Genomic DNA, 72,089 nt, shown 5'->3' on the forward strand with positions numbered 1-72,089 from the left:
GTAACATGCAGAAGGAAGTATTCAACCCTTTGTGGTAGAGAATTTAGTATTTTGAAAAGTCTCCGGATCCATTTCCATTTCATGGAACTCCTTGGCGAGATCTAATTTTGTAAAATATTGACATTTTCCCCAACTTGTATAATATTTCGTGCATGTTTGGAATGAGAAATTTATAATTTATACTTTTTTCGTTAAGTCCTCTGTAATCGATAGCCACGCGAAATTTGGGTATGCCCGATGCATCGTTTCGTGCATACCAATACTATTGGAGTAAAAGAGTTTACTAGATTAGTTAAAAAGTATGTACCAGGCAGAAGAAAACGTTTCCGACCATATAAAGTGTATATATCTTGATCAGGATCAATAGCCGAGTTGAACTGGCCATGTCCGTCCGCCTGTCGGTCTCTGTCCTCATAAACGCCTCAATCTCAGGAACTATAAAAGCTAGAATGTTGATAGTATTGCGCACAGTCTATGTGCACCATAAAACGGGCGGCGCTAACGGTGCGTTTTTACAAGCGGCTGTTACGTCGGCGTATTAGTGCCTGTGTCTTGGATAAGGACTAGAGCCGAGGGAGAGGCATCCGATGAGGCTGGCATCAGGTTGCCAGCGTAAGCTCGTCGTATTTGGATCATGGGATCTTGGTAAGCCTCTCCAACATAACGAGAATAAATATTAGAAGTGCCTGTAAAAATAATTACATTCGTACCGTTCGTCAGTCAGCAGACCTTACTTAATATATTGCTGGCTAGTGCCATGTGTAATACAAAAACAAGAGAGACCGCTATAGTCGAGTTCCCCGAGTATCTGATACCAGATACTCAGCTAGTGTAAGTGCAAAGAGAAATTTGAACACTGACCGGTTTTGCAGGTTTGCGGGCGTTAGAGTGGGAGTGGCAAAAGATGTTTGGCAAATAGGGAAAAATGTACACGACTAACAAAAATGGGAAAAAATATCTAAATACTTTTCAAAAGTGTGGGCGTGGCAGTTTTGGTCAGTTTGTGGGCGTAAGTGTGGAAGTGGCAAAAGTTTTTCTGCAGATTGATAGAAATTTACAATACTACTAAAAAAATGAAAAAATATCAAAACATATTACAAAAGTGTCGGTGTGGCATTTTTGAGCGTTAGGTTGGGCGTGGCAAAAAGTTTTTATGTAAATCGATAGAGATTTACAATACTAATAAAAAAAATTAAAAAATATCAAATTATTTTTCGAAACAGTGGGCGTGGCAGATTTGGGCGGTTTGTGGGCGTTAAAGTGGGTGTGGAAATATGGGTCAACAAACTTGCGCTGCGTCTATGTCTCTGGACTCTGTATGCTTAATCTCAACTTATAAGCTGGTGTAGTTCCTGAAATCTTAGCGTTCATACGGACGGACGGACAGACGGACATGGCCATATCGACTCGGCTATTGATCCTGATCAAGAATATATACTTTATATTGTCGGAAACGCTTCCTTTTGCCTGTTACATACTTTTCAACGAATCTAGTATACCCTTTACCCCTACGTGTAACGGGTATAAATATCAAAACAATCAAAGATAAGGTTTCCATATCACTCAGATGATTAGTATTCCCCAAAAACGTGCCCGAGACTTAGAATCAGATCAGTAACGCAAGCCCAAGACAATAGACACTTTCGAGAAAATTTAAAACAATTGAATAAATATATGAGTTTAGTATTCGAAAACAATTTTCGACTAAACAAATATTTTTTTTTTAAAATAACTTGTATATCATTATGACGTTATTACAAAATTAATTAACTATGAATAATAGTAAATAGTTATTAATTACCTATGGTAAATAAACTGAAAAATGTAATCAACCTTGTTTAAAAGTAGATAATGACGATTAGAATTATGCCTTGCATATTAATACGAGAAAAGAGTACAGACGCACTTGTAAATAAACTCGTTGCATTGGTTGATGACAGCAAATTCCACAATCTCCCGCTTAACAAAGAAAATATTCATGAAACCAAACTACAGATTCAAACAGAGGCAGATATATAGACTAAATACCTAAATGAAGCTGGTAAAAACTACAGCATACCAATTAAAAAGTTGAAAAGAGCTACAGGTAGTACTTGAGGGCAAAACAACCATTACTATTTTAAATAAAGACAAAGTTCCTACCAATTAAAAAGTTGCAAAGAACTACAGGTAGTACTTTAGGGCATTGAAGCAACAGTCTCACCTCCCGAAATAATTGAAACTCTGAAAGTCAAAAACTTAGCTGCAAAAACAGCCATTAATATTTTGAATAAAGACAAAGTTCCTACCAATTAAAAAGATGCAAAGAGCTACAGGTAGTACTTAAGGGCATTGAAGCAACATTGTCACCTGCCGAAATAATTGAAACTCTGAAAGTCAAAAACTTTTCTGCAAAAACAGTCATTAACAATTTGAATAAAGACAAAGTTCTGCAGCCATTATTTAAAATAGAACTCGAACTAGAGGTCCAGGCACTAAAGAAAAACGAAGTGCATCCAATATACAGTTTACAGTACTTGCTAAATTAGAGGATCGCCGTGGAGGAGCCGCAAACACGTATTAATCCAGTTCAAAGTACTAATTGCCAAGAATACGACCACACGCACCGACACAGATAACGCTTGGCGGTGTTAACTGCTGCATCCCACAGTCCCCCCAAATGTAGCACTTTGTGGGCGGTCTATTGGGAACCAACGATTTGTAGTAGAATAGAACACAATAGTCGACTCCAGTAACTGCAAAAGCCGGAGATCCAGCCAATCGTTCTTTCGAAAGGTTGCACATGATATGCTCAATAAGCTGCTGGGGGGAGAATGTTCACACCAGTAGGGCGCGAACATATGAGCAGCTTGCGCACGAACTTTTGAATTTTTTTTCTCGCTCTTCCTTCTTCCAGCCGGCAAATTTACCACTCCGCGGTCCCGCGGCACTCTTTGAATTAGGTTTAAGTAAGTATTCATCTAAGCTGCGACAAAATAAAGAGAAGTTCAGTGTATCAACGACCTGACGTCAGCTTCTTTTTGGAATTCGAACAACTCCGCTAGTAGCGACCAGCTGACCCACATTGTCGACCTCATCCTTCGACCACATTCATATCCATACCAGGAAGTTCTGCAACGACGCGCCCTTTCTACTACCTGCACCTCACTAAACACCCATAATGTGCGTCAAACTTGCTCACTTAGCAGCGGTTGTGGAACTTGGAATTTGTAGCACGAGGGCTGTTTTATATTTTTGGTTGTATGGGCTATTTGGGGACTTTATCAAAGAATTAAAATCAAAAAAATAAGAAATGAAATAACGAACTTGCTTTTTGCTACCTCCAAAATCTACAAGTGCATTTAAAACAACATATTTAAAATCAAGACCCCACAATTTTGCAGATTACTCCCCCCATAAAGGTGTTACCAATATACACAGAAATACATATTATCAGTCTTTAATATAACTTTTCTGTCTGAACATGTAAATGAGTCAACCCCATATTTTTACCGTTTAAAAAAAGAAAGCAAAAAACAAATGATAAGTACATCCATTTTCAGAGGTTGTTTTAACATGCACGGTGTTTCAAAATTTCAAGTTTTCCTAAAACTGTTTCTCTTTGGTGCGGTCATACCGTTAGCGCTAGCTAGGAACTTTACCCACTAACAATAACAAGATATCCTACGATAACTAGTTATTAAAAAATACATTTCAACGTTTAAAAAATTATGTGAAAATCTTTTTTTTTATTTCTCTTAAACGGAGTAATATTCGAAGAAACATACAGAAGTGCTTAAAGTATAATACATTCTTCTTCACCGGTTTCAATAGATTCAACCTTTAACAGGTTATTAATCGTGTTTTCATGAAGTTTTAGATAGCTTAAAAAAACCTTTCGGTCAATATACAAATGTTGCTTGTCGAGTAATCGTTTTATATGGTTTTCGGTTAAACGAATATAACTAAAACGTTTTAAGTTGTAAGCTTAGTATTATTGTAAGTATTTGAATTTTGAAAACAACAAAAAAGCTCTAATAGCTGAGGCCTACCACGAATTGGAAAAATAAACATGTATTTGAGTCAACTAGTTTTTTCTGGAATATTTTGTTTTTAAATGTTAAATGGTCATGTTGATCTTTTTGCAGCTGCTATAGGATATTGAAAACTACAAACAAATGTCAAAAAAAAATAAACTGGTTGATTTCAAGAAAACAAATTTGTCGGGTGATTTAGATTTCTTTAATTTTTTCCATTGTATGCTCAAAATTTTTTTTTTATTTTGTTATAGAATATAATTTAAGTTTTTATAACTCTATATGTATATATTCTTTTGAACAGCGAAATATATTAAAAGTTTGCGCTACCAAAGCGTTTAATTCGATAGTTTATAAAGCCAAGTCGACGTAGGTTTAGGGGTTAGTATGGTCTGCGAGAAAGCCGCAAGTTCTTCTCAATTTCAAACTGTCTAAGATCGGTTCTCTGCAAGAAGTCTTGGCGGTCCAAATACCTAAATCGTTAGATAATAAATTATAGTTTATCAATTTAAATGCAGTGTTTATCCGAACTTACCCGTCCTTGCCTTTGTTATGGGAGCACAGAAGTTCGTCTATACCTTCGTCTTGTTTAAATATTTTCCAATCCAATTGTGACCTCTCAAGCACTGTCAAGTTTTTTTTCTTTTCGAGTTTATTCATAATAGAGCCGATACCGTTTTTAGCGGATGGTCGTTTAATTGTTCCGTTTTTTGAAACTGAAACAGGCGGAGTCCACTTTTTTATGGGACCGTGTTTTGGAGTTTTTACTTCCGTACCGCTCTTTTTATATTTATTACAAGTCTCTTGGGAACTATCTTCCGCAGGATAATTTGTTTTTTGGTTGTTTACACTTTCTGTCATAACGCCACCAAGAAAATCGGCCCACAAAGCATCCGATCGCGATTTATCACACTCCTCCTTTGAAATAAGGTCGTCACATTCCTTAGACTTGTACTCCCTATTATCGCCTGCAGAATGCCTTGTTACCCGCGAAATTTCACTTTTTTTGCTGCCCTTGCTTAAAGTCACCAAATCAACATTAAAGTCATCATCGCTTTCGCAGTCAGATGCATGTACTTCTTCTAGGTTCATCTCGTCGTGCTTTTCCAAAAAACTGTTTCTTATATCCAGAAAACATGACCATATCTTAAATAAAGTAAAATGCATTTCTCGATATTTTGATGAACATAAAAGTCTGAATTCCACTACGACACATTTACGCCTTATGCCATATTCTCAAAGATATCAATTTAACACCACCTTTTAGTAAAATATTATTAATTATTACTAGAAAAATATCTTTAATTACGGTTGTTAGGGTCTGGTTAAACTGTGCGTGCGTCATGAACAGCACACTTTTTTTTTAAATAAAATATTAAACTGCTAAAAATATAGCATAGACATAAAAAATATATAATTAATTATATTACAAAATAAATTACAACTCTCAAAAAGAATATTGCTGTGGTATTCGCATAATAGGTAATAAATCCAATTTTTAATCCAATTTTGTATCAAATTTAATATATTTTTATCAAAATGTAGTACTTAATAGTTCATAGCCACCAAAAGGAAACAACATTTAAATTTTTTATATATTATATTAAAGATCTTATATTTGTGATGTCTGAAGAGAAGATTTTCGAACTACTAGTTATATTAGGTATGTTTTCGAAACATCCGATTCGATACATGTCTGCCCGTTTTTACTATGAAACCCTTAAAGTTAGTATTAAGCAAGCCGGTTCAAGTCATACCTATGCTGTATAAGTTAGATTCAAAAAAATGCCACTGACTGTCAAACGAACAAGCCGCCAAAAACTTTCACGCCCACACTTTAGAAACATACGTATAATAGTTTTTCTTTCTACAATTTGACGCTCTTGAATGCCTTTTTGATTTGTAATTTTTAATTTTGTTGTATGTCTGGTCCTATTTATCGATATGCCAAAAAAAATTGGTTACGTTCACACTAACGCCCTCAAACCGCCCAACGAAACAAAACAGCAACGAAAATGAGTTAGTTTCTGTAAGATATTTAATAGGCCAATGATATTTAATTTTCTCACATAAATATTGTTAACCCCTAACATAAGGGCACAATTTGCCAGAGCCTTACACTTACCGTTGGCAAACATATTATATTGAAATGCAAATATTAAGGAGCTAGGCAGTTGCAACTGCGGGAGCTGCAATTATAAGAAATTAATGTATGTGTACCTAGAATGGTTAATGAAGTATTAAGGTAAGCGATCCGAAACGACTTGTTAGACTTGATAAGGATACTGAATGTCGATCCTCTTACTTTGGAATCGATATTTAGGGGTCCGGTAGTCGTAGAAAAATCCCTGCCGAAACCGTTGAACGAAGCGGCAGAAATCCACGCATGGGATATAAAGCACTACGACGGCCAGGATTGTGCTTGATCCTGGAATAGCATCCCCAAAATGTTGTCGGGGATTATATAAAAAAAATTGTGGAATTGGGGACATCGAAGAAGTGTTCATCTTCTTTACCATTTTCGGTGCCAAATAGTAGCGTATTCTGCTGGTATGCCAATTAAAACATTTGTTTCTAGGAATCACAGAAGAACAGGCAGTCTGAGATGCAATAGGAATCATTTAAGAGATCTCGCATTCAAGACTATTCGCACCTAAAAAAAAGTTTCAGCGCAAAAAAGTTCAAATTACTTTCAAGCTAAATTGGCTTCACGAACAAGTAACGAACGATAACACAATGTTAATTGCCATCATGAACCAAAAGTTAAATTTGATCTCTAAAGAGATCCAGAGACCAACTTGCACATCAGTTAGCACTTGGAGAAGGCCTAAGTAGTCATTATTGCGAAAGAAGTCAATAGATGTCCAAATGCGATAATTTCCGACACAAAACGAAAGCCGAACGCGTTTTCTGTATATAGGATGTGTCTCAACTGCTTTAGCAGCGACTACTAGGATGAGGAATACCGAGGACAGACAAACAATAACACATCACTTGAAACCACATCAGGAGCAGCAACCGAACTGCAATTTACTTCTGCTAACAACACCAGCTACTTGTATCTGCTACTTGGATCAAAATCGCAAAAAAATTTGGTTTCTAAAATAATGTCATCACAGCTGTCCTTAAAACTCCACGATACTACACTTTGTATCGAAAACCAGCAAAGCAAGAGAAAATGTGAAAATGGAATCAATTAATAAAAACTTTACTTAACTAGGAGAAGCCTGTGTGTTACGACATATCATACCAAATAAGCCGGCTCACCAATTAATTCAACTTTAATCTGCAAGCAATATATACCCGAGCAATATATATCCAGGAAGTATTCACATGACAGAAAGGATTGACGAGCAAGGAAGGTTTGACTTTCTTATCGGAGCAGATCATTACTATTTAGTACTACTGCCACAACAGACTCAGTTAAGACTTAGGAGTCCCAATTGTAAGCATATGCCAACCTTGCCTGTCAAGTACGGTGGTAACCCCGGGAGAATAGATGGCCACGCTTATGTGTGCTCGCGCAGCGTCTGTACGCGTCATCATATTTAATTCATTTAATTTTCATATATCTTATTTTATTTATTAAACTTATATTTGCTCAATCTCATTGCCTCACCACTCCTAAAGCCATTCCTCCTTACAGTTCAGAAGTGGGATGATCATGTGCAAAGACAGACAGTAGCGAACGCGTTGGCAAAGAATAACGGAACTTAGTTACGATTGAAACATATGTACGTAGATGCAAAGCGTTGTATCTATCAGTGTGTTGATACGAATATATACGAATATTTGTCTGCAAGCGGTGTGAATATACAAACGGTGTGAATATACAAGCGGTATTTCATACAAACGGTATAGGCATACAAACGGCGGGCATATAGACAACGTAACGCAACGCAAGAACGAATGAATCGCAACGTAACCGTGAAAAAACAATTACACAAACGCAACGCGAAAATATTTCCGTAACGAAACGTAAACACGTACGCCAATTCGGTATATACAAATACAATTTCGCGATGTTAAATAAGACATAAAATAAAATGAAATTTACAGAACTAAAAGTCGATCAGTTAAAGTTCCTGTTGCGGGAACGAATGGCCCACAACTGGATCGCGAGATCAATTAGTTCAACGTTTGATGACCCACGAAAAGTCTGACGAAATCGAGTTTTGTGTTTCTTTCGCGAATGAAGATACTGACGAAATGCCGGTGGTAGCACAACTTCAGGCCGAGATGAGCCAACTTCGTGAGATGATGACAAATTTTATTAGTTCGCAAATTGCTGCGACAAATGCAACGCAAGGTGCACAGGCGGCTGCAGCCAACGTAATACCTGTACCACCGAGTCCAACAGTTGAAATCGTACACACTAGCACGATTACACGACATGCATCGGTCAAGGAAATCGGTAATACCCTGCCAGAGTATGGTCCAATGGATGAGAATGGTATCTCTGTGGATGCCTATCATTGGGACGAAAAACTTCTCTTGCTTGCCATTTATACTCGACTAAAGGGCGCTGCCAGAATGTGGCTAGATGCGTCTACAGTTTTACACACCATCTAGAGCGAATTTTCGAATGCTATTAGAGATGAGTTCGGTTCGACACCCGACGAAGCCGAGATTCATTACATAATGTCAAATGCTGTTCGCCGACAGAAGGAAACTATCAAGGAGTACTGCTTTCGCATGTCAGCCCTTGGAAATCGTTACAATTTAAGCGAGTCTGCTACTATTCGATTTGCCCGAACTGGGTTAAAGCAACGAGAGCAACAGAGCATTGTGACCACAAAATTTGCAACGATGAAACAGATGCGTGACGTCATTGACGAGTATTTTGTCAACCGGGGTAGGCTTCAACTGCCAAAATACGATCCAGTATCGAACAACGATGAACCGAAATCTAAGCAACACGAGTCTGCAACAACAAACGATAAATTAAAATGCCTTAATTGCGGCGAACCAGGTCATTTTTCGAACAAATGCCCACAACCACCGAAACGACACCGATGTAGTACGTGTAATAAAGTACACCCCAGCAACGGTAACTGCGTTAAGCCCGAAGCGAGTACACGACGCCTTGGGGCAACGAATCAAGATAAGTGCTTCTACAAAACCATCATTGTCCAATCGAAACCGTATACTGCGTTGACACAGGTAGCCAAGCTAGCATGGTTCGTGCGACTGTAGCACAACAACTCGACGCCGAACGATGCAAGTGTGCTATGCAAATTCATGGTATTTGTGGTGGAGTACGCATTCTAAACGAGGTAATCATCATCGAACTGATCATCGATAATACTGCCACCGAAGCACTGATGTATATAGGCGAAGACAAAATCGTACAGCAAGATTTTTTTATCGGCCAGGATATCCTTGTTAACCCAAATCTTACGCTGAAGTTTGAGAACGGAATGATGACTTTTGAGAGCAAACGAGCAACACAGCAAGTATCTCACTTCAAGAAAATTACTAATCTTCTTTCTAATATCGACAGTAATGACGATAAGACCCGCATGCAGAACCTACTAGAAGATTATTCCGATGTCTTTTCCTCTGGCCTCAAAGGAATTGGAAAAACTAATGTGGTCGAAGTTGAAATTGAAGTAGAAGATAAACAGGCAGTGGCCCAAGCGCCATACCGAATTCCTGAACCTAAGCGTGACGTTGTGAATGCTATGATAGACGAACTCCTCCAACACGATATTATTGCCAAATCAACATCAAAGTATGCGAGCCCAGTAGTTTTGATTAAAAAGAAGAACGGAGGCGATCGACTGTGTGTTGACTACCGATGTCTGAACAAGTTGATCAAGAAAGAAAACTTTCCTGTGCCAAATATTGAAGAACGTTTACAAGAAGCGAAACGATTCAAATTCTTTTCTACGTTGGATTTGAACAGCGGATATTATCAGATCGTAGTATCACCTGAGAGTGTGACCTGAGAGTGCTACGAGAATTTGGACTCACCCTGAATGTTGACAAGTGCGAATTGTACAAGCAGACAATTTCATTCTTGGCTTTGCGGATACTTTCGAAAGTTTATCCCCGGATACGCCATTATTTTCGAGCCCTTACGCAAGCTACTACGCAAGGACCAGCCGTAAAATGGGAACCACAGCAGGATGACGCATTTAATGAACTTAAACAACGCCTTATTTCGAAGCCTGTTCTTATTAGCTACGACGTCAGCGCAGAACACGAAATACATACTCATGCTAGTTCTGTTGGTTTACCCGGAGTTCTATTGCAAACGGAACATGATCAGTTAAAGCCAGTAGCCTATTATAGCCGATCGACGACATACAGCGAAATGTAGTTCCACAGCTACGAGCTAGAAGCTTTGGCTGTTGTCGAGTCACTGGAACGTTTCAAGTATTATGTCTATGGGAAACAAATTCGAATCATCACTGATTGTAATGCGCTAAGAACGACGATGGAGAAACGAGAGCTGATACCCCGAATTGCCAGGTGGTGGCTACGCATCCAAGAATTCGATATTGAGATACTGCATCGCTCAGGTACGCGTATGGAACACGTCGATGCCTTAAGCCGAGCACCATATGAAAATTCGCGTGGAATGAAAGAAGCTGACCTAAAGATATTCAAGACCGTCATATATGAAGCCGATTGGTTGTTTGCTGTACAATTGCAGGACGAGAAAATAAAACGAATTGCTAGCGAAATGATCGCTAAGATCACTGAGAACGATGAGTATGTCCTTGAACTTGGTCGCTTATATCGCAAACATAACAACAAGCACCTTTGGGTTGTACCCAAGCAGTTAAGCTATCGCATTCTTGTAGAATGTCACGACAACGCAGGACATATGAGCACCGACAAAACAGTCAGCCGAATTATAAATCAATTTTGGTGCCCCCGTATGCGAAATTATGTTAAAGGATACATTAATTCATGCGTAGGTTGTTCCCTGTATAAACAACGAGGAGGTCGCCAAGAGGATCAATACCATTACGATAACATCAAGCCAGTACCGTTCGCTACGGTATACATCGATCATCTAGGACCTTTTCCGAGAAGTTCCAAGCGTAATGAGCATATCCTGGTAATCGTTGATGCATTTACAAAGTTTACGATTATACGAGCCGTTAAAAGCACCGCAACCGGACACGTTGTTGAAATTCTCCGAAATGTTTGCAGCTACGTTGGAATGCCTGAAAGAATCGTGACCGACGAAGGAACTGTTTTTACGTTAAAAGACTTCGAAAAATTCTGTCGAGAACATAATGTCAAGCATGTTCTTAATGCTGTTCGCACCCCGCGAGCAAATGGACATGCCGAACGCACTAACCGCATAATCCTATCAATGCTATTGCCTACTGTTGAGAATGAGAAGCGCTGGGATAAGAAACTGTACCAAATCCAGTGGAGCATTAACACGATGACCAACAAGACTACTAATCGTTCTCCATTTCAGCTATTATATTGTTATGAGCCACGAGTCACGTTGAAGAACTCCGTAGTACAAGCGTTGCAATGTACTGATGACCAAGTGCCGACTACCGAAGAGTTGCAACAGCTTCGTACCGATACTGCAACACGAATTGACGAACATCGAGCAGAAGCTATGAAACGTTACGATGCCAAACACGCCAAGCCGACGGTTTACAGCGAAGAAGATTTAGTTTTGGCCGAAAACGAACCAGTTAGTACAGGCACCTCACGTAAACTTGAGCCTCGTTATAAAAGCCCGTTTATCATCGTAAAGAAACTACCACGTAATCGATATTTGGTCGAAGATTTGCCGAATGCCCAACGAACTCAGCGACACTATAAATCCGTGTATGCGTCCGATAAACTCATGCCGTGGTGCCCGATACCATTAGAGGACACCGATAATGAAGACAACCCAGCAGATAACTATCTTAACGATTCGTGCGAGGTCGCTACGATATGTCAGGAAGCCGACTGTTAGCATATGGCAACCTTGCCTGTCAAGTATGGTGGTAACCCGGGAGAACAGATGGCCACGCTAATGTGTGTTCGCTCAGTCGTCGTCGAAGAGCAAGCCGTCGCGCAGCGTCTGTACGCGTGATCATATTTAATTCATTTAATATTTCATATATCTAATTTCATTTAATAAACTTATATTTGCTCAATCTCATTGCCTCACCACTCCTAAAACCATTCCTCCTTACACAATGCATCACAACACAAAGCTGTGATGGATTGTTTTCGGAGGGAGATTCCGCCGGCAAGGGCTGGGAGGCATTTCTTAGGAAATCTCCAAGTGGCAGCAGCCAAAGTTTATTGTAAAACTCCCAACAGGCTTCAGTCCTGGAGGCATTACGTAGAACTGCAACAAATTATTAACACATACATGTAAGACGGGGTATTGGGACTTCTTAACAAAAGCAGTACTCGAGTAGATTTAAGAAGAGATGCAGAAAAAGTATTAAGACAGCAGAGCAGCAGCAGAGCGACAGAAGAGAGCAGTAGAAACAGCAGAGCGACAGAAGAGAGAAGCGATAGCAGAGAGCAGCAGCAGAGCGAGAGAAGGGGATTCGGAGAGTAGAAGTCAGCAGATACGGACGTCAGAGAACGAGTGAAGAAAGCAGAAAAAAGAAAAGCAGAAAACTTAAACTAAACTTGTAACATTCATCGTTAATAATAATACTGATATTTAAATACCTATAATAATAAAAACCAAAGTTGAGTAAATCTCATCTTACATTTGGGGGCTCGTCCTAACCTGAAAATTGCAAGTGACGCCGTCCCGAAAAGTCTCAACGCCGTTCCGAGAAGTCTCAAAAGACGAAGAAGAAGAGTTTGACAGACGCCGGTTAGCAACGGGGAATGCGTGTGAGTGAAAAGGAAATTAAGCAAGAGCCGTCGCGGATTCCAAATTCAAAAGGAAAACAGCCATATTACACAAGGTCAGTGGCTGCAGCAGACAAAAAGATTAAAATGAGTACGCCGTTGGAAAGCGATTGCGAAATAAGTGGAAATGAAAATACGAAAGAAATGAAAATTGTGCAAGAACTTGTCGCAACAAGCGGAGAGCAATGTGGGAATGCAAGAAGCAACATGCAGAATCTTGTCGCAACAAGCGGAGAGCAAGGTGGGAATGCAAGAAACAACATGCAGAATCATGTCGGGACAAGTGGAGAGCAACGTGGCGCAGCTGGTTTAATCGAAAGCAGCTCGATCGACGAAAATACAAGAACGCTGAAAGATTTAGTGCAGCTTCTTGCTATTAAGATTGGAGCGGAGGAGCGAAACAACGGTTGCTCGATTACGGCAGAAAGCTTTGCGAAGATCATTCCAGAGTTTGACGGAGAGTCCATGCCGGTTAAAAATTGGTTTGAAAATTTTGAGATGAATGCGGCAGCCTACGATCTGAACATTAAGCAGATGTATGTTCAGGCTCGCGCCAAAATGACGAACACAGCGAAGTTGTTTTTGGACTCTACGTATGTACACCAATACTCAGAGATGCGTATGCTGATGGAGACAGAGTTCAGTCGACAATATGTGTGCAGCGCGGATGTACACGAGCAGCTCCGCGACCGCAAGAAACGCAAGCAGGAATCTTTTCACGAATACCTACTACAGATGAAAAAGATCGCTTCACTTGGCAACATTGATGCACGTTCAGTTATCCGCTATGTTGTTGACGGCTTGAACATGAGAAGTGATTTCAGATACTCTCTCTACAGTTGCAAGTCTTACAAAGAACTACAGGAGCAGTATGAGGTGTTCGACCGTGTGGTCGAGAAGCCATTTAATCCTAATGAGGGAAAGTGGACGTCGAGCCAGAAAAAGCAGCACGAGGGACAGCACGACAGGAAGAGTCACTGCTTTAACTGCGGATCATTAGATCATCATCGTAAGGACTGCAAGTCTGCTGTAAAATGCTTCAGTTGCAACAAAGAGGGTCACATGTCAAGAGATTGTCCTGGGTCAGCTGCTGGTGTCCAAGTTGTACGCAGCTCAAGTCGCATGAAAAATGTCACTATCAACAATGTGGCAGTGGAGTGTCTGGTAGATACGGGAGCCGATGTATCTATACTGCGCAAGTATATCTTTAACAAGATACCAAATGTTACCCTGGAGAGGTGTGCGTCGAAGCTTCGAGGGCTGGGAAGGAAGATTACGTGCACAGTTGGCTACTTTTTGGCGGAGGTTGCGGTGGGCAAGGAGATGACTAGACACAAGTTCGTCGTAGTGGAGGATGAAGACATCGAGTATGATGCGCTGCTCGGTTTTGATTTTGTATCGAAGTTTGACTTTTCGCTGTCGGCCGACGGATACAAGTTTTCTTCCCCGCTGGGGGAGAAAGCTTGTGAGGAACCAAATCAGATGAGTATTTACAACATAATAAATTCAGATGATGAAATAGATGTTCCTCCGCAGTTCGCTAAAGAGGTGTCGCTGCTGATCAATAACTATCAATAACTGAAATCATCCCATTTCGTCAATCCCCAAGTAGATTTGCGATTGCCGAAGAGAATGACGTAGAAAAGCAGATCATCGAATGGTTAGATGCTGGAATCATTCGCCCATCTACATCTAACTTTGCTAGCCGTCTTGTACTGGTTAACAAAAAAGATGGCACACGGCGTATTTGCGTCGATTTTCGAAAGCTGAACTCGATGGTTTTGAGAGACTGTTTTCCCGTTCCTATAATCGACGACGTTCTGCAAAAGCTGCAAAAAGCACGCCTTTTTACTGTAATGGACTTGGAGAATGGTTTCTTCCACGTGGCCATTGAGGAGGATAGCAAAAAATTCACAGCCTTCATCACCAAATCCGGATTGTACGAATTCAATAGAACCCCGTTTGGATTTCGGAACTCGCCAGCTGTTTTTATTCGTTACGTTAATCACGTGTTCCAAGAGCTGATGAGCAGAGATGTACTCGACTTGTACATGGATGATACTGCAGAGCAATGTTTGGAAAAGATTAAACTCGTGTTTAACAGAGCTGGAGCGTTTGGCCTGAAGATAAAGTGGCGAAAATGTCACTTCTTGCAAAAGAAGATTTATTTTTTGGGCCACAACATTGAGGACGAAAACGTATGGCCTGGACAGGAAAAGACAGCTGCGGTCAGCAAATTTCCGGTGCCAAAAAACGTCAGAGCAGTCCAAGCTTTTTTAGGGCTGACTGGATTTTTCAGAAAATTTGTATTGAATTATTCGCAGATTGCACGCCCATTAACTGACCTGCTGCGAAAAGATGTTTGCTTTCAAATGGCCCATCCGCAGATGAATGCATTCCATAGTTTGAAGGATGCGTTGACAAAGGAACCCGTTTTAAAGTTGTATATCAGAGCGGCCAAAACTGAATTACACACGGATGCATCAAAAGATGGATTTGCAGCGGTTTTAATGCAGTGGTTCGATGGCAGACTCCATCCAATACAATACTGGAGTAAGAAGACGTCAGAAGCTGAGTCCCGCCAGCACAGTTATATCCTAGAAGCAAAGGCCGTTTACATAGCGGTGAAGAAATTTAGACATTATCTGCTGGGATCGCCGTTTAAGCTGGTTACGGATTGCTCTGCTTTTAAACAAACCCTACAGAAAGCGGATGTTCCGAGGGCAGTCACGCAGTGGATTGTTTACCTGCAGGATTTCGAGTTTGCAGTGGAACATCGCCCTGGGGAACGGTTGAAGCATGTGGACTGCCTTAGTCGCAATCCCGATCGTGTGATGCTCGTGTCCTCTGAGATCACAGCTCGAATCAAAGTCGCACAAGGAAAAGATGAGATGCTACAATTGTATAATTGTAGTGAACAACTGTGTGAGATGCATCATTTTCAACAAGAAACTTGGCAAGAAGGAAGGATTCCTAAGCTGTATTGATAAAGGTGATCAACCCCTTCACACGCTGCACGTTGATCATTTGGGCCCATGGATGCTACGGGAAAACAGTACAAGTACATATTTGCGATGGTGGATTCATTTACAAAGTTTATATGGCTGTTCCCAACGAAAACTACAAGCTGTGAGGAGACACTGAAGAAGTTAAAGATTTGGTCAGAAGTTTTTGGCAACCCCGTGAGGATGGTTTCGGACAGAGGCTCCGCTTTCACAGCCAACTTGTTTGCAGAACATATGAAGGAAAACGGAATCGAGCACGTTTGGAGTACAACAGGGGTTCCACGTGGAAATGGACAAGTTGAAAGGGTGCATCGTACAATTTTGTCGATTATTTCAAAGATGTCGGCGGATGAACCAGCCAAGTGGTTTAAGGCAGTGCCAGACGTGCAGAGAGCGGTCAATTCACACGTACATGCATCAACCAAGAAGTCACCATTTGACCTGCTATTCGGAGTGCAGATGAACAATAAGCCAATGGATCGTATTCTACAGCTTTTGGAGGAGGAGATGTATTTGAATTTTGACGAGCAACGACAGCAACTGAGAAAGGATGCAAAGATCGAGATTCAACGCGCACAGGAATCTTATAAAAGGAATTTTGACCTTAAGCGGAAACCAGAAGTCGCATATAAAGTAGGAGACCTAGTCGCTATACGCCGGACACAATTTGTTGCGGGAAAGAAGTTGGCTGGAGAATATATGGGACCGTACGAAGTTTCAACTGTCAAGAGGAACGGCAGATACGAAGTTCGAAAGGCAGCAGATTTTGAAGGCCCATGTAAGACTTCCACAAGTTGTGATTACATGAAGTTGTGGAGGTATGTCCAGGACAATGAGGATGATTGGTCATCTGGGACAGATGAATAGTCAGGAATGGCCGAATGTAAGACGGGGTATTGGGACTTCTCAACAAAAGCAGTACTCGAGTAGATTTAAGAAGAGATGCAGAAAAAGTATTAAGACAGCAGAGCAGCAGCAGAGCGACAGAAGAGAGCAGTAGAAACAGCAGAGCGACAGAAGAGAGAAGCGACAGCAGAGAGCAGCAGCAGAGCGAGAGAAGGGGATTCGGAGAGTAGAAGTCAGCAGATACGGACGTCAGAGAACGAGTGAAGAAAGCAGAAAAAACAAAAGCAGAAAACTTAAACTAAACTTGTAACATTCATCGTTAATAATAATACTGATATTTAAATACCTATAATAATAAAAACCAAAGTTGAGTAAATCTCATCTTACATACATATGTAACTTACAAATTAATAATGCATGTTCCAGAAACATAGACGCAGCGCAAGTTAGTTTCCAAATGCTGCCACGCCCAGTCGAACGTCTAAAATCCGCCCACACTTTTTGTTATTTTTTTTAATTTTTATTATTTATTTCATATTTGGAATGCCGGCGGGACCCAACCTCCATCATTCGGGTGGGACGGTCACAGTTCACCAAAGGGGTATTGACCCCCAAAATATGGGAAATCTAGAAACATGACACCTAGGTGGGAACACTTTGTATAGAAGACCGTTGTCCAGAGTAGCTAAGAAAAAGGCTCTAAGCCAGTATAAAAAGACCTCAACCCGCCCATAAAGAATTTAGTTCTCGGGGTTCAGTACTCGAGATACATTTCTCGAGAGTCAATATTCAAGAGTCGATTCTCAAGATTCCCTTCTCGGGAATCCCATCCTCGGGATTCTATTCTCGGGAAGTCTATCCACGAGCGGTATCTACTCAAGTGAAGACTGTCTTAAACGCCAAGAACTTCAGGATGCTAGGACTTAAACTGGAAGGATCAAGGGCCAGCATAAGGAACTATTGCGCAACACCAATAGTGCATAGCGCGGGAAACGGAGTCCACTCAGCAGATATGAGCAGAGTAGTGAAGAAAACAATACGTCAATTAAAACTCACTTGCCTAGCCTCAAAAGTGATCCGGTGCTTTTTTTATGTGGTTATCAGCAAAGACAAAGTAACAGCGGTGAGTGCATAATTCAAGTAAACTGAGAATCGGATAGCGGCCGAAGAGTACTGCAGAAAAACATTTATGCCAACGTATATATACATATCGAAATAGACGATCTTTTCTTATTGTATTTTTATACCCGTTACTCTTAGAGTAAACAAGTATACTAAAGTCGTTAAAACATATGTAAGAGGCAGAAGAAAGCGTTTCCGACCATATAAAGTATATTTTTCTTGATCAGGATTAATTGCCAAGTCGATCTGGCCATGTCCGTCTATCCCTCTGTCTGTTTCCAGAGACAGGGGCCAGTTTGTTAACCCATGTCGCCACGCCCACTCTTACGCCCAGAAACTGCCCAAAACTGCCACACCCACACTTTTGAAAAATACGTTTAAATTTCTTTATTTTTTTGTTACCCTTGTAATTTTCAATCGCTTTTCCAAAAAAAATGTTGCCACGCTCACTCTAATGCCCAGAAACAGCTAAAGACTGTCAGTGTTCAAATTACTCCTTCACACTTCTACTAGCTGAGTAACGGGTATCAGATAGTGGGGAAGTCGACTATAGCGTACTCTCCTGGTTGTTGTTTGTTTGTGTATATTACGTTATTGTTCGGTTTACAAATTATTGGTGCGCGAATGTATATGTATTTATAATTCCATATGTTTATAGCACCAGCCAGGATCCAACGCGTCGAGTTCTCATCGCTCAGGATTAAAGTGGGGTATGTTTAACAGAACACTGTTCCCGTGTTTTATTTATATTATTATATATGCGTATATTCTCGTGCCAATTTTATTTTTATACGGTCAGGTATAAAAAAATATTTTATTGTAAACCTCTTCCAGGCAATGTACTTTATTATTAGAAATTAACTTTTCAGCGGCGAGTATTCGCCTTGTTTTTTATATGCAAAGACAAGTGACGTGCGCACCGTTTTCCGGTGAAGAATTTGATACTCCCCGCTAAAAACAATTATAGTCAACTTATCAAATTCTTTGTATGCTAGCCTTTAGTTTTTGTATTACATATGATACTAGCCAACCACATGTTAATAGTTTAAGCTACAACAAAATAAGTAGGTAAACATTTCCAAAAGGGGTGCTTACGGGAGAAGTGTAGTAGGTCAAAAACGATGACATAACGTTTGACGTTTAATCTTGACAAACGCGGATCGTATAGTGAACAACTGTGTGAGATGCATCATTTTCAACAAGAAACTTGGCAAGAAGGAAGGATTCCTAAGCTGTATTGATAAAGGTGATCAACCCCTTCACACGCTGCACGTTGATCATTTGGGCCCATGGATGCTACGGGAAAACAGTACAAGTACATATTTGCGATGGTGGATTCATTTACAAAGTTTATATGGCTGTTCCCAACGAAAACTACAAGCTGTGAGGAGACACTGAAGAAGTTAAAGATTTGGTCAGAAGTTTTTGGCAACCCCGTGAGGATGGTTTCGGACAGAGGCTCCGCTTTCACAGCCAACTTGTTTGCAGAACATATGAAGGAAAACGGAATCGAGCACGTTTGGAGTACAACAGGGGTTCCACGTGGAAATGGACAAGTTGAAAGGGTGCATCGTACAATTTTGTCGATTATTTCAAAGATGTCGGCGGATGAACCAGCCAAGTGGTTTAAGGCAGTGCCAGACGTGCAGAGAGCGGTCAATTCACACGTACATGCATCAACCAAGAAGTCACCATTTGACCTGCTATTCGGAGTGCAGATGAACAATAAGCCAATGGATCGTATTCTACAGCTTTTGGAGGAGGAGATGTATTTGAATTTTGACGAGCAACGACAGCAACTGAGAAAGGATGCAAAGATCGAGATTCAACGCGCACAGGAATCTTATAAAAGGAATTTTGACCTTAAGCGGAAACCAGAAGTCGCATATAAAGTAGGAGACCTAGTCGCTATACGCCGGACACAATTTGTTGCGGGAAAGAAGTTGGCTGGAGAATATATGGGACCGTACGAAGTTTCAACTGTCAAGAGGAACGGCAGATACGAAGTTCGAAAGGCAGCAGATTTTGAAGGCCCATGTAAGACTTCCACAAGTTGTGATTACATGAAGTTGTGGAGGTATGTCCAGGACAATGAGGATGATTGGTCATCTGGGACAGATGAATAGTCAGGAATGGCCGAATGTAAGACGGGGTATTGGGACTTCTCAACAAAAGCAGTACTCGAGTAGATTTAAGAAGAGATGCAGAAAAAGTATTAAGACAGCAGAGCAGCAGCAGAGCGACAGAAGAGAGCAGTAGAAACAGCAGAGCGACAGAAGAGAGAAGCGACAGCAGAGAGCAGCAGCAGAGCGAGAGAAGGGGATTCGGAGAGTAGAAGTCAGCAGATACGGACGTCAGAGAACGAGTGAAGAAAGCAGAAAAAACAAAAGCAGAAAACTTAAACTAAACTTGTAACATTCATCGTTAATAATAATACTGATATTTAAATACCTATAATAATAAAAACCAAAGTTGAGTAAATCTCATCTTACATACATATGTAACTTACAAATTAATAATGCATGTTCCAGAAACATAGACGCAGCGCAAGTTAGTTTCCAAATGCTGCCACGCCCAGTCGAACGTCTAAAATCCGCCCACACTTTTTGTTATTTTTTTTAATTTTTATTATTTATTTCATATTTGGAATGCCGGCGGGACCCAACCTCCATCATTCGGGTGGGACGGTCACAGTTCACCAAAGGGGTATTGACCCCCAAAATATGGGAAATCTAGAAACATGACACCTAGGTGGGAACACTTTGTATAGAAGACCGTTGTCCAGAGTAGCTAAGAAAAAGGCTCTAAGCCAGTATAAAAAGACCTCAACCCGCCCATAAAGAATTTAGTTCTCGGGGTTCAGTACTCGAGATACATTTCTCGAGAGTCAATATTCAAGAGTCGATTCTCAAGATTCCCTTCTCGGGAATCCCATCCTCGGGATTCTATTCTCGGGAAGTCTATCCACGAGCGGTATCTACTCAAGTGAAGACTGTCTTAAACGCCAAGAACTTCAGGATGCTAGGACTTAAACTGGAAGGATCAAGGGCCAGCATAAGGAACTATTGCGCAACACCAATAGTGCATAGCGCGGGAAACGGAGTCCACTCAGCAGATATGAGCAGAGTAGTGAAGAAAACAATACGTCAATTAAAACTCACTTGCCTAGCCTCAAAAGTGATCCGGTGCTTTTTTTATGTGGTTATCAGCAAAGACAAAGTAACAGCGGTGAGTGCATAATTCAAGTAAACTGAGAATCGGATAGCGGCCGAAGAGTACTGCAGAAAAACATTTATGCCAACGTATATATACATATCGAAATAGACGATCTTTTCTTATTGTATTTTTATACCCGTTACTCTTAGAGTAAACAAGTATACTAAAGTCGTTAAAACATATGTAAGAGGCAGAAGAAAGCGTTTCCGACCATATAAAGTATATTTTTCTTGATCAGGATTAATTGCCAAGTCGATCTGGCCATGTCCGTCTATCCCTCTGTCTGTTTCCAGAGACAGGGGCCAGTTTGTTAACCCATGTCGCCACGCCCACTCTTACGCCCAGAAACTGCCCAAAACTGCCACACCCACACTTTTGAAAAATACGTTTAAATTTCTTTATTTTTTTGTTACCCTTGTAATTTTCAATCGCTTTTCCAAAAAAAATGTTGCCACGCTCACTCTAATGCCCAGAAACAGCTAAAGACTGTCAGTGTTCAAATTACTCCTTCACACTTCTACTAGCTGAGTAACGGGTATCAGATAGTGGGGAAGTCGACTATAGCGTACTCTCCTGGTTGTTGTTTGTTTGTGTATATTACGTTATTGTTCGGTTTACAAATTATTGGTGCGCGAATGTATATGTATTTATAATTCCATATGTTTATAGCACCAGCCAGGATCCAACGCGTCGAGTTCTCATCGCTCAGGATTAAAGTGGGGTATGTTTAACAGAACACTGTTCCCGTGTTTTATTTATATTATTATATATGCGTATATTCTCGTGCCAATTTTATTTTTATACGGTCAGGTATAAAAAAATATTTTATTGTAAACCTCTTCCAGGCAATGTACTTTATTATTAGAAATTAACTTTTCAGCGGCGAGTATTCGCCTTGTTTTTTATATGCAAAGACAAGTGACGTGCGCACCGTTTTCCGGTGAAGAATTTGATACTCCCCGCTAAAAACAATTATAGTCAACTTATCAAATTCTTTGTATGCTAGCCTTTAGTTTTTGTATTACATATGATACTAGCCAACCACATGTTAATAGTTTAAGCTACAACAAAATAAGTAGGTAAACATTTCCAAAAGGGGTGCTTACGGGAGAAGTGTAGTAGGTCAAAAACGATGACATAACGTTTGACGTTTAATCTTGACAAACGCGGATCGTATTGTGCAGCCCGCGACGATCCACCAGGCATGCGGACGCATGAAGGGGAGGGAATGTGGCCGAAACAATGCCCGATCGTTTTACAATCAAGCTACAGCTTAGCTAGTGTGGCAGTGAGGACTGCTGACTGACGAATGGTACGAACTTTTACAGGCACTTCTAATATATATTCTCGTTATGTTGGAGAGGTGAGGGGCTTACCAAGATCCCACGACCCAAAACCGACGAGCTTACGATGGCAACCTGGAATCTAAACATCGGATGCCCCTCCCTAACCTTTCTGTCGTGCCTCGGGTAGTCAGGGACGGCCAGGGTCGTCCAGGAAATTTATTTGTTTTAGGACAGTGGTGCTATTGTGGGATCCCCGACCCGAGTCCCAGTGATAAGGCTCAAAGTTTCAACCTTAATTAGGCTTATAAAGAGATGATTTATTTTAATTTCTACATGGAATAATATGGTAGGGAATGGTACGGCTGCGGGGCTGGCTCGGTGCGGTCGGCGCGGGGCTTCTCGCGTCTGAGGTCCGGTATCCGTGGGTGGAGCTTGTCGCGTCTGGATCCTAGGTGGGAACACTTTGTATAGAAGACCGTTGTCCAGAGTAGCTAAGAAAAAGGCTCTAAGCCAGTATAAAAAGACCTCAACCCGCCCATAAAGAATTTAGTTCTCGGGGTTCAGTACTCGAGATACAATTCTCGAGAGTCAATATTCAAGAGTCGATTCTCAAGATTCCCTTCTCGGGAATCCCATCCTCGGGATTCTATTCTCGGGAAGTCTATCCATAAAAATGTTGCCACGCTCACTCTAATGCCCAGAAACAGCTAAAGACTGTCAGTGTTCAAATTACTCCTTCACACTTCTACTAGCTGAGTAACGGGTATCAGATAGTGGGGAAGTCGACTATAGCGTACTCTCCTGGTTGTTGTTTGTTTGTGTATATTACGTTATTGTTCGGTATACAAATTATTGGTGCGCGAATGTATATGTATTTATAATTCCATATGTTTATAGCACCAGCCAGGATCCAACGCGTCGAGTTCTCATCGCTCAGGATTAAAGTGGGGTATGTTTAACAGAACACTGTTCCCGTGTTTTATTTATATTATTATATATGCGTATATTCTCGTGCCAATTTTATTTTTATACGGTCAGGTATAAAAAAATACTTTATTGTAAACCTCTTCCAGGCAATGTACTTTATTATTAGAAATTAACTTTTCAGCGGCGAGTATTCGCCTTGTTTTTTATATGCAAAGACAAGTGACGTGCGCACCGTTTTCCGGTGAAGAATTTGATACTCCCCGCTAAAAACAATTATAGTCAACTTATCAAATTCTTTGTATGCTAGCCTTTAGTTTTTGTATTACATATGATACTAGCCAACCACATGTTAATAGTTTAAGCTACAACAAAATAAGTAGGTAAACATTTCCAAAAGGGGTGCTTACGGGAGAAGTGTAGTAGGTCAAAAACGATGACATAACGTTTGACGTTTAATCTTGACAAACGCGGATCGTATTGTGCAGCCCGCGACGATCCACCAGGCATGCGGACGCATGAAGGGGAGGGAATGTGGCCGAAACAATGCCCGATCGTTTTACAATCAAGCTACAGCTTAGCTAGTGTGGCAGTGAGGACTGCTGACTGACGAATGGTGTGAACTTTTACAGGCACTTCTAATATATATTCTCGTTATGTTGGAGAGGTGAGGGGCTTACCAAGATCCCACGACCCAAAACCGACGAGCTTACGATGGCAACCTGGAATCTAAACATCGGATGCCCCTCCCTAACCTTTCTGTCGTGCCTCGGGTAGTCAGGGACGGCCAGGGTCGTCCAGGAAATTTATTTGTTTTAGGACAGTGGTGCTATTGTGGGATCCCCGACCCGAGTCCCAGTGATAAGGCTCAAAGTTTCAACCTTAATTAGGCTTATAAAGAGATGATTTATTTTAATTTCTACATGGAATAATATGGTAGGGAATGGTACGGCTGCGGGGCTGGCTCGGTGCGGTCGGCGCGGGGCTTCTCGCGTCTGAGGTCCGGTATCCGTGGGTGGAGCTTGTCGCGTCTGGATCCTCCGGCTGTAAACGGGTCCCTCGTGTTCGGTGCCTGAATGTCGTGCAATGCCTGGAAATACGTAGAAACGCTGGGGGGCCCTGAAGGGCCGGTTGTTGTTCTTATCGGACCCGAAAGTTAGTGGGAGGAATTGTTGTTAGTGTTGGACCCTGAAGTCAGCAGAGAGAATTGTTATTGTTGTTAGACCCTGAAGTCAGCAGAGAGAATTGTTGTTGGACCCTTACGTCAGCAGAGAGAATTGTTGTTGGACCCTTAAGTCAGCAGAGAGAATTGTTGTTGGACCCTTAAGTCAGCAATGAGAATTGTTGTTGGACCCTAAAGTCAGCAGAGAGAATTGTTGTTGGACCCTTAAGTCAGCAGAGAGAATTGTTGTGGGACCCTTAAGTCAGCAGAGAGAATTGTTGTTGGACCCTGAAGTCAGCAAAAAGAATTGTTGTTGGAACCCTAAGTCAGCAGAGAGAATTGTTTTTGGACCCTTAAGTCAGCAAAGGCAATAGGAATGAACAATTACTATCCTGGTTTATTATATTTACCGCTGGGAGATCCTGCTGTAGAGCTGGCTGGTCGCTGTTGGTTGATGACTTCCATCCGATCGCTGCCGACCACTGCCTGAGTTCCCAGAGGCCAGCCGCCCGCTTTATATAGGGATTGGCTGGGTCTATCGATTTTGCTGTGCTTTCGAATTACCCGATTTAGTGTGGCCGGGTTTCTGGCTTAGTGTGGCCCGTGGCTCGTTTGGGCGCGCGCGCGCCTAGTTCGAAGTCGAACTAGGGCTGGTTATTATGTATGATGTTATATTATATGTATTAGGTATTATGTATTCTATATTATTTGTTGTTTTATTATTTATTCCTTTTAATATTTTATTGTTTGTTATTTATTCCTTTTATTATTTTATTGTTTATTATTAATTTCTTTTACTATTTGTTTATTATTTATTCCTTGTGCGCGGCCCGCGTCGCAAGTTCTTACCCAGGACACGGGCACTAATACGCCGACGTGACAAATAGACTGCGTTTCAAATACCGAATAGACCGTTATATCAGTATAAAATTATGCCATTTAGTCTCCTTAACGCGGTCGATGGATCGAGTCATTTCGGCTCATCTCAAAACTAGAGTATTTGTTTATCTGGACGACTTATTAGTTTGGTCCATGGATTTTGAATCACAAATGCTTTTACTACAAGATATAGCCTTATGCTTACGTAAAAGCATACGCATATAAGCATCTCACCATCAATGTCAGCAAATCTGAATTTTGTATAAAGGAGATCATATATCCCGGCTTGATAATTGAAAATGGGGAACCGCGAGTTCCTCCAACGTTTGTGAACAGCAAACAACGGGGAAACGTTCGGGTCTATCAATTAAGGGGGAGAGTTTGGAAGACCGATTAGGTCTACTCTAAGTGAGAAGAGTTTGTAAGGCCGGTCAGGAGTACTACAAATGAGAACAGTTATAGTGGCCAGTCAGGTCTGCTAAATATGAGAAGAGGCCGGTCAGGTCTACTAATTATGAGAAGAGTTTAGAGGACAGGTCTACTACAAATTAAACACGCGGGCGGTGAACAGAGCCGGAGAAAAGGACGAAATACGCAAAGACTACAATGATTAGTTAGTTACCACGCCGCTTACCCGTCTCCTATGGCTCTGCTGAACTCCTTACCGCTGATCTTTGGCTGTTGGTCCGTTTCTGCTAGCTTCTCCTAGTGGTCTTGGCGCAGATCGCTGGCAGAACTGAAAATAAACTCTCTGGTGCGCCTTATATAGAGGCTTAGCGGAGGCTAGTGTGCCCGCATATCCCAACCGAATTTGGCCGAATTAAATTAAATTTAAATGCGGGTGTGTTGTGTGTGTGTTTCTTTCCTTCCATTCCTTTCTTCTTTATTAATTATTTCATTTATTTCCATATGTCTTTATTCATTATTAAATTTATTTTCTTATGTCTTATACTAAACATGTTTTTCCCCATGTTTCTATGACTTCATATTTTCCACTTATACAATGTGCGCGTTTTGCGCGTCACAAGTTTTCCTTTGACGGGATGGATATATTTCCAAAAGAACTACTTTTGTATCAGACTATATAAAGCAAGAAAATCCGGGGCAACTGTAAATACCTTTAGCTTTAGTGATTCACCAAGTTCATATTATTGTGCTATAAGTAAAATAAGTAACTATCTGATAATGGCAGTCAGTTTCAGTCAAGCTATTTTAAAGCTTTTCTTACTAGTTTTGACCTACAGCAATAACTTACAGCCATATATTCTCCGCAGGCTAACATGAGTGAAAGACGTTATAGATCTGTGTTAGCCACTGCACACTAGCTTAGATTCCCTTTTTTTTAAGTCATAAAGTCAAAAAAAATTTTGTAAATTCTATTTCGAATTTAACTATATATTAAGAAAAAGCATGCATCAGGGACAACAAAACGATATTTAAAAACATTAAAGTTGCAACACTGCATTTTTTATCCGTTAACGAATTCATATGTTTGATCAGCTGTTTGTTCTAGCAACATTGGCGGGAAGCTTTTACTCAACCTTGTGCTTCTGTTAAAAAATCACCACGTGTCCAGATATTTGCAAATAAAATAAAACATGAAGGTTAAAGTATTCTTAATATATATAACTTACTGATTTAGAATTATGTCTTCCATGTAAATCTTACCAAAAAGTTCGTTTACTGTAGAGTGAGAAAAAATTTGTGCCAACCTGTGCCAAAAACTAATAACTGATGTGTTTACTCAAAACTGTAATTAAATTAATGTTAATAGCGCCTTTTGCCTAAACTAGGCTATGCAAAATAACTTATTTTGGCGAAAAAGTCGAATTTAGAGTCACAAATTCAAAACCTCACAGATTTTACTTAAACTTTTTCAATCGACAGAAAAATAGTTGTCACTTTTTTCTCTTCATCTCACATTAATTGACGGAAAGGTATTGAATAAAATAACTGGAACGAAATCTTGCCAGGTGTGTCCTATCTGTAAAGCCAGTCCAAAGGATTTTATAAAAACCTTCGAAATATCAAACTTTAAGGCTAAATTAGAAAGTCTAAATTATGGGATCAGTGCATGGATCAGATTTTTTGAGTTTGTACTTTAAATCTCACACAAACTTCAATTAAAAAAGTGGCAAACTCGGGATAAAGAAGAAAGAGACATGATAACATGCCGTAAACAAGAGCTACCACAATTATTTTTAACTCAAATAGGATTACATGTCGATAAGCCAAAACAAAAGAAGAAGAAGAGCATTTAAAAGTATGCAGGGCAACTTTTATCAGTATTAGAATTAAATAGTGGTATTTTGCACAGGTTTTATATTATTTTAATAGCTATATCTGCGAATTTCGTATAAATATTTCCAAATTCAAGCAATTCTTCAAACGAACTGTATCTTTGTATATGGATAACAATAGGTGGCCTACTGAGTCGACTACAGGAAACCTATTATATTTGCGCCATTGATTTAACAGATTCTTTTTGGCAAATACCGCTAGAACAAAAAAGTAGAGAGAAGACGGCATTTACAGTTCTCGGCAGGCCACTATACCAATTTACCGTCATGCCATTCGGCTTGTGCAACGCCGCACAAAGAATGTACCGCCTAATGCATAAGGTTATTCCAGCAGAGCTACGTGAGCAGGTATTTGTTTACCTCGATGACCTTCTGGTCAGCTCACCTACCTTTGGAGAACACCTAGAAATGTTGCTTACAACGTGCAAAACTTAAGTGTGCAGCATACCCTTGTGTTCATCGCCGTGATGTTAGTGTTGCTGGCACTATTGAAACTAGTACGGATTTACAAACGGTCAGTACAGCGGCGTCAAGATCATTACCATGCCTTGGAACGGATCGTTTCCAGTATTCCGCTCAGCAGATATGAACAGAGTAGTGAGGAAAATATTCCGTCTATTAAAACTCACTTGCCTAATACCGAACATATAATAAAAGCCGGCAAAACAAATCAACAAAGAATAAGTGAACTAGTGCATTTTTTGGTGTGGATATCAGCAAAGACAAAGTAATAGCAGTGACTTTCCAAACAAGTGCATAATTCAAGTAAACTGAGAATCGGATAGCGGTGGAAGCGGAAGAACATTAATACCTACGTACATATAGCACATGCCTACATAATAATACAAGCACACCCACACACCCTACACTATTCTGGTTGTACTAATTTAAACATTCCTTGCTTAAGCCCTCGCATCATCATCTTGTTCCCACATTCAAACTCGGACTCGCAATCCCGAAAAACAGAAGTATTAGATTTCAATAAACAAAATTATAAGAATCTAAGAGCACTTGTAACCAAGAGCGAATGCACTTGAATCCAAGAGAAATGCAAAGACAATTGAAGTCACCAACTCCAAAGCTTTCTCTCTTCAGAACCCTAAAGTCTAAAGTCCATATTAGAAAAGCTCGAAACCGAGGCTTGAACGTCAATCAAATCAGAGTAATTATCAGAGTTCAGTTTGAGGCCTAAATATAATCGGTCGGTGTTCTTCTCAACTAAAAATATTGTAATGATTCAGTAAAATAAAAATATATTTTTTTACATATAAGTATTGCAATTATTTAATTGGCGCAGTCGGTAGGATCTGTTAAATAAAGAGTCCTTTTAGTAGTCCTTAGTCCTTAGTCCTTAGAGTCCTTTAGTGATCCATTGAAGGATACGCTACACAACTAGCTATCCAGGATCGGCGAATTAAAACAGTGATTCTAAAATTATTTTGAGATCCGCAAAAGAATCTACGTAAAAGTAGTAAAAGAAAACAATCCCATGTGGTCAGTAACATCTGCAAAACAATTTAATTAAAATTTGTAATTCCGTAATTTAAAACCAAATTTAAAATAAACACCGTGTATCCAGAAACTTATACAAATACACCATGGCAGTTCCGTAACATTCGGAAGTCCACCTAAATCAATTATTAAATCAAATTAAAGAACTGAACTACTACGATGGCACACTTACACCTGGCAAGCTGTCTGTGTTTGTAAACCAAGTTGAGCAGCTACTTAACTTATACCCTACCCAAGATGCCAGACAAGCACATGTTCTCTACGGAGCAGTAAAACGCTTACTAGTGGATGCGGCATTGGAGGTCGTGACCCAAGAAAGTGTAAATACATGGCTGGATACAAAGGCGGCCCTGGCGATGGCATTCAAGGATCACAGGCCCTACATAACACTTATAAAGCAACTGGAGTATACATCATACCCCGGAAGCATCTGTAAGTTTATCGAGAAGCTCGAATCACAATATTGGATTCTGTTTGACAAGTTAGAATTAGAAAGCGACCCTGTCGATAAATCATATTACACTGAAATGTTAAAAAGAACTGTTAAATCTGTAATAGATCGAAAATTGCTGGATAGAATTTATATGTCATTGGCAAGATACTATTTATAAATTAAAACAAACTTCAATGGAGCTAGGCCTCTATGACGCCAGTCCAGAAAATCAGCGTTCTAATAGATCAGAAGGGAACAGACGCAGGTTTAGAAGAAAGTTAACACAAGGCCAACAAAACAGTCTTCTAAACAATTCCCTTAATTTCCAGCCTTCAACCTCAAATAATACTAACGGCCAGGTGCCGGTAAATGAAAAGCTGAGAGTTATCGGTAGTAAACAAAATATTGAAGATAGGTGTACAAGATTCGAAACAATCTTATACGTCTATAATCATAAAACTAAACATAGTAGAACCAAACGATCTCCGGCAGGCATTTTTCTATATGCAGGCAGCCCAGACTTTAATGTCTCGATTATCTTAATAAAAATAGGCATGATTTTGAAGTTGATATAAAATATAGACAGGCTCCACTCGTAAAGAGTAAATCACCAATCCATTTAAAAAGGTAGGAAGGATTGAACAAGTGGACTGTAAACATTTTGAGGAAACAAACCGAGGCAGGAAAATCGTTCATTATAAATCAAAATTCAAGAAACAAAAAAAGATTAATAAGAGCAAATACGATAGTTTCAGACCAGCCAGAGAAGCGCTAAGTACGCAACATATTTCTAACATATTTTAAATAAAATTAAGGAAGCTTCAAATGTTTTTCCTAGAAATTAGGAGCCAATAATGTTGAATAGGAAGATTTTTAAAAAGTAGGCGAACTGATTTTTACTGGTCCTCTCGCTACGAAATACCTGCTATTGGCTTACAAGATTTTGTGAGTTCGTTCTATCAAAATTTATATAATAGTGATCAGACCGTTATAAGTATTTTAAGTTCTCATGATCTTTATAATCTCTTATGGTATAGCGGGAATGATTTACCCGCTGCGGTGTCCTTTTGTGATGTTTGCTTACCCTGGTACTACCGCTGCACACGTAATTTGTGGCGAGGAGGTGTGCGGAGTGAACAGGTGCTGGGATTTCAAGGCAGCCGCTTTGTCTTTGTCCTGCTGATTCCGCTAGACTCTTGTTTAGTTTTCACTGACGTTCTGAACACTCGCTCGGTTAACGCCGTAGTCCTTGTAGCTCGACAACCAGAAGATCCTGCCTTTCTTTAACTGGTGCGGGCGTAGGATGCAGCTTGCTCGACAAACTCTTATCCGCTGTCCTGGCTCTTTCGTAGCGCGGTTCCCTCTGTGTTTCAATTGGGGGCTGGTGGCCAGTGCCACTCCGATGGCGGAGGGAAAGACTTAGGGTCTCAGCCGTCGCCGTCTACTCGGAGGGCTGTACAGGACTGTTACTCCCCTTATCGACTAGGAGGAAGGTTCTTTGGCCCATCCACCCTGACTGCTGAGCCTTGATTGTGTCCACCGGTACTCTGGTAGTTAGGAATATTTTAATAAATAAAAGAAGAGTGTCAGGGCATAATTCTCGGTAGTGATCAACCAAGATCATAGTTAGATCTACAATGATTTAATATTAGGAGTAGGTAACATCTATTGATTTGCTAGGAACAGAGAACTGAAGCCGGCTAGCCAAGTCAGCACTTTTTAATTTTAAATTATTTCCCATATTCAATGCGCAACAGTTAGAACTCCTCTTCTAAGCTAATTAAATTTAAAAGCTTTGCAAGCAGGATGATCATATGAAGCACCATGTAGGAATTCGATTGGTTGTTTAGTTTACGTAATGTTATATACACGACCGGATTTAAGTACATCAATAAGTATCTTAAGTCGATATATAATAGAGAATTAAAGATACCTAAAAGGAACTCTCGATTTGAAGCTATCATTTAAAAGAAATTTGAATTTTAATCAAATTCTTATAAGACTGACAGAAGAAGTTATACAGGATATATATGTGGGATCCGCTAACGTTGGTGGAGTGGCCAGAACTACTCGAAGTGGCCTAACATAACAGCTCAGAAAATAAATTTAGAAATGCATCGGATTTGGCTGGTAAAGAGCAAGAATTAAAGTGCAGCGGAGGAGGCTGGGAAAAGTCAGAAGTTAAGAAGCAGCGGTGCAGGCTGGAGCAAGCAGAGAGACGGTCTATTTAAGCTTAAATAGCAGTTAAAAAGGATCTGGTGAGCCCAAGCGTTGGCTTGCGGTGTATAAATAGCGATATAAGAATGCACCACTCCATATTTCTCTAACAGGGAATGGAAAGCAACTGATTTAAATTGTAGGCCGTTTGTAATGATTTTTTCCAGAACACCAATACAGCGGAAGATTTCCTATTCCAGAAAGGGAAGGATACCCTCCAATGTAAATTTTTTTCGTCTTTAAGAAATTAAAATTTTGAAGCATTATCGACAACAATGAACAATCCTATATACCCTTCTGAGCTACCCGGATACGGTCCTAAAAAGTCGACATAAAGTCTTTGGAAGATCTGGTCTGAATGACCAGTATTTCCTATGGGTGGCCTTAAGATCTGACTGGGGTGTTTGGTAGTTTTACACACCGCAAACCTGTTGACAAATTCCTTGACATCTGCTGCTAAATTTGGCCAATAAAAACAACTTCTTAGTTTCTCCAACATTTTTGCTACTCCGCATCTTCATGAGCTCTTTTTAGCAAGTCGGGAACTAATTCTTTAAGAAACAAAAGTTTCCAAGTCTCCAAACTTTTCGTTTCCATCGCGTTCCGCGCGACGATACAAGTACCCGTTGCTGACCCTGACATCCAACAATCTTGGTGTTCCTGAAGAGACAGCTGACTTTAAATTTTCGTACTCTATTCCTCTGAATTCTTTGGCCTCCACATCCACTAAACTTGTTACTCGCTTACTAGGTCATCTGTAAAGGTCCTTGACAGGGCGTCTGGCACCACGCTCTGACTGCCTTTTCTATGGCTTATTTTAAACTTAAACCCTTGTAATTTTAGGGACCAGCGGGCCAGCCGGGATCTTAGGTTTTCCTGGGACATAAGCCATTTTAAGGAAGCTTGGTCCGTGATAATGCTAAATTCCTGACAGGAAACAGAAAAGCACGCGCGGGGTACGCAGCTAAACAACGCAAAAAGTGAAAATTTCTCTTTGTCGTGATAAGCCAGAGACAAGGCAAGTGAAAAAGCTGGTCACAAGGTACTTGATATGCATACGCCCCTAAAGCGCAGCAAGCCTGGCACTCCCACAACAAATATATATATTCTTTATTAACATTGCCGCTGCGGCCAATAACAAGGCGATTCTGGCAGTGAAGATTCTATGCCATATGAGAGTGGTAATAGAGCCACTTCGCAAGCTATCGTGCTATCGTGCAATGTCACCGATGCCAGCAGTTTGGTCACACGGCCAAATACTGCCGCAAAGCTCACATATGTGTGATGTGCGGTGCAGAGAATGCACTTGCTACAACTGTGGGAAACAGCACCCAGCCAACTATTCGGGCTGGACCAAGTACCAGGAGTATCCGCAACGCTCGAGGCCGTAGAGTGGACTTGGAAGCAAAACCGAAGGTACGGGTAGAAGTTCGCCACGCTACACCACCGGAAGCAGGGCGACTGCTACCCTTCAAGGCAACGTTTCCTATGCAGACATAGCAAAGCAGCACCAGCAGCACTGCAACGACAGGAGCCGCAGCCGACATAGGACGACGAGAGATCCACTCCAGCAGCCGACGGACACCAGCAACAACATCTGGCTTACAGTAGCGGCAATATTCAAGTTTACATTTTTTGACTTAAAATAAGTTTACGCCAGATCATGTGTCAGTATCATGTGTTAGTATTAAATTAACATGCATTGGCTACTGAACTTAATAACGCGTAAAAGCGTTGCCCTTGCTAAAAAAAAAAACAAGAGAATGCTATAGTCGAGTTCCCCGACTATCTAATACCCGTTACTCAGCTAGTGGAGGTGCGAACGAGAATCTTTAACACTGACCGTTTTTTGCGGATTGTGGGCGTTGGAGTGGGTTTTGCAAAAATGGCCCATAGCTGTCCGAATGTTTCTTTATGGACCTAGAGAATGTTTCTCGGTTTTCGAAATCTTTTAGAATCCAGGTATTATTCGCGAAGGCAAGTAGTTCGCCTGGCTTCTTCCTGGAGGCATCTTCTAGCGATGCCAGAACCGGAGCGCCTAGGTAGTTTATTCTTGCCCTTGTTGCTGCTCCAAGGTTTCAATTGCCTCGGATTCGTCACATTTCCGGCAACTGGCCCAGTTTGACTGCTTGTGCCACAGCTAGGCAGTGACCTGTAAGAATTCCCACCAACAGTCTGCAGTCTTTCCTTGGAAGGTGCAGCACGTAGTGACTAAGTTTTACGTTGCGCTCTTCGCACATGATTTTTGAAATTTTGTTGGCCGCGTTGGCCGCTTCTAGGCGGTCCATTATAGCGTCTGTGGTCTCGTTGTTGAATGCTCCGGATATATCCACAAACACTCCGAGGGCATATTTTTGGTTATGCAGGGCTTTCTCAATGGTGGCTACTAATGAGTGTAGTGCCGTCTCTACTGATTTATCTTTCGTGTAAGCATGCTAGTTGGATAACAGTAGTCGTTCTGCTTCTGATGTATATGTCCAGTAGCTTTTCTAGCGTCTTGAGTAAGAAAGAGGTGAGACTAATGGTCCTGTAATCCTTGGGGCACATATGGCTGCACTTCCCTGCTTTTGGCAGGAAGACAATCCTAGAGGTCATCCATTCGATAGGGATATAGCCCGTGCTTAGGCAAGCTGTGAATATAGCGTGTAGCCATGGGATGATCACTTCTTTGGTCACCTGTAGCATGGCTGGAAATATTCCATCTAGCCCCGGTGGTTTTATTCCCGCAAAGGAGTCTATAGCTCATTGGATTCTTCTAGAGGATATTATATCTGTTGGGAGATGCTCTTCTCCAGTTACGAGGTCCTGGTCCTTGTTATCTCGGTACATCCTGGGAAGTGAGCATGCATTAGTGCTGTTAGGGCCTCTTCGCTGCCCTCAGTCCACTGTCCGTCATCGCGTTTGAGCTGACTCTTTATGGTTGGCTGCTTTGATAGCAGCTTCCTCCGTCTAGTCGTTTCTTGGGCCGTCTCGATATTGGAGAAGAAGTTTCTCCACGAGTTTCTTTGTGCCCTGCGTATTTCCTTCTTGTATTCCCTGAGTAGGATCTTGTATTCCCCATTAATTATATCATTATTCGCAGCTTTGGTGAATTTTAAAAATTCTCGGAGGTTATTGCGTAGAAGCGAAAGAGTACCATTCCACCAGGGTGCCCTGGTCCTCTTCTTGGCTCTAGATGTCGGGCATGTTGCGCATCTAACAATTCCCTGGAGAGGGTCTCTAGGGACTTTTCTATGTCTTCAGCGGATTTTACTAGGCTCGGACAAGTCGCGAGTCGTGTCAAGATTTTCTTCTTGAAGAGGTTGGTTTGGGAGAGTGATCGAATTCGCATAGGAATTGTATGTACTTATGATCTGAGAAAGATGGTCTCTAAAGGACTCTCTATTCTGAAACCATAGTACTTTGTCCCCTTACGAGTGTTAGGTCTAGCACGTTCGAGGAGGTTGGACCTACAAAGCTGTGCTCTTCCCCCACGTTAGCTATGCATAGGTTGGTTGATAGAAAAAAGTTTAGGACTGACTCACCTCAGTCGTTGATGTCAGGCTACCCCATACACAACGATGCGCGTTGGCGTTCAGGCCACGATCAGTTGTTGGTCGTTCGGGCTGGCTTCCACCATGCTCCTGAGTTCCTCCGGTGGGGCCGTTCTATCGTGGGCGATTCCTCTCGCTCTCCAGCATCACAACAGTCAGGTCATCCGTGCTGTAATGAGACATAAGGTTAGCATGCAGGCCCTTCCGTACAAGTACGGCGGCTCTGTTTCTGCTTACCGATGGTGTGTAGAAGGGGTTGTAATTGGAGGACTTTAGTCCAGCGACGGCATTGCCCGAGGCAATCCATGGCTCTTGGACCAAAGCTATGTCGGCGGACCCTTGCTCCAGGGCGATGAGGAGTTCCGCCGACGCGACCTTGCTTTTATGAAGATTGAGCTGCACCACCCTCAGTGGCATGGGTACTGGGCTCACCTCCATTCGACGGGTTGACTGTCAACGTCAGGTCAACGTCCTCCTCATCCGTCTCGCCTAGCGAAAGTCTCTGGGCGGCTGGTTTCGCGATGGTTTCCAGACCTAGGTCCTTCTCAACTTCTCCTGTCTTCAGGGTGCTATGCATCCTTATCCCTGGGATGGCGTTTTTTGGCGCAGGTACACGCTCCCCATGCCCCACGCCATCTTTCCGTACCTCGGATAGAGGATGTCCTGCGCCTCCTTATTTATCTGGAGGACTGCACTATGGCCCCCCTCTTTGGGTGATGGGGTCGCAAGGTGCAGAACCTTCCAGTGCGCGGTTGGTATATCTGGATTCTGCCGCTGCAGGAGCTTCATCGCCCGGTCCCATTGGATTACGATGGGAAAGAGAACCTTCGTTTTAGGAATGGACGGGATTAGCTCCCTGTCCACCACCTCCAGCTGGGCCCCCTCCCACAACGCCTCCAATTGGCAGACCGTTTGCTTCCGCCACTTTCTCGTCGGGTCATCCAATCACTTAAGGATTTTGACCCCCTTCAGCCACCCGCCACCATCAAATGTGGGCATGGGGACCTTAGTAGCTTCCTCCATCCGTGCAAACAATGACTCAACAAGTCGCACATGCACCAACTTCCATTGCGGCTCAGTCATCTTGCCGGCTTCATCGCTTCTGTCAATGAGTGCCACTATCAAGTGCCGTTTGGTCGCCTCACTAACTTTTAGCATCTTCTGGGGCTTCTTCCCAGGGGGCTTCTTCTGGGCCCGCGTCGCCGCTTGCTCCCCGGTGCGTTCTTATTGGCGCTCTCGGTTGAGCGTTGCCTCTTGTTGGCAAGAGACTCCTCCACCTTGTTGGCGAGTCCGCCCGTTGATGACATATTGGGGAAGTTGGCGAAGTGCAGCCTGCCCTCTGCGACCCTTTGTATTGCGTCTTAGCCTTCATCCCCTCGCTTGAACGCAAGTAGTTTTTTGGCAAATCGAAAGAAATTTACAAGACTAATACAAAAATGAAAAAATATCAAAACATTTTTCAAAAGTGTGGGCGTGTCAGTTTTGGGCGGTTTGTGAGTGTAAGAATGGGTGTGGGCCCGTCCACTGTACGCTTTTCGGACTTTTTTTGAGGGACGCCAAAGTTTTGATTTTTGTCCGTTTTAGCGCCCGCTTTGATCATTTAACGAACCTAGTGCGGAAACTTCGATTCTACGTTAATTTTTTTAGCGGATATTTTTTGAATCCATCCGCATTACGTCCGCTCTTTGTCTGCTGGGTACCTACAATATGTTGGCACACGTATATATGTATTTAAAATTCCAACTTCTTGTCTAGTAACACCCAGGATCCAAAGCGTCAAAATCTTATCGCTCAGAATTAGAATTGGGTAAGTTTTACGGAATCTATTGAAAACGTCACTGGTGTGGTTATTTGTATTTTATTATATTTTTTTATTTTATTGAGTGGAGCTGGGCTCGAAGAAAATTCGTCACTGTTTTTATGATCTTCATTCAAAGGTTTCTTAGCCCAATTCGAGGAGCAGCGCTGCCGGCGTAGACTGATTACAGTGGTACATTGGTTAACCGAAACATGTGCATATTACATCTTCCTCCTTTTAAAAAATAACATAATATTATGAAGTTATTATTTTTAATCATACTATAAATATTAGATATTATAACGTTATAATTTTCTCCTATTTGTGTTACTTTATACGGATCAGTATATTTAGAGTCTAACCTATGACCTGTTTCCTTTTTTAATAGAGCTTTATCACCTACTGATATATCTAAGTTTCTTGCTTCTAATCAAAAAGTTTCTTATTTATTATTCTTTACGTTCATCTATTATAATTCTAGCTTTTTTATAGGCTACTCCTAATATGCTTTTGATGGGGTTGTGTTAAAACAGCATACGAAATGTTGAAGCCATTCGTCCCAATCAGTTTTATCAACCGATATGTATGAACTTATATTATATATTCATTGAAAGTTCGGTGACTTCTTACGACTGTTCCAACTGTCTGGTAATGGTGTGCAGTAGTTGTTATATTTTTTATTGTAAGATATTTGCACAAGTCATTTATAACTAAATTCTTATATTCTGTTTTCATGTCCGTAATGTGGCCCCTCACATTAACATTCCGCCCCCCTTGCAATCATCCGTGTTGCAACATGGTCCTTGCTATGGCTGGTGACAGGCTTCGGACACGACCCATCCGAAAACGGTGCTCTGGGCCACCGGCAGTCCGTCCTGGATCTTCAGGAAGCCTGGCTGCATCACTCGCAGATGCCAGGCCGTAATAAAAAATAATGGGTGCACGACCTAAGCTAACAAATTAAAATAATTTTTGGAGTTCAACAATGTTTATTTTAACCAATTCCACTGTTTTCAATATGCACTGCTACTTTTATAAACAGCTGTATACAGCACTTTTTTGTTTAAATTAATAATATCAAAAAAATTAACAACATTTTGAATAAAAAATTGATTTGTTTTTGTTCAAAATGATCACAAAGTTGAAACAAAATTAAATTTGTGAACATTCATTTACTTTTTGATATATAAAATTAAGTTTAAAGTTTCAGCTCATGAGCACTGCTATTTTTATGAACACAGCTGCTTATTCACTCTTCATATAAAAAAGCTTAAGCTGATCTTTAGGAAAGCTTCACTCTTCAAAAGCCCTATAAATAACATTATCCCAAGATACAAACCGCTTAACGGTAACGAGCTTAATGATCCGTTAAGCTTGACATATAAAGCTAAGAAGAACTTGAAAGGCTTATGTTAATCAATCACCAAAAAAGTTTATTGGCGCAGTCGGTAGGATACTGAAAAAAATCCTAGTAAACTCGTTATCCTTTGACAATCTAGTGAAAAGAGGAAACTTGTACGACCAAGTTACCTTTTCTGATTGTACCCGCGAATTGGCCGCATCAAAGTGATTTCGGTTCGTTTACAGTGACTAAAATCGGTATCCGCACAAGAACCTGTGCCATCGGAGTTAATTTAAAGACCTAATTTTGTGGACCGCTTCGTGAAGTAAGACCTCCATTAAGGTGTAATACAATTAAAAGGCGCACAGTGCAGTTCACTAAGACATAAGTCTCGACATACTGAAGCAGTCTATGAACAAAAACAGTAGCCCACTAAAATCAAAAGTGCGACCGCTACTATTGTATAAAACAACAAAAAGTTAAAACAGTGCAGTGGAACCATCGAACTTCAAATTGTCGGAGATGCGGAAAAGATTTCGCAATTTGGAATGCACAACGAAAGGACAACTTAAAGAGACGCCCTAATCACGGAATTCAAGACTCAGACGCCCTTGGAAGATTGTATCACTCACCTTTTAAGGGTAACTTACGTCTATTCTGTGAACAATTAGAAGATAAGTCAACTTTAATTATAAATAAGTTAGCATTAGAGAATGACCGAAATAATATAGTGGTTTATACACAAGCAATGGCAACTACTATAAAAAATGCAATTCAACGCTCACTCCCCGATAGGTCGTTCATGACCTTAGCGAGGTAAAAATTAAGACAAACCGCCCAAATTCAAAAACATCCGATAGTCAACCAAGACTTAACTCAAATTCACCTAACACCTATAAGCATACTAACATTAATCAAATCAAAAACACTCACCCAAACCAACGATTTATTCGCCCCTTTATTCCATTAACAAATCCCACACAGACCCAAAACACTAACGAAAATAACCTAACCCCTGTTAAACAAACTCCTCCGACCAGAAAACAGCAACTTACAACAGCTTAGTGACCTTAAAGGTCTACAAATCGGACTCCGCCAAGGAGGATCAGGTAGGCGGTGGAGGAGTGATCGCCGAGGACGGCTACTTGACCGATGCCTCAATCCTCAGCAGCCTTGCAAATATGGGTCCAATGACGGACCTAGACACATCGGACAAGGAGGGAGCCGATACTACAGTGGTGGAGATGCCCACAGCAGATGTCCGTGAGGCGTCTGCAAATAAACCTCCACCACAGTAAGGCAGCTTCCGCTGCTCTTCAACTCAATCTGGCTGAGGATGGAGTCGACATAGTCCTGATCCAGGAACCTTGGATAGTGGGAGGAAAGGTTTCAAGATTAGGGACTAAGGAATATAAGCTTCAAACAGCTCCCAGCGAAGGTAAAATAAGAGCCACAGCGATGCAGACAACGCGGCAGCCACCGTGGAGAGTCAGCCATCTCCATTCCGAGTGCTGTCATCATACATGGCATACGAAAGGCAAGAACCGCCGGATGAGCTGGTTCGGAGACAGGTAGAAGACAGCGAAAAGCAAAACATAGGCCTCCCAGTAGGCTGTGACGCAAACGCCCACCACACACAATGGGAAAGTACAAACACAAACGACCGCAGTGAGTCTCTTTTCAACTTTATCTTTAGTTCAAATCTCTTCATATGCAATAAAGGTAATGACCCTACTTTTTCATTAAGAACCGAAAAGAGGTAATAGACCTAGCTCTCATCTCTAAACCACTATTAGAGACAGTAACTTACTGGAGGTGCACTCTTTATCGGACCACAGGTAAGAAACGACTCTCACAACCAACCCCTAAAAACCAGCAGTTTTCTCAAACCCAAGGAAAACAGAATGGCAAAAATACAAAAATATTTTAAGGGAAAAATCCCAATGGTTCCCCCTCCATACCCCCAAAAAATTTCTAGTCTAAACGAACTAGTTTCAATTTTCACAGAAACCTGCAACTATGCACTAAAAAAGGCCTGCCCCAATAGCAAGCCCAAAAGGAAAAGAAAAAGAAAAAGAAGAAACCCACAAGAAGCGGGTCACTCATGTATCCTAAAAAAAATTCAAATAGTCCCCTTCAGTACAGACTACTGCACTCCAACGGAGTACATACAAACACCGTTCAAGACAATCATCCCAGAGAGGGACGAGTGGAATTCACGAACACCTGGCCCCCGGAATGCTATATGCTTCTATACGGACGGGTCAAAACTACAGAACAGAGTAGGAGGAGGAGTTTACTCCGAACAGCTAGGCCTACGCATCTCGTTCAGACTCCCCGATCATTGCTACGTTTTCCAAGCTGAAGTAGCAGCAATAAGGCAGGCCCTGAAACACTTAAAATCACTAAAACCGGAAAGCTTACATGTAAACATTTCCAGTGACAGCCAGCAGCTATCAAATCGATTGGCTCAATCTCAAGTCACTCGAAAACAGTATCGAATTGCCGGTCATCTTTACACGAGTTGACACAACAATTCGTAATCAGCCTTATATGGGTACCCGGACACAGGGACATAGAAGGCAACTGCATCGCAGATGAACTAGCTCGAGAGGGCACTACCGCGCCACTCATACAAGAGATGGAGGGCATGAGTATGCCTTTAGCCACTTGTAAACTACTACTTCGGGAAAATCTAAACCGTAACAAACAGACAATATGGGAAAACACCACACACTGTCGCCTAACACGCCAAATATGGCCAAAAATAAGCTCAAAAAGAACGTCAAAACTTTTAAGATAGACCAGAGCAAACCTCAGCACTGCTATGAGAGTCATTACAGGGCATTGGTTGATAGGCACCCATGCCAGAAGACTAAATTCCCCGTATAATGATTTCTGCCGTAGCTGTAGGGAGGAAGAAATGAAAGAAACGGTAGACCATCTACTATGCCACTGTCGAGCACTGCTAGCGATAAGGCTTGCTCAATTAGAAAGTTGATTCCTGATAGACACGTGCGACACCGATCCACATCAGATACAAAAATTCACCAGCGCCTATGGCTGGGGAAACTGCTAACTTCACACGAACCTCGACGGGCAAAAGGGGAAAACATACACGGTATCACAACGGGCCTCTAATGGTCTAAGTGCGTCGGATAACCGACGGCCGGTAAAATCTAACCTAACCTATGTATTTCATTCCCATGAATCACCACATAATTTGGAGTTATCACGAATTCTGTGTTGTTCGTGGGATGTGGTATTAACTTACGGAATAAAAATATTTCTTTCTTAAATAAAGGCAATTTAATTAAAAATAGTATATCTGTGTCATTAATGATAGTGCTTAACATTCATGGACACACCTGTCCGTTTCTTTCTTATCAAATAGGAATCTGGAAATCACCTCTAACTTAGCTAATAACAGGCTTTCGGCCTCGTCATTCAAGTTCAATCCTAACATATCTATAGTAAGCGGAATTCTATCGATATATTCTAGCCTATAAATCCTCCTGCCCTCTACCACAAATGATTTACTTATGCCATTGTTATAGTTAATAAATTCATTTACTCTACTCTGCTCTTCGTTTATGTATTTCGTCAAATTCTTAAACATGAATTTGACTTTGCTGCCTGTTTTCTACTGTGAGCTTATGCTCTCTCTCAACCTTTCCTTTTCCTCTCTCATCTTCCTTATTTCCTGTTCTAGTTTTTCGGCGTCATTTGCGTCTAAATTCCCTGTTATTGCTTTAACTACCGACCCTAATCCATTGAACAACCCTCTTGCTCTTCTATGTTTGGGCCATATTCCTTTTAATCTAGTTTTCATTTATTCCTTAGTGATCTAACTAAGTCCCTCGTTCCTGACTCATCTACGATTTCTCCAAGTATCCTCTCTATCCCATATATTATTTCCTTATATTCTTGCAACTTTACGAAGTGGATATAGGTTTGGTAAGTTTGTATCAGTCTTACCGTTCCCATTTCTATCTGAGCCAACGCGTCGTTCCCTTCCAAGGGTATTATTTCTAACCTGCTCTCCTCGGCCACGGCAATAGACCACCTGTAAAAAAAATGTTATTCGTTTGGTTTATTTATTTTTCGGATTTTCTCCTTGTGTATTTCTGCGGCTTGGTTGTTGTTAGTGTTAGGTTGTTATCTTTCAACACCTTGTGTTTAGGGAACCTAGGAGTGTGTTTATTTCTCCGATTCTCATTTCTAAATATCGTATTTCCAGCCTGCACCGGGTCTGGTTCCTGTCTTTCCATATAAGCTGCCTCAATTTTTCTCATCTTTTGGCTTTCTACCCTTTCCTTTACCTTCGGATAAACCTCGGCCTGAAACACATTGATTTTCTGCAAATAATCGTGTTCTTTATTGAACGTCAAGTTATTCAGAAAATCCTGCGCTCTGCCTGTAAAGAGTTTCTGAGGTGTCAGCTTCGTTGCTGAATGAATGGCGTTATTGTACGTTATAAACGCTTCACTCAGTATCTCTTCGTGTCGGAGTTCAAACTTCCCTGCCTTCTTGCTCTCCATAATCAACCGGTATGTCTCCGTTATTTTTGAGTGTAGTCTTTCGACCGTGGAGCTACCTGACGACTGTTGGAAGGATGTTGTATGCAGTTCAAGTTCGTACTGCCTACAAATATCCTTAAAGAGGTTCGACGAGAACTCGACCCCATAATCGCAGACTACCTTCTTGGGTATTCCAAACAGAGCGATAAAGTTTTTCATTGTTTTGACAATGTTAATACTTTCCTTGGCTAGAATAGTTACCCCCATGCATATCTCAAAAATTTGTCAATAATCGCGAAAACATTTTTCTTATTAACACGCTATAATTGATCTTGTGAGGCCTTCTATCGTGTTTTTGTGTTTGACAGCTATCGCAATCGTTAGTTGTTTGCGTTATCATGTGCCTCATATGAGGGAAAAACAGCTTACTTTTTAAATGAGCTAGTGTTTCTACTATACCCCTGTGGTTACTCTTCAGGTGATAATCCTTTACAACATCCTCTGCTGGTCTCTCTTGATTATATCCGGCAACAAGACTGTGCATCTTATTGCCCTATACAATTTACTGTAAGTAAAATATTTGCAAAAATACCTCTTGGATGGTTAAGACCAACTCCTCCGGTATCAGCAATGCTACCGTTCTCTTAGGTTTTAGAATTTCCTTGAGTTTACGGCAAATTGTCTCATCGTCAAAGTTATTTTCTGTCCACGTTATCCGCATTTTGTTCCTAAATGAAACTGGCTTCACTACTTTAGATGTTCCCCCTTTATCTATAACCACCTGAATGTTATATTCGTTCAGTGGTTTCACGGAAATTGGAAATCCCAACCGCAAGTCTTCCCCCGCGGAGTGTATCGTCCCTCCATTTGTTGCTACTTCCGAGGCGTCTTCCAATACGTTAAGCTCTGGTGGGATTCTGCTCAGCGCATCCGCCACTACGTTCTTGTATACTATTTCATAGTAATACTCTAACATCTGGAGTCTCAATCTTACGAGTTTAGAGTCGGGTTCTTTAATGCATCATAGGCCAGGTTAATGGTCTATGATCGGTCACTATTTTGAATTTAGTGCCAAACAGGTAGTGTCTGAAATGCCTTATCGATCAAATAATGGCAAGCATTTCCTTCTCTATCATAGCATAGTGTATTTCTGATGTTGACAGACAAATTGGGTAATTGCATAAGAGGGGTTTGCACACCTCAAACGCTTCTGGTTATACTTCGTCTCTTTGCACTGCCTTTCTTCCCTTAAGTTGTTTCGTCACCGGTTTTGTTGTTGCTGCGAAGTCCTTAATGAACTTCCTGTAGTAACCTAACAACCCTTGGAAGGCTTTTATCTGCTTCCTAGTCCTCGGGACGGTGAATTTCTTAATTGCTTAAATTTTTCCCGGATTCGATTTAATACCTTGTGGGGTCACTACGTGCCCTAAATATTCCACCTCTGTCCTCAGAAATTCCGCCTTATCCGTCTTCCGTAAGCTTCTTGAATACTTTTTCCAAGTCTGTAATATGTTCCTGCAAGGACGCTGAGAACACCATGATGTCATCCATATAAATGAGACAACATTGTTGCTGCTATAACCATTGTTGTTATACCCGTTGCTATAATTGCTGTTGTTATACTTGTTACTATTATAACCGTTGTTGTTATTCCCGTTACTATAATTGCTGTTGTTATAATTGTTACTATTTTAACCGTTCCACTGCCTACCTCGGCTCGCTTGGTTCTTATTCCATCTGGAGTTTATGTTCTGGTAATTGCGATATGGTCCTTGATAGCCTGTAGAATCCCCCTGATTGCAATTACCTGCCCTGAATGGATTGCCCGTTATCGGATATGGAATTCCGAAACCTGGCCATCCATTTACACTCGGCATGGCAAACGGAGGAGGATTTTTTCTTCCCCACTGGTACTGCGACCAAATGCCCTTCTCCCTGTGAGCCTTCAACACCTGGGGCTCCTCTTTCTCTCGATCCTAATTCTGAGTTTCCTTAGCGGCTTTGTCTTGCGACTCCACCGACCCCTGAGTTTTGGGTTCTGAGCCGGCACCCTCTAAGGCAACTAACTTTTCCTCCCTACAAGCTATCTCATAAGCCATGGCTATATTCGGGACCCTCATGTTCCTTATGGTTACTTCTATGGGTCCCTTTAAGTCCGAATTAAAGGCGTTAAGCACCATTTTCTCATACCATTTAATTTTTTCGCCCCTCAGCAGTATGATGTTCTCGCCTGTTTTGGTTAAACTCACCAAAGCTTTCTTTAGTCATAACCCTAGTGTAAAGGGCTTCTACATCCAGTTTCTTTTCCTTGTTTCTTTTGCAGTTTCTATGGGTCAGCTCCATTATCAAGTCCTGCTCAGATCTTTTGTCTTTGAAGTGGGAGATCAGTATTATTTTGATCTGATCCCAATTTAACTCTGACTCTGTAGGGTAGCTTGTCTTCGATTTCGGCCTAAAAGTTCTTAGACCGTTCTTAAGGTCGGAAAAAATGTTAATTAGACCGTCATGTAGAACATTTCTCCAACGGCATTTTTTGGAGTTCAGAATCGGGGTCCCGACCCGAAGCGGTAGCCATTGGGCATTAATTGAGATTAAGCCAGCGAGCAATACAGTGCGTTCAGTCCGTCCAAATGAATATAGTGATTTCTCAAATTACAAAAAAAGAAAAAAAAACAATTCAATCCAAAACTCGGAAACTTTAATCAAGTCTGCGAATGCACAGTGAATCTGCAGTGATATTTCTTTAACTTTAGTGCCAATCCCTAGAGCGTGGCACCTAGGAGAATACTATATTTCAAAAATTAACCAGTGAGGCCAGTGAGACCGGTGAGGAATGCATACATTGCCCGACCAGGAGGTCTTTTACTGGATTTCATCAGTCTGCAGCGCCACCGTTAAGCGCAAAAACATTATTTAATTAAATTTACCATCTTTACATTATCTACATTTATACATATTCTACCTTACACCGCTTTACACTTTACGGACTGCTTGTTAAGAAGATCGGCAAACAGCCAAGCAGATCAGCAAAAGTTATTCCGATCGGAAAATAAATTCCGCCTTATGTTAGGAAACTACTTTCAGTTATTTTGGAGGAGAAATAGTATTAATTTATGGCAATTTTTTTTCTTTATTTCATTCACCCTTTATCCCATTTTCCTTCCTCTTCCCACATAAGCAAAAGCCCGCCTAAGCTGGCGTGAAAAAAAAAGTAAAAGAAGAGAGAGTACCGCAGTAGGAGAGCGGCTCAAAAGAGCAGATTGAAAAGAAATAGGTCTTATTGGATTAAAAGGCGGTGTAAGCTGATTTCTCTTTCACAGGCAACCACCTGAAGCGCTTCATCGTGGGAAATCCAAAGTGAGTAGTATAATTTGTTTTACATAAATGAGAAAGCAGCTGCCGCCAAAGAAAATCAAATAAATAGCTACTGCGGCGCTACTATTTTCCAAGTCCATTGTTTATCAATAATAAATTCGAAAAAAAAGAAATTTAAAATTAAAATTAAAATTGCTCATGTCTAAAATTACCCTTGTCCCAATTCGTTAGTCCTTAAGTGTTTTTTTGTGATGTAAATAAGAGTGGGATACGAGACGAGCAAACAGTCGCGATGCCAAATGGTGGCGGTTTTGGCGGATTGTGGGCGTTAGAGTGGGCGTGGCAAAAAGTTTTTTTGGCAAATCGATAAAAATTTACAAGACTAATACAAAAATGAAAAAATATCAAAACATTTTTCAAAAGTGTGGGCGTGGCAGATTTGGGCGGTTTGTGGGCGTGGCAACATGAATCGACAAACTTGCGCTGCTTCTATGTCTCTGGAGTCTGTATGCTTAATCTCAACTTTCTAACTTTTGTAGTTCCTGAGATCTCAGCGTTCATACGGACGGACAAACGGACGGACAGACGGACATGGCCAGATCGACTCGGCTATTAATCCTGAACAAGAATATATATACTTTATATGGTCGGAAACGCTTCCTTCTGCCTGTTACATACTTTTCAACGAATCTAGTATACCCTTTTACTCTACGAGTAACGGGTATAAAAATCAATGTCCCAAAATGAATATGCACTGGTAGCTTTCCTGGACATAGAAGGAGCTTTTAACAACGTCATCCCAACGGCGACTACCGGAGCCCTGACAGACCTGGGGGTGGACCGCCACTTGGTGCAGGATAATAGCCTATGCAGATGACGTTGCTATCATCTTTACAGGCAAATACCCCCAAACGCTATGCAAAAAACTCAGTGTTTTGTCCAGCTGGACCAAAAATAATAGATTAGGAATTAACCCCTCAAAGACCGAGCTGGTTCTCTTCACTAAGTATAATATACCAGACTTAGTCCCACCTCTCCTCAACAATCAAAGACTTTCCTTCAGTAACAGCGCAAGGTACCTGGGCGTAATACTTGACAGGAAACTAAACTAGAACTTGAATCTCACAGACAGATACAAAAAAGCTTCAATAGCACTCTTCACGTGCAAGCAATAGGGGTCAAATGGGGCATGGCACCCTATATAGTTAACTGGATACTGGACTGGAACGATGGCCGTCATCGTCAGACCAATACTACTGTACGGGGTCGTCGTATGGTGGCCGGCTCTGAAAAAGAAATCCAGCATAAAAATGCTAGCAAAAATGCATAGAGCTCTGCATCAGCAGAGCTTTACGCACCACCCCAGCTCAGAAATAGCTGGCATGGAACAGGCTACAGTAGCGGCAATCAGGCTTAGAGATACCAAACAGTGGAACCCACAAGAAGCGGGTCACTCATGTATCCTAAAAAACATTCAAATAGTCCCCTTCAGGACAGACTACTGCACTCCAACGGAGTACATACAAACACCGTTCAACACAATCATCCCAGAGAGGGACGAGTGGAATTCACGAACACCTACCCCCCGGAATGCTATATGCTTCTATACGGACGGGTCAAAACTACAGAACAGAGTAGGAGAAGGAGTTTACTCCGAACAGCTAGGCCTACGCATCTCGTTCAGACTCCCCGATCATGGCTACGTTTTCCAATCTGAAATAGCAGCAATAAGGCAGGTCCTAAAACACTTAAAATCACTAAAACCGGAAAGCTCACATGTAAACATTTCCAGTGACAGCCAGCAGCTATCAAATCGATTGGCTCAATCTCAAGTCACTCGAAAACAGTATCGAATTGCCGGTCATCTTTACACGAGATGACACAACAATTCGTAATTAGCCTTATATGGGTACCCGGACACAGGGACATAGAAGGCAACTGCATCGCAGATGAACTAGCTCGAGAGGGCACTACCGTGCCACTCATACAAGAGATGGAGGGCATGAGTATGCCTTTAGCCACTTGTAAACTACTACTTCGGGAAAATCTAAACCGTAACAAACAGACAATATGGGAAAACACCACACACTGTCGCCTAACACTCCAAATATGGCCAAAAATAAGCTCAAAAAGAACGTCAAAACTTTTAAGATAGACCAGAGCAAACCTCAGCACTGCTATGAGAGTCATCACAGGGCATTGGTTGATAGGCACCCATGCCAGAAGACTAAATTCCCCGTATAATGATTTCTGCCGTAGCTGTAGGGACGAAGAAATGAAAGAAACGGTAGAGCATCTACTATGCCACTGTCGAGCACTGCAAGCTCCTGATAGTCACGTGCGACACCGATCCACATCGGATACAAAAATTCACCAGCGCCTATGGCTGGGGAAACTGCTAACTTCACACGAACCTCGACGGGCAAAAGGGGAAAACATACACGGTATCACAACGGGCCTCTAATGGTCTAAGTGCGTCGGATACCAACGGCCGGTAAAACCTAACCTAACCTATGTATTTCATTCCCATGAATCACCACATAATTTGGAGTTATCACGAATTCTGTGTTGTTCGTGGGATGTGGTATTAACTTACGGAATAAAAATATTTCTTTCTTAAGGCAATCTAATTAAAAATAGTATATCTGTGTCATTAATGATAGTGCTTAACATTCGTGGACACACCTGTCCGTTTCTTTCTTATCAAATGGGAATCTGGAAATCACCTCTAACTTAGCTAATAACAGGCTTTCGGCCTCGTCATTCAAGTTTAATCCTAACATATCTATAGTAAGCGGAATTCTATCGATATATTCTAGCCTATGAATCCTCCTGCCCTCTACCACAAATGATTTACTTATGCCATTGTAATAGTTAATAAATTCATTTACTCTACTCTGCTCTTCGTTTATGTATTTCGTCAAATTCTTAAACATGAATTTGACTTTGCTGCCTGTTTTCTACTGTGAGCTTATGCTCTCTCTCAACCTTTCCTTTTCCTCTCTCATCTTCCTTATTTCCTGTTCTAGTTTTTCGGCGTCATTTGCGTCTAAATTCCCTGTTATTGCTTTAACTACCGACCCTAATCCATTGAACAACCCTCTTGCTCTTCTATGTTTGGGCCATATTCCTTTTAATCTAGTTTTATTCCTTAGTGATCTAACTAAGTCCCTCGTTCCTGACTCATCTACGATTTCTCCAAGTATCCTCTCTATCCCATATATTATTTCCTTATATTCTTGCAACTTTACGAAGTGGATATAGGTTTGGTAAGTTTGTATCAATCTTACCGTTCCCATTTCTATCTGAGCCAACGCGTCGTTCCCTTCCAAGGGTATTATTTCTAACCTGCTCTCCTCGGCCACGGCAATAGACAACCTGTAAAAAAAATGTTATTCGTTTGGTTTATTTATTTTTCGGATTTTCTCCTTGTGTATTTCTGCGGCTTGGTTGTTGTTAGTGTTAGGTTGTTATCTTTCAACACCTTGTGTTTAGAGAACCTAGGAGTGTGTTTATTTCTCCGATTCTCATTTCTAAATATCGTATTTCCAGCCTGCACCGGGTCTGGTTCCTGTCTTTCCATATAAGCTGCCTCAATTTTTCTCATCTTTTGGCTTTCTACCCTTTCCTTTACCTTCGGATAAACCTCGGCCTGAAACACATTGATTTTCTGCAAATAATCGTGTTCTTTATTGAACGTCAAGTTATTCAGAAAATCCTGCGCTCTGCCTGTAAAGAGTTTCTGAGGTGTCAGCTTCGTTGCTGAATGAATGGCGTTATTGTACGTTATAAACGCTTCACTCAGTATCTCTTCGTGTCGGAGTTCAAACTTCCCTGCCTTCTTGCTCTCCATAATCAACCGGTATGTCTCCGTTATTTTTGAGTGTAGTCTTTCGACCGTGGAGCTACCTGACGACTGTTGGAAGGATGTTGTATGCAGTTCAAGTTCGTACTGCCTACAAATATCCTTAAAGAGGTTCGACGAGAACTCGACCCCATAATCGCAGACTACCTCCTTGGGTATTCCAAACAGAGCGATAAAGTTTTTCATTGCTTTGACAATGTTAATACTTTCCTTGGCTAGAATAGTTACCCCCATGCATATCTCAAAAATAAAATAAATATTGTCAATAATCGCGAAAACATTTTTTCTTATTAACACGCTATAATTGATCTTGTGAGGCCTTCTATCGTGTTTTTGTGTTTGACAGCTATCGCAATTGTTAGTTGTTTGCGTTATCAAGTGCCTCATATGAGCTTACTTTTTAAATGAGCTAGTGTTTCTACTATACCCCTGTGGTTACTCTTCAGGTGATAATCCTTTACAACATCCTCTGCTGGTCTCTCTTGATTATATCCGGCAACAAGACTGTGCATCTTATTGCCCTATACAATTTACTGTAAGCAAAATATTTGCAAAATACCTCTTGGATGGTTAAGACCAACTCCTCCGGTATCAGCAATGCTACCGTTCTCTTAGGTTTTAGAATTTCCTTGAGTTTACGGCAAATTGTCTCATCGTCAAAGTTATTTTCTGTCCACGTTATCCGCATTTTGTTCCTAAATGAAACTGGCTTCACTACTTTAGATGTTCCCCCTTTATCTATAACCACCTGAATGTTATATTCGTTCAGTGGTTTCACGGAAATTGGAAATCCCAGCCGCAAGTCTTCCCCCGCGGAGTGTATCGTCCCTCCATTTGTTGCTACTTCCGAGGCGTCTTCCAATACGTTAAGCTCTGGTGGGATTCTGCTCAGCGCATCCGCCACTACGTTCTTGTATACTATTTCATAGTCATACTCTAACATCTGGAGTCTCAATCTTACGAGTTTAGAGTCGGGTTCTTTAATGCATCATAGGCCAGGTTAATGGTCTATAATCGGTCACTATTTTGAATTTAGTGCCAAACAGGTAGTGTCTGAAATGCCTTATCGACCAAATAATGGCAAGCATTTCCTTCTCTATCGTAGCATAGTGTATTTGTGATGTTGACAGACAAATTGGGTAATTGCATAAGAGGGGTTTGCACACCTCAAACGCTTCTGGTTATACTTCGTCTCTTTGCACTGCCTTTCTTCCCTTAAGTTGTTTCGTCACCGGTTTTGTTGTTGCTGCGAAGTCCTTAATGAACTTCCTGTAGTAACCTAACAACCCTAGGAAGGCTTTTATCTGCTTCCTAGTCCTCGGGACGGTGAATTTCTTAATTGCTTAAATTTTTCCCGGATTCGATTTAATACCTTGTGGGGTCACTACGTGCCCTAAATATTCCACCTCTGTCCTCAGAAATTCCGCCTTATCCGTCTTCCGTAAGCTTCTTGAATACTTTTTCCAAGTCTGTAATATGTTCCTGCAAGGACGCTGAGAACACCATGATGTCATCCATAGAAATGAGACAACATTGTTGCTACTATAACCATTGTTGTTATACCCGTTGCTATAATTGCTGTTGTTATACTTGTTACTATTATAACCGTTGTTGTTATTCCCGTTACTATAATTGCTGTTGTTATAATTGTTACTATTTTAACCGTTGTTGTTATTCCCGTTACTATAATTGCTGTTGTTATAATTGTTACTATTTTAACCGTTCCACTGCCTACCTCGGCTCGCTTGGTTCTTATTCCATCTGGAGTTTATGTTCTGGTAATTGCGATATGGTCCTTGATAGCCTGTAGAATCCCCCTGATTGCAATTACCTGCCCTGAATGGATTGCCCGTTATCGGATATGGAATTCCGAAACCTGGCCATCCATTTACACTCGGCATGGCAAACGGAGGAGGATTGTTTCTTCCCCACTGGTACTGCGACTAAATGCCCTTCTCCCTGTGAGCCTTCAACACCTGGGGCTCCTCTTTCTTTCGATCCTAATTCTGAGTTTCCTTAGCGGCTTTGTCTTGCGACTCCACCGACCCCTGAGTTTTGGGTTCTGAGCCGGCACCCTCTAAGGCAACTAACTTTTCCTCCCTACAAGCTATCTCATAAGCCATGGCTATATTCGGGACCCTCATGTTCCTTATGGTTACTCTTTAAGTCCGAATTAAAGGCGTTGAGCACCATTTTCTCATACCATTTAATTTTTTCGCCCCTCAGCAGTATGATGTTCTCGCCTGTTTTGGTTAAACTCACCAAAGCTTTCTTTAGTCATAACCCTAGTGTAAAGGGCTTCTACATCCAGTTTCTTTTCCTTGTTTCTTTTGCAGTTTCTATGGGTCAGCTCCATTATCAAGTCCTGCTCAGATCTTTTGTCTTTGAAGTGGGAGATCAGTATTATTTTGATCTGATCCCAATTTAACTCTGACTCTGTAGGGTAGCTTGTCTTCGATTTCGGCCTAAAAGTTCTTAGACCGTTCTTAAGGTCGGAAAAAATGTTAATTAGACCGTCATGTAGAACATTTCTCCAACGGCATTTTTTGGAGTTCAGACTCGGGGTCCCGACCCGAAGCGGTAGCCATTGGGCATTAATTGAGATTAAGCCAGCGAGCAATACAGTGCGTTCAGTCCGTCCAAATGAATATAGTGATTTCTCAAATTACAAAAAAAGAAAAAAAAAACAATTCAATCCAAAACTCGGAAACTTTAATCAAGTCTGCGAATGCACAGTGAATCTGCAGTGATATTTTTTTAACTTTAGTGCCAATCCCTAGAGGGTGGCACCTAGGAGATTACTATATTTCAAAAATTAACCAGTGAGGCCAGTGAGACCGGTGAGGAATGCATACATTGCCCGACCAGGAGGTCTTTTACTGGATTTCATCAGTCAGCAGCGCCACCGTTAAGCGCAAAAACATTATTTAATTAAATTTACCATCTTTACATTATCCACATTTATACATATTATACCTTACACCGCTTTACACTTTACGGATTGCTTGTTAAGCAGATCGGCAAACAGCCAAGCAGATCAGCAAAAGTTATTCCGATCGGAAAATAAATTCCGCCTTATGTTAGGAAACTACTTTCAGTTATTTTGGAGGAGAAATAGTATTAATTTATGGCAATTTTTTTTCTTTATTTCATTCACCCATTATCCCATTTTCCTTCCTCTTCCCACATAAGCAAAAGCCCGCCTAAGCTGGCGTGAAAAAAAAAGTAAAAGAAGAGAGAGTACCGCAGTAGGAGAGCGGCTCAAAAGAGCAGATTGAAAAGAAATAGGTCTTATTGGATTAAAAGGCGGTGTAAGCTGATTTCTCTTTCACAGGCAACCACCTGAAGCGCTTCATCGTGGGAAATCCAAAGTGAGTAGTATAATTTGTTTTACATAAATGAGAAAGCAGCTGCCGCCAAAGAAAATCAAATAAATAGCTACTGCGGCGCTACTATTTTCCAAGTCCATTGTTTATCAATAATAAATTCGAAAAAAAAAGAAATTTAAAATTAAAATTTCTCATGTCTAAAATTACCCTTGTCCCAATTCGTTAGTCCTTAAGTGTTTTTTTGTGATGTAAATAAGAGTGTGATACGAGACGAGCAAACAGTCGCGATGCCAAATGGTGGCGGTTTTGGCGGATTGTGGGCGTTAGAGTGGGCGTGGCAAAAAGTTTTTTTGGCAAATCGATAAAAATTTACAAGACTAATACAAAAATGAAAAAATATCAAAACATTTTTCAAAAGTGTGGGCGTGGCAGTTTTGGGCGGTTTGTGGGCGTGGCAACATGAATCGACAAACTTGCGCTGCTTCTATGTCTCTGGAGTCTGTATGCTTAATCTCAACTTTCTAACTTTTGTAGTTCCTGAGATCTCAGCGTTCATACGGACGGACAAGCGGACAGACGGACATGGCCAGATCGACTCGGCTATTGATCCTGAACAAGAATATATATACTTTATATGGTCGGAAACGCTTCCTTCTGCCTGTTACATACTTTTCAACGAATCTAGTATACCCTTTTACTCTACGAGTAACGGGTATAAAAATCAATGTCCCAAAATGAATATGCACTGGTAGCTTTCCTGGACATAGAAGGAGCTTTTAACAACGTCATCCCAACGGCGACTACTGGAGCCCTGATAGACCTGGGGGTGGACCGCCACTTGGTGCAGGATAATAGCCTATGCAGATGACGTTGCTATCATCTTTACAGGCAAATACCCCCAAACGCTATGCAAAAAACTCAGTGTTTTGTCCAGCTGGGCCAAAAATAATAGATTAGGAATTAACCCCTCAAAGACCGAGCTGGTTCTCTTCACTAGGAAGTATAATATACCAGACTTAGTCCCACCTCTCCTCAACAATCAAACCCTTTCCTTCAGTAACAGCGCAAGGTACCTGGGAGTAATACTTGACAGGAAACTAAACTAGAACTTGAATCTCACATACAGATACAAAGAGCTTCAATAGCACTCTTCACGTGCAAGCAATAGGGGTCAAATGGGGCATGGCACCCTATATAGTAAACTGTATATATACGGCCATCGTCAGACCAATACTACTGTACGGGGTCGTCGTATGGTGGCCGGCTCTGAAAAAGAAATCCAGCATAAAAATGCTAGCAAAAATGCAAAGAGATCTGCATCAGCAGAGCTTTACGCACCACTCCAGCTCAGAAATAGCTGGCATGGAACAGGCTACAGTAGCGGCAATCAGGCTTAGAGATACCAAACAGTGGAACCAACAAGAAGCGGGTCACTCATGTATCCTAAAAAACATTCAAATAGTCCCCTTCAGGACAGACTACTGCACTCCAACGGAGAACATACAAACACCGTTCAACACAATCATCCCAGAGAGGGACGAGTGGAATTCACGAACACCTGGCCCCCGGAATGCTATATGCTTCTATACGGACGGGTCAAAACTACAGAACAGAGTAGGAGGAGGAGTTTACTCCGAACAGCTAGGCCTACGCATCTCGTTCAGACTCCCCGATCATTGCTACGTTTTCCAAGCTGAAGTAGCAGCAATAAGGCAGGCCCTAAAACACTTAAAATCACTAAAACCGGAAAGCTCACATGTAAACATTTCCAGTGACAGCCAGCAGCTATCAAATCGATTGGCTCAATCTCAAGTCACTCGAAAACAGTATCGAATTGCCGGTCATCTTTACACGAGATGACACAACAATTCGTAATCAGCCTTATATGGGTACCCGGACACAGGGACATAGAAGGCAACTGCATCGCAGATGAACTAGCTCGAGAGGGCACTACCGCGCCACTCATACAAGAGATGGAGGGCATGAGTATGCCTTTAGCCACTTGTAAACTACTACTTCGGGAAAATCTAAACCGTAACAAACAGACAATATGGGAAAACACCACACACTGTCGCCTAACACGCCAAATATGGCCAAAAATAAGCTCAAAAAGAACGTCAAAACTTTTAAGATAGACCAGAGCAAACCTCAGCACTGCTATGAGAGTCATCACAGGGCATTGGTTGATAGGCACCCATGCCAGAAGACTAAATTCCCCGTATAATGATTTCTGCCGTAGCTGTAGGGACGAAGAAATGAAAGAAGCGGTAGAGCATCTACTATGCCACTGTCGAGCACTGCAAGCGATAAGACTTGCTCAATTAGGAAGTTGATTCCTGATAGACACGTGCGACACCGATCCACATCGGATACAAAAATTCACCAGCGCCTATGGCTGGGGAAACTGCTAACTTCACACGAACCTCGACGGGCAAAAGGGGAAAACATACACGGTATCACAACGGGCCTCTAATGGTCTAAGTGCGTCGGATAACCAACTGCCGGTAAAACCTAACCTAACCTATGTATTTCATTCCCATGAATCACCACATAATTTGGAGTTATCACGAACTCTGTGTTGTTCGTGGGATGTGGTATTACCTTACGGAATAAAAATATTTCTTTCTTAAATAACGGCAATCTAATTAAAAATAGTATATCTGTGGGATTAATGATAGTGCTTAACATTCGTGGACACACCTGTCCGTTTCTTTCTTATCAAATAGGAATCTGGAAATCACCTCTAACTTAGCTAATAACAGGCTTTCGGCCTCGTCATTCAAGTTCAATCCTAACATATCTATAGTAAGCGGAATTCTATCGATATATTCTAGCCTATAAATCCTCCTGCCCTCTACCACAAATGATTTACTTATGCCATTGTAATAGTTAATAAATTCAGTTACTCTACTCTGCTCTTCGTTTATGTATTTCGTCAAATTCTTAAACATGAATTTGACTTTGCTGCCTGTTTTCTACTGTGAGCTTATGCTCTCTCTCAACCTTTCCTTTTCCTCTCTCATCTTCCTTATTTCCTGTTCTAGTTTTTCGGCGTCATTTGCGTCTAAATTCCCTGTTATTGCTTTAACTACCGACCCTAATCCATTGAACAACCCTCTTGCTTTTCTATGTTTGGGCCATATTCCTTTTAATCTAGTTTTCATTTATTCCTTAGTGATCTAACTAAGTCCCTCGTTCCTGACTCATCTACGATTTCTCCAAGTATCCTCTCTATCCCATATATTATTTCCTTATATTCTTGCAACTTTACGAAGTGGATATAGGTTTGGTAAGTTTGTATCAGTCTTACCGTTCCCATTTCTATCTGAGCCAACGCGTCGTTCCCTTCCAAGGGTATTATTTCTAACCTGCTCTCCTCGGCCACGGCAATAGACCACCTGTAAAAAAAAAGTTATTCGTTTGGTTTATTTATTTTTCGGATTTTCTCCTTGTGTATTTCTGCGGCTTGGTTGTTGTTAGTGTTAGGTTGATATCTTCCAACACCTTGTGCTTAGAGAACCTAGGAGTGTGTTTATTTCTCCGATTCTCATTTCTAAATATCGTATTTCCAGCCTGCACCGGGTCTGGTTCCTGTCTTTCCATATAAGCTGCCTCAATTCTTCTCATCTTTTGGCTTTCTACCCTTTCCTTTACCTTCGGATAAACCTCGGCCTGAAACGCAATGATTTTCTGCAAATAATCGTGTTCATTATTGAACGTCAAGTTATTCAGAAAATCCTGCGTTCTGCCTGTAAAGAGTTTCTGAGGTGTCAGCTTCGTTGCTGAATGAATGGCGTTATTGTACGTTATAAACGCTTCACTCAGTTTGTGTCGGAGTTCAAACTTCCCTGCCTTCTTGCTCTCCATAATCAACCGGTATGTCTCCGTTATTTTTGAGTGTAGTCTTTCGACCGTGGAGCTACCCGACGACTGTTGGAAGGATGTTGTATGCAGTTCAAGTTCGTACTACAAATATCCTTAAAGAGGTTCGACGAGAACTCGACCCCATAATCGCAGACTACCTTCTTGGGTATTTCAAACAGAGCGATAAAGTTTTTCATTGCTTTGACAATGTTAATACTTTCCTTGGCTGGAATAGTTACCCCCCATGCATATCTCAAAAATTTGTCAATAATCGCGAAAACATTTTTCTTATTAACAAAATATATGTCGATATGCACTATCTCCAAGGGTCTGTCCGGAGTTTTAGTTTCACTACTTTAGATGTTCCCCCTTTATCTATAACCACCTGAATGTTATATTCGTTCAGTGGTTTCACGGAAATTGGAAATCCCAACCGCAAGTCTTCCCCCGCGGAGTGTATCGTCCCTCCATTTGTTGCTACTTCCGAGGCGTCTTCCAATACGTTAAACTCTGGTGGGATTCTGCTCAGCGCATCCGCCACTACGTTCTTGTATACTATTTCATAGTAATACTCTAACATCTGGAGTCTCAATCTTACGAGTATAGAGTCGGGTTCTTTAATGCATCATAGGCCAGGTTAATGGTCTATAATCGGTCACTATTTTGAATTTAGTGCCAAACAGGTAGTGTCTGAAATGCCTTATCGACCAAATAATGGCAAGCATTTCCTTCTCTATCGTAGCATAGTGTATTTCTGATGTTGACAGACAAATTGGGTAATTGCATAAGAGGGGTTTGCACACCTCAAACGCTTCTGGTTATACTTCGTCTCTTTGCACTGCCTTTCTTCCCTTAAGTTGTTTCGTCACCGGTTTTGTTGTTGCTGCGAAGTCCTTAATGAACTTCCTGTAGTAACCTAACAACCCTAGGAAGGCTTTTATCTGCTTCCTAGTCCTCGGGACGGTGAATTTCTTAATTGCTTAAATTTTTCCCGGATTCGATTTAATACCTTGTGGGGTCACTACGTGCCCTAAATATTCCACCTCTGTCCTCAGAAATTCCGCCTTATCCGTCTTCCGTAAGCTTCTTGAATACTTTTTCCAAGTCTGTAATATGTTCCTGCAAGGACGCTGAGAACACCATGATGTCATCCATATAAATGAGACAACATTGTTGCTACTATAACCATTGTTGTTATACCCGTTGCTATAATTGCTGTTGTTATACTTGTTACTATTATAACCGTTGTTGTTATTCCCGTTACTATAATTGCTGTTGTTATAATTGTTACTATTTTAACCGTTGTTGTTATTCCCGTTACTATAATTGCTGTTGTTATAATTGTTACTATTTTAACCGTTCCACTGCCTACCTCGGCTCGCTTGGTTCTTATTCCATCTGGAGTTTATGTTCTGGTAATTGCGATATGGTCCTTGATAGCCTGTAGAATCCCCCTGATTGCAATTACCTGCCCTGAATGGATTGCCCGTTATCGGATATGGAATTCCGAAACCTGGCCATCCATTTACACTCGGCATGGCAAACGGAGGAGGATTGTTTCTTCCCCACTGGTACTGCGACTAAATGCCCTTCTCCCTGTGAGCCTTCAACACCTGGGGCTCCTCTTTCTTTCGATCCTAATTCTGAGTTTCCTTAGCGGCTTTGTCTTGCGACTCCACCGACCCCTGAGTTTTGGGTTCTGAGCCGGCACCCTCTAAGGCAACTAACTTTTCCTCCCTACAAGCTATCTCATAAGCCATGGCTATATTCGGGACCCTCATGTTCCTTATGGTTACTCTTTAAGTCCGAATTAAAGGCGTTGAGCACCATTTTCTCATACCATTTAATTTTTTCGCCCCTCAGCAGTATGATGTTCTCGCCTGTTTTGGTTAAACTCACCAAAGCTTTCTTTAGTCATAACCCTAGTGTAAAGGGCTTCTACATCCAGTTTCTTTTCCTTGTTTCTTTTGCAGTTTCTATGGGTCAGCTCCATTATCAAGTCCTGCTCAGATCTTTTGTCTTTGAAGTGGGAGATCAGTATTATTTTGATCTGATCCCAATTTAACTCTGACTCTGTAGGGTAGCTTGTCTTCGATTTCGGCCTAAAAGTTCTTAGACCGTTCTTAAGGTCGGAAAAAATGTTAATTAGACCGTCATGTAGAACATTTCTCCAACGGCATTTTTTGGAGTTCAGACTCGGGGTCCCGACCCGAAGCGGTAGCCATTGGGCATTAATTGAGATTAAGCCAGCGAGCAATACAGTGCGTTCAGTCCGTCCAAATGAATATAGTGATTTCTCAAATTACAAAAAAAGAAAAAAAAAACAATTCAATCCAAAACCCGGAAACTTTAATCAAGTCTGCGAATGCACAGTGAATCTGCAGTGATATTTTTTTAACTTTAGTGCCAATCCCTAGAGGGTGGCACCTAGGAGAATACTATATTTCAAAAATTAACCAGTGAGGCCAGTGAGACCGGTGAGGAATGCATACATTGCCCGACCAGGAGGTCTTTTACTGGATTTCATCAGTCAGCAGCGCCACCGTTAAGCGCAAAAACATTATTTAATTAAATTTACCATCTTTACATTATCTACATTTATACATATTCTACCTTACACCGCTTTACACTTTACGGACTGCTTGTTAAGCAGATCGGCAAACAGCCAAGCAGATCAGCAAAAGTTATTCCGATCGGAAAATAAATTCCGCCTTATGTTAGGAAACTACTTTCAGTTATTTTGGAGGAGAAATAGTATTAATTTAGGGCAATTCCTTTCCTTTATTTCATTCACCCTTTATCCCATTTTCTTCCTCTTCCCACATAAGCAAAAGCCCGCCTAAGCTGGCGTGAAAAAAAAGTAAAAGAAGAGAGAGTACCGCAGTAGGAGAGCGGCTCAAAAGAGCAGATCGAAAAGAAATATTGGATAATTATTGGATTAAAAGGCGGTGTAAGCTGATTTCTCTTTCACAGGCAACCACCTGAAGCGCTTCATCGTGGGAAATCCAAAATGAGTAGTATAATTTGTTTTACATAAATGAGAAAGCAGCTGCCGCCAAAGAAAATCAAATAAATAGCTACTGCGGCGCTACTTTTTTCCAAGTCCATTGTTTATCAATAATAAATTCGAAAAAAAAAGAAATTTAAAATTAAAATGAAAATGAAAATTGCTCATGTCTAAAATTACCCTTGTCCCAATTCGTTAGTCCTTAAGTGTTTTTTTGTGATGTAAATAAGAGTGTGATACGAGACGAGCAAACAGTCGCGATGCCAAATGGTGGCGGTTTGTGGGCGTTAGAGTGGGCGTGGCAAAAAGTTTTTTTGGCAAATCGATAAAAATTTACAAGACTAATACAAAAATGAAAAAATATCAAAACATTTTTCAAAAGTGTGGGCGTGGCAGTTTTGGGCGGTTTGTGGGCGTTAGAGTGGGCGTGGCAACATCGACAAACTTGCGCTGCTTCTATGTCTCTGGAGTCTGTATGCTTAATCTCAATTTTCTAGCTTTTGTAGTTCCTGAGATCTCAGCGTTCATACGGACGGACAAACGGACGGACAGACGGACATGGCGACTCGACTCGGCTATTGATCCTGAACAAGAATATATATACTTTATATGGTCGGAAACGCTTCCTTCTGCCTGTTACATACTTTTTAACGAATCTAGTATACCCTTTTACTCTACGAGTAACGGGTATAATAAAAATTTTTTCAAACCGTCAATAACATCAGACGTTTGTTCCCAAGATCTCAAAAAGTCCATCAACAAAAGTATGTGTATGATCTGTATGTATGTATGGACAAGTATAAGCCATTTGGCTCTTACGCCGCTACTGAATCAGAACACATATTGTTTTATTATTATTATTATTATATTAATTTGTCCAATTGTCTGCAGGAAGAGTTTTAGCCATTTAGCTTGAGCTCCGCGTGCATTTAATGTTTTAAATAATTTATTTTGTTATTTTTATTCCTTTTAAATTTTGTTTTGTTCGTTAATATTTTGTATAGAATTAAAAACATTAAATGTATTAATTGTACAAGCCAATTGTTGTCTTTTGCCTTTTGTGTTTTGTATAATTTGTCATTTAATAATGAAATCCAAAAGGTTAATGTATATAGGATGTTAGATATAGGACTAGTGAAAAGTTCACTAGGATTTCAAAGAATCAAGGAATCACTTGTTGCCTTTTGCCTTGTGTTGAGCCAAGTTATTTGTTTTTTATGTCTAAATACAACATCCTTCACCTTCCGTTCTAGTAATTTTCTGTTTTAAATCAGTAGTGTCAATAGCGTACATTTAAACCACGTCAGGACTTTAATAACAAGTAATTTTACACAACGATACCTGAAAACGATTGCATGACAACCCGATTTTTATTTGTTTATTTATTTTCTTTGAACTTTTTACTGTGTTCTCATTTATTCATTTAATAGGATAATTTTTATACCCGTTACTCGTAGAGTAAAAGGGTATACTAGATTCGTTGAAAAGTATGTAACAGGCAGAAGGAAGCGTTTCCGACCATATAAAGTATATATATTCTTGATCAGGATCAATAGCCGAGTCGATTTGGCCATGTCCGTCTGTCCGTCCGTATGAACGTCGAGATCTCAGGAACTACAAAAGCTAGAAAGTTGAGATTAGGAATACAGACTCCAGGGACATAGACGCAGCGCAAGTTTGTCGAATCATGGTGCCACGCCCACTCTAACGCCCACAAACCGCCCAAAACTGCCACGCCCACACTTTTGAAAAATGTTTTAATATTTTTTAATTTTTGTATTGGTCTTGTAAATTTCTATCGATTTGCAAAAAAACTTTTTGCCACGCCTACTCTAACGCCCACAAACCGCCCAAAACTGCTACGCCCACACTTTTGAAAAATGTTTTAATATTTTTTAATTTTTGTATTGGTCTTGTAAATTTCTATCTATTTGCAAAAAAACTTTTTGCCACGCCCACTCTAACGCCCACAAAATGCCAAAAACTGGCCTTCGCACTTACACTAGCTGAGTAACGGGTATCAAATTTATTTATTTTATTATATAATATATCCTTGAGTTTATAGTATAGGTCACTGAAAAGCATAGGTTTATTAGAGATGCCACTAGCACACAGCACGGAAGACTTAACTAAACTTGTCAAAAATATATGCCACATCTGTGCTAGAACTATTTCTTATCCTAGCCAAATTCTAACCACCAGTTGCGGACATGAATTTCACCGAACTTGCTTTACTGCGAAATCGGGGAATAATAAAATCTGCCCTGTCTGCTCTAGTTCCCTTTCATTACCGTCTACCGAAAACTTTTCCGGGGACCTAGAAAACCAACCCTCTGGGACAAAACTTAAAGCTCCAAGAGCACAACCGAACGTACTATCTAGGTCCAAAACTAGTCAAGAAAGGCTACAACAAAAAACCACAATGTCCAACCCAAAGAACCAGGAACAGCCTTCACCTCCGACTGAACCCACAAGCAATTTTCAGACAGCAATGGCTGAAAGCATAAGATCGGCTTTCTCGGGAGCCATTACGGCCGCCTTGGCCCAGCAAACAAAATGTTTTGCAGACGCTTTGGGCCAACACACAAATAGCCTAACCCAAGCGATCACTGCGGGCTTTGAAACTCAGGCATCAAGCCTTGCGCCTATCCAAGTAGTTATAGACCCAATATACGACAGAGCTAACGCAGTTCCACAAGTCTCACCAAATGTAGGTCTATCCTGAAGCGTAAACCACTCTCCTGCATCAGCAATGGCCTCCTTAAGACTGGATAAGATAGCCCAGATAATGTTTAACTGGAAGCTACGTTTCTCAGGACAGGCTTTATTTACCGAGTCGAAGCTTGAGCCGGTCAAACATTGGACGGTAATCTTCAACTCGTGGCTCAAAATGCCAGTACGTTATTCGAGGGTATAGCGAGCGAGTGGTATTGGCGTTACCACAAAAGTGTAACCGTTGTGCGCTGGTATGAATTATGCGCCCCACTCAAAGGGCAATTTAAAAACGACCGACCTGACAGGAATATCAGGGCCGATATAGACCAGAGACAGCAACGCGGAAACGAATCATTCGATGATTTCTACCGGGTAATCGCAACTCTTGCGAATAGACTATGGCAACCCAAGGAGCTATGGTTGAAACCTTACGAGCCAATCTCCAACCCGAAATTCAGCACGAAATTTTAATACCTAGAATGCCCTAGCCCGGAACCGATATGTTCTGGGTCGCGAAAAGGCAGAGTAACGACATATTTGCCGCACTCGTTTCTCGTGGTCGTTTGAAGGAAATCCTTCTCGCACATGGAATCGGATTCTTTTACCAACTTTGTTGGTATATTCTCCACCTCCCAAAATTTTGTGAGTAGTTAGTCCAGTGAATTATCGTACGCGTGGGAGATCTGTGTCGAAAAGGAGGAAATTCTGCTTTGGGCTGAGGCTGACACTGGCCCAGTTAGAACCCAGCCGAAAATGGTCTCTTGCCCCAAGAGAGAGCCACAGATGTTGGATTTTTCTCCACTCAGAAGCACCGAAGGCAGAATTCGGCTCCGATAAGGACATCTATTTGTGCGCTCTCATAGAATTGGATCCGCCAGTGGAAAATCGGGAAGATCCCGAAGTAAATTTTGCCGAATTGGGTAGGAAGGCAGATTTCCGGCTAGTTGAAAGAGCCGTCGTCTCCAACTGCAACGCGGGCCTAGTCGGAGATCGGATGGTGAAACTGCAGAGCTTCTTGGACTGAGCGGCTACTGTTTGGTTTAAGCCTGAGACTTGCCTAAATGGCAATCTAATTACATTGAACAGTCGCTCGGTTATGAATGTTGCCTCTGATCCGGAGTCGATCAGGGCGCGTGCCTTAAGATGGGAAATATTGATTACGGCAGTGCTAAGAAGGATAGCTCTTGAGCCCGTGGCGAAATAATTTTGAACACCGGCTTGCTCATTTGGAACGAAATTTGCCTGATTAGCGGAAATTGGCCTTGCAGGATTTGAAGGGCTTGAATTGCTGGAAAAGGGGTTGTTTCGGTGCAACAACGTGTGATGCCGGCCACGGCAAGTAAAACCATTGTGCGTGCTTTTGCACTCACGAAGCTGATGTCCCTTTACAAAGCAGTTTAAGCATAACTGCTTCCGTTTAATGTAGGCTGACCGGTCGTCAACCGACATTTGGAGAAAACGCGGACATACACGGACAGGATGGTTTTCCTTGTTGCACAAGTCGCAACTTTTCGATTTTGGAGCCGCTTTCGTCTCATAGGAATTTAGTTTTCTAGAGGGCCCACTTGAGTTCATCGCTTTGGAGTGCGACTGACTTGGTACGGACGGTCTCACATCATCGATGGCCTCTAGGGTTCGATGACGTTCTGTGAGGAAGGTGTTCAGCTCTGCCCATGTCGGGATGTCGGCTTTCTTATGGAGCGACTGCTCCCATAAGGAGAGAGTTATCTTTGGGAGCTTGGATGAACACAAATATACCAGCAGGCAGTCCCAGTTCTCAATGTTGATGCCTGACAATTCTATACCTTCAAGGCCGCTCCAGATTCCTGTGGTATCGACTGCACATTAAGGAGGAATTTCAATTGACTTTTTACCAACAATCGTTTATTTTCGAAACGCTCTGTTAGGTTCTCCTACGCAGAGCGGAAACCCTCGTTGGTGAGAGGCGAAATCGAAACCATGGCATTCGCGTCGCATGCGTTTTGGCATTTAAATGGAATAACCGTGGATTATTGATATAAATGGCTCTGAAAAGATCCCGAAAAGTAGGCCAGCGAAGATAGTCGCCTCCAAAACTGCCACGCCCACACTTTTGAAAAATGTTTTAATATTTTTTCATTTTTGTATTGGTCTTGTAAATTTCTATCGATTTGCAAAAAAACTTTTTGCCACGCCTACTCTAACGCCCACAAACCGCCCAAAACTGCTACGCCCACACTTTTGAAAAATGTTTTAATATTTTTTAATTTTTGTATTGGTCTTGTAAATTTCTATCTATTTGCAAAAAAACTTTTTGCCACGCCCACTCTAACGCCCACAAAATGCCAAAAACTGGCCTTCGCACTTACACTAGCTGAGTAACGGGTATCAGATAGTCGGGGAACTCGACTATAGAGTTCTCTCTTGTTTTATTTATAGTCCACATTATTTATTTATTTATTTTATTATATAATATATCCTTGAGATTATAGTATAGGTCACTGAAAAGCATAGGTTTATTAGAGATGCCACTAGCACACAGCACGGAAGACTTAACTAAACTTGTCAAAAATATATGCCACATCTGTGCTAGAACTATTTCTTATCCTAGCCAAATTCTAACCACCAGTTGCGGACATGAATTTCACCGAACTTGCTTTACTGCGAAATCGGGGAAAAATAAAATCTGCCCTGTCTGCTCTAGTTCCCTTTCATTACCGTCTACCGAAAACTTTTCCGGGGACCTAGAAAACCAACCCTCTGGGACAAAACTTAAAGCTCCAAGAGCACAACCGAACGTACTATCTAGGTCCAAAACTAGTCAAGAAAGGCTACAACAAAAAACCACAATGTCCAACCCAAAGAACCAGGAACAGCCTTCACCTCCGACTGAACCCACAAGCAATTTTCAGACAGCAATGGCTGAAAGCATAAGATCGGCTTTCTCGGGAGCCATTACGGCCGCCTTGGCCCAGCAAACAAAATGTTTTGCAGACGCTTTGGGCCAACACACAAATAGCCTAACCCAAGCGATCTGCGGGCTTTGAAACTCAGGCATCAAGCCTTGCGCCTATCCAAGTAGTTATAGACCCAATATACGACAGAGCTAACGCAGTTCCACAAGTCTCACCAAATGTAGGTCTATCCTGAAGCGTAAACCACTCTCCTGCATCAGCAATGGCCTCCTTAAGACTGGATAAGATAGCCCAGATAATGTTTAACTGGAAGCTACGTTTCTCAGGACAGGCTTTATTTACCGAGTCGAAGCTTGAGCCGGTCAAACATTGGACGGTAATCTTCAACTCGTGGCTCAAAATGCCAGTACGTTATTCGAGGGTATAGCGAGCGAGTGGTATTGGCGTTACCACAAAAGTGTAACCGTTGTGCGCTGGTATGAATTATGCGCCCCACTCAAAGGGCAATTTAAAAACGACCGACCTGACAGGAATATCAGGGCCGATATAGACCAGAGACAGGAAACGAATCATTCGATGATTTCTACCGGGTAATCGCAACTCTTGCGAATAGACTATGGCAACCCAAGGAGCTATGGTTGAAACCTTACGAGCCAATCTCCAACCCGAAATTCAGCACGAAATTTTAATACCTAGAATGCCCTAGCCCGGAACCGATATGTTCTGGGTCGCGAAAAGGCAGAGTAACGACATATTTGCCGCACTCGTTTCTCGTGGTCGTTTGAAGGAAATCCTTCTCGCACATGGAATCGGATTCTTTTACCAACTTTGTTGATATATTCTCCACCTCCCAAAATTTTGTGAGTAGTTAGTCCAGTGAATTATCGTACGCGTGGGAGATCTTTGTCGAAAAGGAGGAAATTCTGCTTTGGGCTGAGGCTGACACTGGCCCAGTTAGAACCCAGCCGAAAATGGTCTCTTGCCCCAAGAGAGAGCCACAGATGTTGGATTTTTCTCCACTCAGAAGCACCGAAAGCAGAATTCGGCTCCGATAAGGACATCTATTTGTGCGCTCTCATAGAATTGAATCCGCCAGTGGAAAATCGGGAAGATCCCGAAGTAAATTTTGCGGAATTGGGTAGGAAGGCAGATTTCCGGCTAGTTGAAAGAGCCGTCGTCTCCAACTGCAACGCGGGCCTAGTCGGAGATCGGATGGTGAAACTGCAGAGCTTCTTGGACTGAGCGGCTACTGTTTGGTTTAAGCCTAAGACTTGCCTAAATGGCAATCTAATTACATTGAACAGTCGCTCGGTTATGAATGTTGCCTCTGATCCGGAGTCGATCAGGGCGCGTGCCTTAAGATGGGAAATATTGATTACGGCAGTGCTAAGAAGGATAGCTCTTGAGCCCGTGGCGAAATAATTTTGAACACCGGCTTGCTCATTTGGAACGAAATTGGCCTGATTAGCGGAAATTGGCCTTGCAGGATTTGAAGGGCTTGAATTGCTGGAAAAGGGGTTGTTTCGGTGCAACAACGTGTGATGCCGGCCACGGCAAGTAAAACAATTGTGCGTGCTTTTGCACTCACGAAGCTGATGTCCCTTTACAAAGCAGTTTAAGCATAACTGCTTCCGTTTAATGTAGGCTGACCGGTCGTCAACCGACATTTGGAGAAAACGCGGACATACACGGACAGGATGGTTTTCCTTGTTGCACAAGTCGCAACTTTTCGATTTTGGAGCCGCTTTCGTCTCATAGGAATTTAGTTTTCTAGAGGGCCCACTTGAGTTCATCGCTTTGGAGTGCGACTGACTTGGTACGGACGGTCTCACATCATCGATGGCCTCTAGGGTTCGATGACGTTCTGTGAGGAAGGTGTTCAGCTCTGCCCATGTCGGGATGTCGGCTTTCTTATGGAGCGACTGCTCCCATAAGGAGAGAGTTATCTTTGGGAGCTTGGATGAACACAGATATACCAGCAGGCAGTCCCAGTTCTCAATGTTGATGCCTGACAATTCTATACCTTCAAGGCCGCTCCAGATTCCTGTGGTATCGACTGCACATTAAGGAGGAATTTCAATTGACTTTTTACCAACAATCGTTTATTTTCGAAACGCTCTGTTAGGTTCTCCTACGCAGAGCGGAAACCCTCGTTGGTGAGAGGCGAAATCGAAACCATGGCATTCGCGTCGCATGCGTTTTGGCATTTAAATGGAATAACCGTGGATTATTGATATAAATGGCTCTGAAAAGATCCCGAAAAGTAGGCCAGCGAAGATAGTCGCCTGCGAAAACTTCTGTATCGCATGGAGGCAAACGACAGCCAGAGGATATGTAGGCCTGGGGCGCAGCGTTCGCGGCTGGGATGTACTGAGACGTGCCCTGTTCGTTTTTTTCAAAGAGCTGGGCAACACACCTTTCATAGACTGAATAGCAATAACTGTTTTTAGCCCATTCATGTTGCCTGCTGCCGCTTCGCCTGCTGACACATGGCACTCTAAACAGTTGTTGAATTCCATTTCAACCTTGTCCCATAGGGTTCGGACTTGGTCGCGACGGACGCTAAGCATCGTGACGGTTGGAGCTGCGGATTCCGGAGAGCTCGCGGCTGGGATGGACTGAGACGTGCCCTGTTCGATTTTATCAACGAGCTGGGCAACACACCTTTCATAGACTGAATAGCAATAACTGTATTTAGCCCTGAGAATAGGCATGTTGCCTCCTGCCGCTTCGCCTGCTGACACAAGGCACTCTGAGCAGATGTCGAATTCCTTTTCAACCTTGTCCCATAGGGTTCGGACTTGGTCGCGACGGACGCTAAGCATCGTGACGGTTGGAGCTGCGGATTCCGGAGTGTTAATCTAAGCCTCAAATTCGCTTAAGCGGTCAGAATCCGAATTTAATTTGGCTAGCGCTAGAACGGAAGTAGCCATATTTTTAGCTGAGCGCTGTACTATGGCTTTGGATGGAGTAGCACAGTCGTCGGAAATCTGCGCAGGCGTTTTCACCGAAATGCTTGGAATTCTTGGACTCTTGGGCCCTTGTGGTGAAAAAATAGACCTGGGTTTAGGATGTAATGGGCGAGAAAGTGGTGTACAATTTACGAAGTGGAAACGCCGTAGTTTCGACTAATTAAACAGGTGACTCGGAGTGAACAGCGAATTGTATAAATGACCTGTGATTTATGGTAATTAGGTCCACCTGATTTACGGTTGGAACACTTGGAATGTGGAACACGGTGAAAAAAAATGTTTATTAGAACGTAGAAAATTTTATTTTTTTGTTTACAACTGGAAACGGAGTAAATGGAATGGTAGATTTGGAGTCCTTTCTCCGTGTTGTAAGTACTTCTAAAACAAACACAAATTAATATCCAAGCAATACAGGAAAAAATATTTGTCGGGTGAACGACTAATATAAGGCGGTCGTATTATTTATTTATTTTTTTAAATTTTATTTTACAAAGAATAATTTTTTTTGGATGAAAAAATTATTGTCTTGTAGTTTTTAGGAAAATTTAAAAATAATTAAATAAATATTGAAAAATGTATTTATCAAAAAGGAAAAAAAAACCGATTTTAATTTATTGCTCGGAAATTGATTTGGAAATTGATGGAGAAAATTGATGAAAAACAAAAGGCCTTTTCCGCGTCGGCACTTGAAAAAAATTGTATTTGTGGTTTGGATTTGCCGACGGGAAACACTTTTTATACTTTTGCATATGTTTAAAAGTAATGCAGATAATATGGGCAATGTATGTCGCTAATATATGTGGGTGCAATATATGTAATGTATATGTGATATATGTATGTGGCTGTAATATATTTAATGTATGTTGATGTAATATATGTTGATATAATATATGTTGATGTAATATATGTAATATTTGGAACTGGCGTTTAATTAATATTTTATTTGGAATGGCCAGAGGGTATGTGTTGTTTGTTTTGTTATTGTATTTTTCGATAGCAAATTTTATTAAGTGGACTTCGGAGTTTAAGCAAAAAATGTGTTGCGAAAAGAATTTGGCTTGCGTTGGACACAGTGAAACGAGAACAGAATTTTTGTCCAAGAGCTTTGGACTTACCAATTTTCACTGAACTTGGCACAAATTATTTTCACTTTTTCACATTTGGAATTTTGCACTTTTTGAACTTTTATTATTTTTTGGGATGAATATTTAACTATATTCGGAGATTTGGACTTTCACTTTCACGAATAAATCTTGTAATTTTTTCGCTGGTGGACAAACTTGAAAATCCAAGTGATCTGGCTCGAATGGATCAAAGGGTTGCTGTCTTGAAATTTTCCAAATATGCTGAAATAGAAACACTCGAAAAAAAGCGAACACGAGACTTTTCGAAATTGCGCGGGGCGCGACCGGGCGTATGTTTTTTCGGCGAAAATAGTTTTTACACTGAAGCTTATTCAAATTACGAGGGTCGTTTGATAAGTCCGTGACTTTTTGTATTTGCCGCGCACCTGCTCTAAATACAACACTGCTCCTGTCAGCAGTTATCGATTAACAGCTGACTGTAAAATTTTGAGAAAGCTGCGTTTTTTGGTTTGTGTTTTATAGGCATTGAAAGCAGACGATCTCGTGAATTTTAACGAAAATGGAAAAAAGTGAATTTCGTGTGCTAATTAAGCATTATTTTTTGCGTAAAAAATCCATCACCGAAACCAAGGAAAGACTTGATAAATATTATGGGGACTCTGCACCATCAATTTCAATGGTTAAGAAATGGTTTACTGAGTTCCGTTGTGGTCGTACCAGTACAAGTGATGCCGAACGTTCAGGTCGCCCAAAAGAGGTCGTCATGCCAGAAATCGTCGACAAAATCCATGGAATGATATTGGATGATCGGAGAATGAAAGTGCGTGAGGTAGCTGAGGCTGAAGGCATCTCAACTGAACGGGTACATCACATTTTACATGAATATTTGGACATGAAAAAGCTTTCCGCGCGATGGGTGCCGCGATTGCTCACACACGACCATAAGCGCAACCGTGTGACCATTTCAAAGGAGTGTTTGGCGATGTTCAACCGCAATCCAAACGAATTTTTGCGCCGTTTCGTTACCGTAGACGAAACATGGATCCACCACACCACACCAGAGACCAAAGAACAATCAAGACAGTGGGTTTCTCCGGGTGAACGTGCACCAAAGAAGGCCAAGGTGGGTCTGTCGGCCAACAAGGTCATGGCCACAGTTTTTTGGGATGCACAAGGTATCATTCACATCGATTACCTTGAAAAGGGTAAAACGATCACCGGCGAATATTATTCAGAGCTTTTGGACAGATTCGATATTGATTTGAAGCAGAAACGACCGCATTTGGCGAAAAAAAAAGTGCTGTTCCATCAGGACAATGCACGGGTGCACACGTGTGTAGTCAGCATGGCAAAATTTCATAAATTGGGCTACGAACTGCTACCCCATCCAGCATATTCTCCAGATTTAGCCCCCTGTGACTATTTTTTGTTTCCAAACATGAAGAAATGGCTCGGCGGTAAGAGATTCGGGTCAAATGAAGAGGTCATCACAGAAACAAACGACTATTTTGAGGGCCTTGAGAAAACCTATTATTTGGAAGGAATAAAAAAATTGGAAAAACGCTGGACTAAATGTATAGAGCTAAAAGGAGATTATGTTGAGAAATAAAACGCTTCTTTGACGAAAAAAATATATTTTATTCAAAAAGTCACGGACTTATCAAACGACCCTCGTAGCTAGGCTCTCCAAAGCGCAGCGGAGACTCCTTGGAGACTCTGTGGTGAGGAGCGAGAGAGCGTGAGAGGGAGCGTAGAGCTGGTGACAGTCCAAACCCCGTAACTTGGACAGCCTTCATGCAGTAAATTTGCTAGTTACGCTTAAAAAAACCAGCAAGGGCGTGCCACAAAGGCACGCAGACAGATGGTTTCGAAATAGACGATGACCAATTAGGCGATTTCAACCAAACAAGTAGCAGTGTATCTACAACCTTTGAGGTGGACCAGGTCCAACAAAAGCCAGATGGCTCAGATACAAGCCGCTTAAGAGTTCGTAGGGAGAAAAGAAAAAAACTAAGTTAGGAAGTGTTACGTCGGTGTATTCGTGCCTGTATCCTGGGTAACGACTCAGGTCGAGGGAGGGGCATC

At 41.4% G+C, this 72,089-nt stretch overlaps 2 protein-coding genes and 1 long non-coding RNA gene across 5 annotated transcripts; 1 reads left to right on the forward strand and 2 right to left on the reverse strand.

Moving 5' to 3' along the window:
* Positions 1-3,708: 3,708 nt before the first annotated feature.
* LOC6539292 (craniofacial development protein 1) lies at positions 3,709-5,144 on the reverse strand. Its single transcript, XM_002086151.4, has 2 exons — positions 4,552-5,144; positions 3,709-4,489 (listed from the first exon to the last, which is right to left on the reverse strand). Exons 1-2 carry the CDS (start codon positions 5,106-5,108, stop codon positions 4,399-4,401), a joined length of 648 nt encoding a protein of 215 aa, XP_002086187.1. The 5' UTR covers positions 5,109-5,144; the 3' UTR covers positions 3,709-4,398.
* A 7,695-nt stretch (positions 5,145-12,839) lies between these two features.
* On the forward strand, positions 12,840-22,860 carry LOC120320870. 2 transcript variants are annotated; one of them, XM_039371837.2, is made up of 3 exons: positions 12,840-17,837; positions 18,495-21,064; positions 21,722-22,860. In XM_039371837.2, the coding sequence occupies exon 1, from the start codon at positions 12,840-12,842 to the stop codon at positions 14,439-14,441; it is 1,602 nt and encodes a 533-aa protein (XP_039227771.1). In that variant the 3' UTR covers positions 14,442-17,837; positions 18,495-21,064; positions 21,722-22,860. The 2 variants fall into 2 exon arrangements, with proteins under 2 accessions (XP_039227771.1, XP_039227772.1); XM_039371838.2 differs by lacking the exon at positions 18,495-21,064 and having other exon boundaries at positions 12,840-17,360; positions 22,791-22,860.
* Positions 22,861-29,763: 6,903 nt separating this feature from the next.
* LOC120320871 lies at positions 29,764-60,141 on the reverse strand. 2 transcript variants are annotated; one of them, XR_005560439.2, is made up of 6 exons: positions 56,778-60,135; positions 49,564-49,651; positions 42,417-42,504; positions 35,536-37,330; positions 35,290-35,467; positions 29,764-31,095 (listed from the first exon to the last, which is right to left on the reverse strand). It is a non-coding gene; the product is annotated as an uncharacterized LOC120320871 (long non-coding RNA). The 2 variants fall into 2 exon arrangements; XR_005560440.1 differs by lacking the exon at positions 29,764-31,095 and having other exon boundaries at positions 34,115-37,330; positions 56,778-60,141.
* Positions 60,142-72,089: the final 11,948 nt, after the last annotated feature.

The sequence above is a fragment of the Drosophila yakuba genome, chromosome 2L (genome assembly GCF_016746365.2).
Source record: "Drosophila yakuba strain Tai18E2 chromosome 2L, Prin_Dyak_Tai18E2_2.1, whole genome shotgun sequence".
NCBI lineage: Eukaryota > Metazoa > Arthropoda > Insecta > Diptera > Drosophilidae > Drosophila > Drosophila yakuba.

Excerpts from the sequence above, each read along its gene's own strand:
- LOC120320870 (XM_039371837.2), top strand. The coding sequence starts at position 12,840 with ATGCGTGTGAGTGAAAAGGAAATTAAGCAAGAGCCGTCGCGGATTCCA.
- LOC6539292 (XM_002086151.4), bottom strand. The coding sequence starts at position 5,108 with ATGAACCTAGAAGAAGTACATGCATCTGACTGCGAAAGCGATGATGAC. Across the intron at positions 4,490-4,551 it reads CATAACAAAGGCAAGGACGG|GTATTTGGACCGCCAAGACT; the intron begins GTAAGTTCGGAT and ends CTAACGATTTAG.